The sequence below is a fragment of the Muntiacus reevesi genome, chromosome 20, assembly GCF_963930625.1.
Source record: "Muntiacus reevesi chromosome 20, mMunRee1.1, whole genome shotgun sequence".
NCBI classification, from domain to species: Eukaryota; Metazoa; Chordata; class Mammalia; order Artiodactyla; family Cervidae; genus Muntiacus; species Muntiacus reevesi.
Genome location: NC_089268.1, coordinates 30,751,041 through 30,823,129, shown reverse-complemented (window position 1 = coordinate 30,823,129; position 72,089 = coordinate 30,751,041). Strand labels below are relative to the sequence as shown.

The 72,089-nt window shown below is 35.7% G+C and overlaps 6 protein-coding genes across 6 annotated transcripts; 3 read left to right on the top strand and 3 right to left on the bottom strand.

Annotated features, from left to right (window-relative positions):
• Positions 1-999: 999 nt before the first annotated feature.
• Positions 1,000-1,989, bottom strand: LOC136151736 (olfactory receptor 2W1-like). The gene has a single exon (XM_065913109.1). It carries the CDS (start codon positions 1,960-1,962, stop codon positions 1,000-1,002), a length of 963 nt encoding a protein of 320 aa, XP_065769181.1. The 5' UTR covers positions 1,963-1,989.
• A 16,316-nt stretch (positions 1,990-18,305) lies between these two features.
• Positions 18,306-19,340, top strand: LOC136151112 (olfactory receptor 2J3-like). The gene has a single exon (XM_065912046.1). It carries the CDS (start codon positions 18,306-18,308, stop codon positions 19,236-19,238), a length of 933 nt encoding a protein of 310 aa, XP_065768118.1. The 3' UTR covers positions 19,239-19,340.
• A 16,819-nt stretch (positions 19,341-36,159) lies between these two features.
• LOC136151584 (olfactory receptor 2J3-like) lies at positions 36,160-37,090 on the top strand. Its single transcript, XM_065912827.1, is given in 2 exon segments — positions 36,160-36,174; positions 36,176-37,090. Coding segments are annotated over 2 exon segments (930 nt in total).
• Positions 37,091-41,053: 3,963 nt separating this feature from the next.
• Positions 41,054-41,989, bottom strand: LOC136151777 (olfactory receptor 2B11-like). The gene has a single exon (XM_065913179.1). It carries the CDS (start codon positions 41,987-41,989, stop codon positions 41,054-41,056), a length of 936 nt encoding a protein of 311 aa, XP_065769251.1.
• A 6,067-nt stretch (positions 41,990-48,056) lies between these two features.
• OR5V1 (olfactory receptor family 5 subfamily V member 1) lies at positions 48,057-49,007 on the bottom strand. Its single transcript, XM_065913256.1, has one exon. It carries the CDS (start codon positions 49,005-49,007, stop codon positions 48,057-48,059), a length of 951 nt encoding a protein of 316 aa, XP_065769328.1.
• A 16,399-nt stretch (positions 49,008-65,406) lies between these two features.
• LOC136151581 (olfactory receptor 2J3-like) lies at positions 65,407-66,330 on the top strand. The gene has a single exon (XM_065912826.1). It carries the CDS (start codon positions 65,407-65,409, stop codon positions 66,328-66,330), a length of 924 nt encoding a protein of 307 aa, XP_065768898.1.
• Positions 66,331-72,089: the final 5,759 nt, after the last annotated feature.

The window sequence follows — 72,089 nt, the reverse complement described above, 5'->3', positions numbered from 1 at the left end:
ATTAAGTGTATTTTATGTGAATCACTGGTGGCTTCCCCAGTAGCTCAGCAGTTGAGAATCCACTTGCAATGTGGGAGACCCAGCTTTGATCCCTGGAAGCCTTGGAGGAGGGCATGGCAACCCACTCCACTATTCCTGCCTGGAGAATCCCATGGACTGAGGAACCTGGCAGCTTTAGTCTATAGGGTTGCAAAGAGTTGGATACAAGTGAAGTGACTGAGCATGCATGCTCGCAAGTCATTACTGTCCTCACTGAGAAAGTAAAAATTATCCAGTGACTCTTCCCTTTTCACATTTTAAGAATTATGAAATGATATAGGAGAAAATATTATGTTACTTAGAGTACGGCAATGTATCCTTCCAAATCTAGCTAGATTATAATTATTAAATAAAGATTATAATTACTAAATAATGGTATCCTTTAGAGATAGGTATCAAATAATAGAAAATAGCAAAATTTAACTCAAAAATCATTGCATTTCCCATAAAATATTAAAAACTGTATCATACTAAATTAAAACTAAAATATTATTCATTTTATGAAATTCCACTACATACAAATATTACATTTCTCAAAATTTATGTAAATTCCATGATTCTATAGATGTATGTTAAAAGCCTACCTTATCTCAAAGTTGTCATATTTTCTTTTCATTGAGATTAAGACAATCATGAAATAAATCTTTCATGAATGAATGAAAAATGAATAAAAATTTGTTGTCACCTTTAAAATCCCTTAATTTGTGTCTTCTCGCTCTTTTGTATCATGATAAAGAGGTAATAGACTTAAGTTACAAAGACCTTTTACTCAAGATAATGATAATAATGTCATAATCAGAAGCATAAAAAGTAGGATGATTATAATATTGTTTGCATCCACAAAATGTCTGCCTACAAGAATTAATATGTTGACCTCTGTGGTCTAGGGATTCCTTGCCTCACTAAAAGTGAAAGGCAATTAGAAAGCATTTTATTGCCTTATCCATGCTAATTTTTTCCCTATGACTTCCAGTTTCTCTTCAGTGTTGTAGGTTTGTGGTCAACTCTCATCAGCTTCTTCAGTGCATCTTTCATGTCCTTATTTCTTAAGGTGTAAATGAGAGGGTTGAGACTTGGAGTGATGATGGTGTAAAAAAGAGTGAGGAACTTACCCTGCTCTTTGGAGGCATTGTTACCTGGTTGCAGGTATAGGTAGATAATAGCTCCATAGAAGATGGACACTACAGTGAGATGAGATCCACAGGTATTAACTGCTTTTCTCTGGCCTGCTTTTGACTTCATTCTCAGCACAGCTCTGGCAATGTAGCCATAGGATATGAGAATAAGGATGAGTGGTGTAAGCACAATGACAATGCCTAAAGCAAAAACAGACATTTCAACTGCTGTGGTGTCTATGCAAGCTATCTTGACCATAGCTGGCAACTCACACAAGAAATGATCCAGAAGGTTGTTTCCACATCTAGGCAAATTCAGGGTGAGTGTACATAATACCACAGAATTGGCCAGACTAATACTCCAGACTGTGATAACCATCTTGAGGCATGCATGTGGGTTCATGATGACCAAATAATGCAAGGGCTTACAAATAGCTGTAAAACGATCGTAGGACATAACAGCGAGGAGAAGGCACTCAATGGAGCCAAACCACATGTAAACATAGAGCTGAATGACACAGCCCACATAGCTGATGGTCTTATCATGTCCCCACAAGTTAACCAGCATCTGGGGGACGATGCTGGTTGTGAAACATAGATCTAGGAGAGATAAATTCCGGAGGAAAAAGTACATTGGTGTGTGGAGATGGGAATCCAGGAGAGATGCAAGAATGATGGCAGTGTTACCGACCAAGGTAATTAAGTAGAAGACAGTGACAACTCCTGACAGGACCATCTCCAGTTTGGGATGGTCAGAGAAGCCAAGCAGAATGAAGCCACGTAGAGAAGTATAATTTCTTTGGTCCATAATCCTTCAGTGTCAAATCCTAGAATGAGAAGAGCAAGAGAAAGAGGGGAGTGGAGAAGGAGAGAGAGGAAAGGGTTGAAGGAAGTGGTGGTGGTGGAGAGAAGAGGAAGAAGAAGAAAAGAAGAAGGAAATTGGTCAACATAGACTAAGTAAATTAATGAAATACAGGAGTAAGCAAAGGGAGAGAATTCATATTAATTAATAATTGAAAAAATTAATGGTAAAAGTGTTGCCCAACTAACCTGGTATTTGTGGTAGTTTCTTTTATAAATAAATAAATTTAAAATTAATATTATATCAATAATAAATGGCATTTAACATTATATTTAATAAATATTTATTATATATTAACAATATAATTTAAATATTATGATAAACTTAATGTTAACTAGATAATAAGTTTAATGTTATATTAAATTTAATATTATATTTTAATATACATTAAAAATAAATACATCTATATTTTTATAATTAAATTTATTTATTTTTAATTGAAAGAAAATTGCTTTACAGTATTGTGTTGGTTTCTGCCAAACATCAACATGAATCAGCCATAGGTATACCTACATCCCCTCCCTCTTGAACCTCTCCCCAAATAAATAAATTTAATATTATATTTAATAAATAAATTTAATACTATATTTTTATCTAGATGACCTTGGGGAGTTCACTCTTAAAATCAAGGTCTGAATTTTCTCACATGTTAATTTGGAGTTTGAACTAGAACTATTTCTAAACTATGATGTCACATCTAAAATATCACTAGTGTGATACAGAAAACTTACTCCTAATTGAGTCAGTGGATTTATTTGTAACACATAATTATTTGGCTTATGTTGGAATGAAGGAGTGGTCCTATTTCCATATCTTGTTTACTAATTTGATTTATACCTTTTTTCCCCAGTGTATTATGTAGTAGATCTGGCATTTATCCTTAGTACCTTTATTTTTCTTATTTCAATACCTAATATAGCACCAAAACTGGTACACTGTTCATACAAAAGTATCTGTTAACCATTCTCTCACTTTAAAAAATGTCCTCTATCACTATTCTAATTCAAAAAAGTACCACTCTGATGAATGATATTCACAATGAGAAGGTTGTACATATGAGTAGGGAGGCCATGTATGGGAAATATCTGTACCTTTCTCTCAGTTTTGCTGTAAACTTGAAATTTCTCTTTAAAAAAGTTGAATAAAAAGGTAAAAAACTTAGAGAAATACATTAATGAAAATTAACAGTTAAAGATCAAACTTTTTGTATAGAACAACAAGTTGTGCTGTTCATTTCAAATATATTTCCTGAATATTTTGAAGAAATTGCTTCAAACTGTGGCCATGATTCACAAGTGGACACATGCAGGACACTAACTGGTAGGCTAGTTGAGATAGTTGTTTTGAGAGAGTCATTTGGTGATTTCCTCAGAATTAGCTTCCCAAGAATCATTTGAGTCTAGGTTTTGCCGTTGACCAAGTTGGACAGTAAGAAAAAAATTAACTGAAATGTATTGCAAGTCTTCACATACTATTCGAGTTCTATAATGTCTGATTAGGGGATGAATCAACAATTAATGCTTATTTTCTTGACAGATATTGTTTATGTAATTGTGCCCAAACTCTGAATAAGGCAGAACTTCAGTTAAAATATATGGATAAAAAATGAAAATTCTTTAAAAATTAAAGACAGTGAAGGACTTTCCTAGTGGTCCATTGGCTAAGACTCTAGGCTGCCAATGCAGGGGGGCCTGGATTTGATCCCTGGTTAGGAAACTAGATTACATGACACAACTAGAATATCCCAAATGCCACAATGAAGATTGAAGATTCTGTATGCCACAACTAAGACCGGGCACAGCCGAATAAATAAATATTAAAAAAATTAAAGACAATGCCATGCAGTTAATTTCCCATTATTACTCTAGCCTTCAAAGATTAATTTAGGAGGGGAAAACATCCTTCTACCTATTAAAAATCTGACATAGGAGATCTTCAGATAATTTTTCATGAACATGATGAAATTTAGAAATGGATAAAAAATCTGAGTCCTTTCTAGCTCTACAGTCTTCATGTATAAAATAGTGTATTTCAAGTCTTCATTTTCAATTTTTTTTAAATTTTATTTTTATTTTATTTTATTTTTTTTTTAAGTCTTCATTTTCAATTTAATCTACACTTCCCTCTCTTTTTTTTGATGCTGGAGCAAAATGTCTGATATCACAAATCAAAAACAGTATCAGGATTACAACCTTCCAAAATTGTGAATCATTATGTTCTACACCTGGAACATATCATATTGTATATCAACCATACTTCAAAAAAAGCAATAACATCATGTCCTCAATTTATAATAGAAAATAAATTTAATCTTTTCTTCATAGTAGAGATTAAAAAGGAGAATTTCTCTACAGAGATTTACAATATCTATTAGTTCTAAACATTCTGAAGGAAAGAAGGATCAGAACTCACAGATCTAAATTCTCTTCTACTTCCCACAAGTTGTTTTTCAGGCACACTATTTTCCAAGAGATATTAAAGATGAACATTACTGTGATCCAGAGAGAGTTCCCCAGATATTCTCCTTTTTTCAGCAGTGTGGAGCCCACACTGTGGACAATAGATCCTGTGGACATTTGCTCTCCAGGGCTGCAGCTTACTCATGCTTTCCCTGCAGTGCCACTCTGAATTCTGTTTTCCCTGATATGTGTTAAGGTATAGATTCTCAACGGGACTCCTCCCCCTTGAATATGTGACTTCAGGTGAGGGGATGAAATTTGTCAGAAATTCTTACTACTTTTTTTGACTTTAAAACAACATGCAAATAGGTCTTTGCCCTAGAGAAACTTTATAAAAAGCAGCTATTCATTATTGTGAACGTATTGGACAAAGTTTCCCAATGTTGCCTGAAAACCTAGATCATCAAGATTTTCTAAGCCATCCACACTACATCCAACTGACTTCAGTAAAGTATCGTAGAAAAAGCCTGTAAATAAAACACTTTCAGAATTAGAAAATACTCTGGTATTTTATTAGGAGAAATTTAATAAACACAAAAGTTATTTGCTATGAAAAAAACCTTCAGATGAGGAATGAGGAAAATGTTTATTTAGATATATTTTTTCTCTAGGCAGTGAACATATTACAAATAAACTTTGCTGTTAAATAACGTGCATTTCTAACACTCAAATTATGACATGTATTAATCTTAACCATTACTAGTACATATTGATTTGGAAATAAAATTACTGCAGCAGATATCATTTAAATGACCTTAAATAGTTATCTAATGCCCAAAGTAATCTGTAAAAGAGAAGACATTCAATTTGCAAAGCCCTAAACAGTAAGTTGAGTTTCATAAGATCTATATTTTTATTCAACTCTAATGTGTCTTTGTCTTGATGACCATGATAAGTAATTAAAATATTTCAGTATAATGATTCTGCTTATGTCTTGGAGGTCACTATTCAAACCTTTGATTCTGGATTGAGTAGTATTTACAGCATTTTAAAATGAGTTGGCTCATGGTCTTAAACTGTAAGAACTCCCTTGAATTAAAATTACATATCACCAATGATTACTTTAATAAAGTACATAAGCAAAAATTGACTGCCTCATGATATGTACATGTTTAAATGTTATGATTCTCATCTCTGAGTCATAAAACAATTTAAATTGTCTGCCTCTGTATGATAGTAATCTTTATATTCTATATTTGAAACATAGTATAGTGTAAAGCATATGGAGTCAGGTGTTCTGGACTGAAATCCTGTGTTTCTAGTTATCAACTGTGTGAACTTAGGGAAATTGCTTAACTTTTTGGTGATCAGATTTCTCACCTATAGCAGAGAGATAGTGATACATACTTTGAAGGGTTAGTATGAGGATTAGGTAAATTTAGTGTATGTAAAATATTATAAAACTGGTTAACACATGATAAGCATTCAAACAAGTATTAGCTATTACTACTTCAGTCAATTCAGGGGGAAGTATGCTCCTTGGACTGCAAGGAGATCAAACCAGTCAATCCTAAAGGAAATCAGTCCTGAATATTCATTGGAAGAACTGATGCTGAAGCTGAAACTCCAATACTTTGGCCACCTGATGCGAAGACTGACTCATTGGAAAAGACCCTGAGGCTGGGAAAGATTGAACGTGGGAGGAGAAGGGGATGACAGAGAAAGAGATGGGTTGGATGGCATCACCACCATGATGGACACGAGTTTGAGGCAGCTCCGGGAGTTGGTGATGGACAGGGAAGCCTGGAGTGCTGCAGCCCATGGGGTTGCAAAGAGTTGGACACGACTAAGTGACTGAACTGATGCTGTAAAAATATTCATTTTTATCAGTTTTTATAGATCTCAAACAGGTATTTGACAAAACATTTGGTGAACTCCTTCCCTTTTTCAACCACTTCTTTTAGGACTATATACATATAGTGTATGTGTATATTCTCTATTAATAATGATAGAAAGAAATGTAAAATCAATCAATGGTACATTTTTGCCTATTAAAATTTTAAACATATGAAAACTTGAAATTGCTCACTTTGACTAAAGATCTCAAGTTCACTCATTTTTTCTCCTCTCTTTTAGTAAGATTTCTGTTACTCTCCTTTTTGTTGTGTATAAATTGTCATGTATATGTGTCTATTTTGATTGTATTACTGAACTGACTGTATTACTGAACTGACTATATTACTGAACTGACTATTCCCTAGTCCCTTGCTCCATATTCTGTAAGTATATTCCATGGGTTTGGTACTTTGGCAAAATTAGAGAAATCATCTACTTTCTTTAAATAAAATTTTAAAAAATATTTATTTTTATTTATTGGCTGCATTGGCTTGTGGCACACAGGCTCTCCACTTGCACCTTCAGAGCATGAAGGCTTAGTTACTATGAGGCATGTGGGATCTTAGTTCCCTGACCAGGAATTGAACTCATGTCCCCTGCACTGCAAGGTAGACTCTTAACCCCTAGACCACCAGGGAAGTCCCTAGGTTCTTTAATTTTTGAAATGTTTCCTAGTGGTTTTTCAGGAATTGGTAAATCCAGAGTTTGGCTTAGACATACAATACAATGTCTTTTTGAACCCACTTGACTAAATTAAGATGTGTTTTTCTGTTCGCTTTTTATTTAATTTTTCTCCCTTTCTTGCTTTAGCCCTTTACTTATGGGAGCCATTTAAAATGAAATTATTAGCAGTACTTCCTCATTTGGCTGCATTTCAGAATAACTGGGATATGTGGAAATTTTACAAATACAGAGTCTGAATCTTATGGCCTCAACAGGGGTTCTAGTCTTCTCTGTTTTTACTGCCTCTCTGGATAATATTATATAGTTCCAAGGCTTAAATGTCATTTTCATATTGATGGCTTTCAAATTTGTATTTCTAATCTTCTCCATTGAGCATCAAACTTATATTTCCAACTGCCTAATTTTACCCATTTTTGGGTGTTTAACAAAAATATGAATCTAAACATGGCTAAAATAGAACCCTTGATTCCCACTGCATCAAATCTGATATCACTGCAGTGTTCCCCATCATAGTAAATGGTACAAACATCTACCTGTCACTGGCCGGAAACCTAAGCCATCCTTAATTACTTCCCTGCCCTCCTCTCCCTGAAAATTTGAACTATTTCAGTTTTAACTTCTTTTCTCCATTTCTACTCCTACTGCCAAACACTGAGGCACTGTCTCTCCCCCACCCTGGCCCCGTGCAATATCCAATGGCTTCCAAACATTCCCTGCTCTAGCTTTTTTCCCTTTCAACCCATTCTCCACGTGGCAGCCAGAAGTGTTCCTATTTTTTTTTTTTCATTTACATGTTTGAAATCTTTCAAGACTCCTTATGACCTTGAAATAAAGTTCAGACTCCTTCCTTACCATGACCTATCAATTGCTTCAAGATCTAACCTCTGTTATTCTACCCATTTTCTCGAATTCTCTCCATCCCTGTGTTTCTCCAGGAATGCAAGCATTTAGAAGCCCTTTGCACTATCCCATTTACCTGTAATATTCTGTCCCCAAATTGTGCCCCTTATTTTCACTTTTCCAGCTGTCATCTATCCAATGAGGGCTTTCTTGATTATCTAAACAAAGATCCTCCCCACCCCAGTCTTCTCTATCATGTTTTCATATTTTTCCTCAACAGTCTACACATTTTGCTTTTTTAATATATTGTCTTAGGCTGTATGGGTGGCTTAAAAGACAAACATTTATTTCTTATAATTCTAGAGTCTGGGAATGCCAAGATCAAAATGCTGGCAGATTTAGTATCTGGTGAAGATCTGCATCCCGGTTCATAGAGGTCAGTCTTTTTTTTTTTTTTTTTTTTTTTTAATATCTATTTACTTATTTATTTGGCTTCATCAGGTCTTATTTGTGGCATGTGGGATCAGGTCAGTTTTCATTCCAATCCCAAAGAAGAGCAGTGCCAAAGAATGTTCAAGATATTGTGTAATTGTGCTCATTCTACACACTATTAACAGTATACTCGAAATCCTTCAATTTAGGCTTCAGCAGTATGTGAATTGAGAACTTACAGAGGCACAAAGCTGGGTTTAGAAGAAGCAGAAGAACTAGAGAGCAAATTGCCAACACTTGTTGGATCATAGAGAAAGGAAGGGAATTTCAGGAAAACATCTGCTTTGTTGACTATGCTAAAGCCTTTGACTGTGTGGATCACAAGAAACTGTGGAAAAATTCTTAGAGAGATGGGTATACCAGACCATCTTACCTGTCTCCTGAGAAACCTGTATGCAGGCCAAGAAACAACAGTTAGAATAGGAAACAGCTGACTGGATCAAAATTGAGTAAGGAGTATGACAAGACTGTATAGTATCACCCTGCTTATTTAACTTCTATGCAGAGCACATCATGTGAAATGCTGGACTGGATGACTCACAAGCTGGAATCAAGACTGGTGGGAAAATTATCAACAACCTCAGATTGGCAGATGATACCGTTCTAAGGGCAGAAAGTGAAGAGGAACTAAAGAGCTTCTTGATGTGGGTGAAAGAGGAGAGTGCAAAAGCTGGCTTAAAACTCAACATTAAACAAGCTAAGATCTTGGCATTGATCCCATTACTTCATGGCAAATTAGAAGGGGAAAAAGTGAAAGCAGTGACAGATTCTATTTTCCTGGGTTCCAAAATCACTGCAAATGGTAATTATAGCCATGAAATTAAAAGATCCTAGTTCTTTGGAAGGAAAGTTGTAACAAACCCAGACAGCATATTAAAAAGCAGAGACATAACTTTGCTGACAAAGGTCCATATAGTCAAAGCTATGATTTTTCCTGGCAGGTAGAGAATCTGCCTGCCAATGCAGGAAGTACAAGAGACATGGGTTAGATCCCTGGGTGGGGAGATCCCCTGGAGGAGGAAATGGCAACCCACTCCACTATTCTTGCCTGAAAAATTCCATGGACAAAGGAGCCTGGTGAGCTATAGTCCATGGGGTCACAAAGAGTCAGACACAACTGAGCATGGTTTTTCCAGTAGTCATGTACAGCTGTGAGAGTTGAAGAATTGATTATTTCAAATTGTGCTGCTGGACTTTGAGAGTCCCTGGGACTGCAAGAAGACCAAGCCAGTCAATCCTAAAGGAAATCAACCCTGAATATTCATTGGAAAGACTGATGGTGAAGCTGAAACTTCAATACTTTAGCCACCTGATGCAAAGAGCTGACTCAGTGGAAAAGACCCTGATGCTGGGAAAGATTGAAGGCAAAAGGAGAAGGGGGCAACAGAGGATGAGATGGTTAGATAGCGTCACCAACTCATTGGACACGAATCTGAGTGAATTCTGGAAGATAGTGAAGGAAAGGGGAGCCTGGTGTGCTGCAATTCAGAGTATTTGGGGTTGTAAAGAGTAGGACATGACTTAGGGACTGAGCAACAACAATTCCTAGGTATTTTATTCTTTTTGATGTGATGGTAAATGGGATTGTTTCCTTAATTTCTCTTTCTGAGAGTTTGTTAGTGTATAGAAATTTGGCAAGTTTACCAAATTCACTGATGAGCTTTAGTAGTTTTCTGCTCAACATCTTTTTCTTTTCTTGTAGCATCTTTAGGTTTTTCTGTATAAAGTATCATGTTATCTGCAGTGACTGTTTTATTTCTTCCTTCTTAATTTAGATTCCTTTTATTTCTTTTTCCTTTCTTATGGCTGTTATAGGACTCCCAAAACTGTGTTGAATAAAATTGGTAAGAGTGGGCATCCTTGTCTTGTTCCTGATCATAGAGGGGATGCATTCAGCTTTTCACCATTGAGTATGATGTTAGCTGTGGATTTGTTATATATGCCCTTTATAATGTTGAGGTATGTGTCCTCTACGCCCTCCTTCTAAAGAGTTTTTTAAAATTCATAAACGGATGTTGAATTTTATCAAAAGTTCTTTCTGGATCTATTGAGATGATCATATGGTTTTCATTCTTTTTTGTTCATATGTATAACATTGATTGATTTGTGGGTATTGAAAAATCCTTACATCCCTCTAATAAATCCCACATGATCATAGTGTATGACCCTCTCAATGTATTGTTGAATTTGATTTGCTTATATATATTTTAATTATTTGCTTGTATTTTGTTGAGGATTTTTGCATCCATGTTCATCTGTGATATTGTCCTGTAAGTTACTTTTTTTTGGGGGGAGGGGTCATGTCTTTGTCTAGTTTTGGTATTAGGGTGATGGTAGCCTCATGGAATAAGTCTGGAAGTGTTCCTTCCTCTTCAGGTTTTTTGGAATAGTTTCAGAAGGATAAGAATTAATTCTTCTCTAAATGTATGGTAGAATTCACTCATGAAGCCATTTGGCCCTGATTTTTTGTTTGTTTGGGTTTTAAAATTATTGATTCCATTTTATTACTTGTACTTAATCTATTCATATTTACTATTTCTTCCTGGTTCAGTCTTGGGAGATTGTATGTTCCAAAGATTTGTCCATTTCTTCTAGGTTGTCTAATTGTTGGAAAATACTGTTCATAGTATTCTCTTATGAATTTTTTGTATCTCTGTGATATTGGTTGTTTTGATTATTGGGGTCTTTTCCATTTTCTACTTGATGAGCCCAGTTAAAAGTTTATCAGTTTTGTTTATCTTTTAAAAGAACCAGCTCTTGGTTTTATTGATCGTTTCCATTTTTGTCTCTATTTTATTTCTGCTCTGATCTTTGACATCCTTCCTTGTTAACTTCTTTTCCTGCTATTTTAATTCATTAAGTAATTTAAAATTTTTAATTGGGGGATAATTTCTTTACAATATTGTGTTAGTTTCTTCTGTACAACAATGTGGATCAGCTATAAGTATACATATATCCCCTCCCTCCTAAACCACCTTTCCATGCCCCCATTCCACCCCTCTAGGTCATCATCTTGTTAACTTTTGACTTAGTTTGTTATTTTCTATTTCTTTGATGTGCAATGTTAAGTTGTTTATGTAGATCTTCTATTTTTCTTAATATTTCTGTTTATCCTTCTTAGACTGCTTTTGCTGCCATGTATAATTTTTGATATGCTATATTCCAACTTTTGCTTGTTTCAAGCTATTTTTTGCTTTGTTGATTTATTCTTGACCTATTGTTTGTTCAGGAGTGTGTTGTTAATTTCTATGTAACTAAAAGATTTCCAGCTTTGCTCTTATTATTGATTTCTAGAGTCATGCTGCTGTAGTCAGAAAAGTTACTTGGTGTGTTTTCAATCTTCTAAATTTGCTGACTTGTTTGTGGTCTATAATATGATCTGTCCTGGAGAATGTTCATGTGTGTTTGAGAAGACTGTGTGTTCTGTTGCCCTAGGATGAAATGTCCTGTATTTCTCTGTTTGGTTCCTTTGGTCTAATGTATGGTTTATGCCCTGCGTTTTTGTTGTTGTTGATTCTTTCTAGATGATCTATCTCTTACTGAAACTAGGGTAGGGAAGTCCCCTACTAATATTGTAAGTTTTTCCCTTCAAGTCTGTTAATGTTTACTTGATAGATTGAGGTGCTTCAGTTTTTGTGTAAATATATTTATGATTATTATATTTTGACTGATTAACCTCTTCATCATTATATACTGACTGTTTTTGTCTCTTGTTACCATTTTGGCTGATAAAAGTATAGATACCTTGCCTGTTTTTGACTTTCATTTGCACATACTGTTTTTTTTCACATGTTCACTTTGAGTCTATGTGTGTTCTTAAAGGCAAAATGAGTCTCTTGTAGGCAGCATATATTTAGGTCCTGCTTTTCTCCCCCCATCCAGCCACTCTATGGCCATTGGTTGGAGAATTTAATCTATTTACATTTGAAGTAACTACTGATAGGCAATAACTTACTAATGCCATCTTATTAACCATTTCCTGGCTATTTTGTAGTTCCAGTTTTTTCCCTTTCTTCCTCTCTTGGTGCCTTACTTGAATTGGTGATTTTCTGCAGTGATATGCTCTGATTCCCTTCTCTTTGTCTATTGGAATATACTATAAATTTTTGCTTTGTAATTCCTACACAGCTTATATAAATCATCTATAAAGTTTTCCATTTTACTCTGATAGAAACTTAGCTTTGATTGCTTAGAAAAAATTTGCCCTTTTACTCCCCTCTTTATGTTTTTATGTCACAAATTACCTCTCTTATACTGTGTATTTGTTAAGAAGTTATAGTTGCTGTAGTTATTATTAATGCTCTTGTTTTTTAGCCTTTATACTATAGTCAAATGGTTACCACCCCAATGTATTATAGTATTCTAAATTTTCATATGTATTCGTCTTTACCAGTGTGTTGCATATTTCCATGTTTTCATGTTACTATTTAGTGTTCTTTTACTTCAGCTTTAAGAACTCCTTTTAGCATTTTTTACAAGGCAGACCTAGTGGTGATGAATTTCTATGGATTTTGTTTCTCTGAGAGACTTTATTTCTTCTTAATTTTTGAAGGATAACTTTACCAGATAGAGTGTTTGTGATTGGCAGGATTTTTCTTCCAGCACTTTGAATGTGTCATTTCACCTTCTCTTGGCTTGTGGCCATTTTACTGAGAAATTTGCTGATAGCCTAATGGGGGTTTTGTCATAGGTTATAATCATTTTTTACTCTTGCTGTTTAAAGAGTCTCTCTTTGTCTGATTTTTGACAGTTTTATTGTGATATGTCTTAGAAAAGGTAGCTTTAGATTGAAATTTTAGGGTAACTTGTAGCCTCAAGAACTTGTATGTCCATATTTCTCCCCAGGTTTAGGAATTCTTCAGTCATTATTTCTATTTTTTAGATTAAAAAAATTTTTTTTAATTTTAAAAAATTTACTTATTTTTAGTTGAAGGATATTTGCTTTATGATACTGTGTTGGTTTTTGCCATACAGAAAGCAACCAAAATTCCTTCCTGACAAGGAGATTTTAATGGGCAGTCAAGAAAAGTTGTTAATGGAAGATTTTTGAAGTAATAAATAAGATTGATAGCAATCATCATATTCAGAATAAAAGGCTTGCGTGGTATCTGGATTATTTTCTGAACTTTCAGATGTAAAGTTGAAATTGAACTTAAAAGATAATTGGAAGGGTGTAAATGGTGTGGATAAGTTCTCAAAGAGCACCATATTAGTAAGAAAAATTATAGTTTTAATATATTTCTTTCTTTTTTGTTTTTTGGTCTCTTGGCTCCCAAACCTTGCCTGCTCCTAATCAAGTGTCTTGTAAATGTGGGCCTTAGCCCCATTGGGAATTGTGGGGAAAAATTAGGTTACTCAGTATACCCCATTCCTTTTATTGCCCATACAACTCAAAGCAACCTTTCATGTATGTTGGTGAAAAATTTATTATCACTTTAGTGTGAGTATATCATCATGCTGAAGCCTTTTCTGTGAAGTTTTTTCCTTGAAGATTAACACCAAAGACCTATATATAGAAAACTATAAAACACTGATGAAAGAAATCAAAGATGACACAAGTAGATGGAGAAATATACTATGTTCATGGTTTGGAAGGATCAATATAGTGAAAATGAGTATACTACCCAAAACAATCTATAGATTCAATGCAATCCCTATCAAGCTACCAATGGTATTTTTCAGAGATCTAGAACAAATAATTTCACAATTTGTATGGAAATACAAAAAAACCTCGAATAGCCAAAGCAATCTTGAGAAAGAAGACTGTAACTGGAGGAATCAATCTGCCTGAATTCAGACTATACTACAAAGCTACAGTCATCAAGACATTATGGTACTGGCACAAAGACAGAAATAGAGATCAATGGGACAAAATAGAAAGCCCAGAGATAAATCCACACACCTATGGACACCTTATCTTTGACAAAGGAGGCAAAAATATACAATGGAGAAAAAACAATCTCTTTAACAAGTGGTGCTGGGTGACTGCAACAACTGGGAAAACTGGTCAACCACTTGTAAAAGAATGAAACTAGAACACTTTCTAACACCATACACAAAAATAAACTCAAAATGGATTAAAAATCTAAATGTAAGACCAGAAACTATAAAACTCCTAGAGGAAAGCATAGGCAAAACACTCTCTGACATAAATCACAGCAGGATCCTCTATGATCCACCTCCCAGAGTAATGGAAATAAAAGCAAAAACAAACAAATGGGACCTAATTAAAATGAAAAGCTTTTGCACAATGAAGGAAACTATAAGCAAGGTGAAAAGACAGCCTTCAGAATGGGAGAAAGTAATAGCAAACGAAGCAACTGACAAAGAATTAATCTCAAAAATATACAAGCAGCTCCTGCAGCTCAATTCCAGAAAAATAAACAACCCAATCAAAAAATGGGCCAAAGAACTAAATAGACATTTCTCCAAAGAAGACATACAGATGGCTAACAAACACATGAAAAGATGCTCAACATCACTCATTATCAGAGAAATGCAAATCAAAACCACAGTGATGTACCATCTCATGCCAGTCAGAATGGCTGCTATCCAAAAGTCTGCAAACAATAGATACTGGAGAGGGTGTGGAGAAAATGGAACCCTCGTAGGCTGTTGGTAGGGAATGAAAACTAGTACAGCCCCTATGGAGAACAGTGTGGAGATTCCTTAAAAATCTCAAAATAGAACTCTCATATGATCCAGCAATGCCATTGCTGGGCATACACACCAAGGGAACCAGAATTGAAAGGGACATGTGTACCCCAATGTTCATTGCAGCACTGTTTACAATAGCCAGGACATGGAAGCAACCTAGATGTCCATGGGCAGACAAATGGATAAGAAAGCTGTGGTACATATACACAATGGAATATTACTCAGCCATTAAAAAGAATGCATTTGAATCAGTTCTAATGAAGTGGATGAAACTGAAGCCTATTATACAGAGTGAAGTAAGTCAGAAAGAAAAACACCAATACAGTATACTAATGCATATATATGGAGTTTAGAAAGATAGATGGTAACGATGACCCTATATGCAAGACAGCAAAAGAGACACAGATGTAAAAAACAGTCTTTTCGACTCTGTGGGAGAAGGTGAGGGTGGGATGATTTGCGAGAATAGCATTGACACATGTATATTATCATGTGTGAAACAGATCACCAGCCCAGGTTTGATGCATGAGACAGGGTGCTCAGGGCTGGTGCACTGGGATAACCCTGAGGGATGGAATGGGGAGGGAGGCGGGAGGGGGGTTCAGGGTGGGAACACATGTACACCCACGGCTGATTCATGTCAACATATGGCAGAAACCACTACAGTATTGTAAAGTAGTTAGCCTCCAATTAAAATAAATAAATTAATTAAAAAAAAAAGATTAACACCAGTCTAACCAGGCAATCACCTTGAAGGGCATTACTTGCAATTTTGAGATTTATTTTCCCAATGGCCCCAGTCTAGGAAGGAGAATCATATTATTCTCTTTATTTCTGTAAAGGTCCTGTTTGTTCTAGGGTAGGGGTGCATCCCCTGATACCTTATTATGCCCTTAAGAGTTCCCATGTTGTGCTAAAAGGAAAATTATGGACAAACATGTTGTCTCGTTTGTAACAGTGATAATCACAATTATTTTCAGATTGCTTTCCACAGTTAGATTATATACATTAGTGCAGGTCGGATAGGAGGGCAATTAGGTTAATGTTTTCAGGTCACATGATATCCAGAGAGCCTCTCATCAGTTTATACACGATTAGGGCATAGAAAGAAAGAGAACAGCAGGGAAGGTGAGCAACACAGGAAGGTCACGACTGAAAGAAGTTGATGAAGTGCTAAACCGGGTTTAGTATAAAGGAATGAATATTACAAGAATTAGAAAAATGTTTGCTAGTAACAATGAGGGTGAGAAGAAAGTGCTAAGCCATCCACTTTCCCCATAATATTTGACTTAAGGGAAATATTTTATTCTATGGTTTATAAAAGATATCTTTGATAGGGTCTTTATCTCCCTTTTATCTGTTAAGAAGGAAATCAAACCATAAAGCTTTGAAATTTAATTTTCCTGAAATCTGTAGTTTTCCATCCCTAATCTCTTATCCCCTTTTACTTTTTTTTCCTTTTTATTTTGAAAAGAATGCTGAAAGAAAGGTAATACAACAAATACCACAAAACTCCCAATTTCTTTTAATTAATGTAACATGAAATTCAGGCAGCTTTATAAGGCAGAAAAATTATGTCTGCATCAAAAAAGTTACCCACAGTATTTGAATTCAAATATCTTGTGATGTATTAACTCTAATTCTAAGGAAATTAAGAAAATCCTTTAGCATTTTCCCATCATATCTCAAAAGGATAATAGTTATTTTCATTGTCAATAATATTAAGTGGTGCATTACTATCTTTATGCCTGCCTAAATCAATCTTAGCCAAATTCAATGTTCCTAGCTCTGCAACTTGTAACTCAACTAATTACACATCTCTTATAGCTTTTTAAAGATTCAAGATTACAATATTAGAGCAAATAAACATTCCTCAAAAAAGACTGCAGGTGAATCTGTTTTGGTTGAATTTGTCTTTTGCCATCTTCTGTCAGAGAATGTGAGAGAAGCAGAAGTAGAAAAATGGATAATGCACAAGAGAAAATAAGCAACTGAAAATAAAACTAGTAGTGCACATTCAAATTTCGTAACTCTATTTTTTACAAAAGAACCACGAGAAGACGACCTTGTCATTGGATTCTATGTAATATTCACATATCTTTGCCTATTAAAAATTAGCCAATTTTCTTTCAGAATTTCCCATTCCAAATTGTGGAAAACCTAGACGTATTATGTAATTATAGGTTGTGACTCAGAATTTAATGTCTTATCTATTGTTCTAAAGCATATGCAGTTTTGTGGGCACAGTCTTTAAACCCTGTTGTTCATGTCTCATAGACACTCAAAATACACACTTTGTATTCCAAATGCCACAATCAGAGTTCCTCTCTGCTTTCCTGCTCCAAACACCCTCCCTTTCTTGCTCCCTCTTAAGAGTTTCCTTTGTCTTTTTTTTTTTTCATCTTCCAAAACAAGCTGTATTCTCATTTATGTTTGAAAGTATTTTATCACCAAATTTCCCAATCTACTTCATTTTTCAATTAATCCAGACTATTAGCTGTTTTATTGTTGTTGTTGTTTGTTGTTTCCATAAAGGTCACTTGGATAAGTGGCTTTACACCTCAGCATTTCATTTCTTCTTTACCTTCTGGGTTTCCTTGTGTGGACATTGCTCTGTGGAGCACTTCTGTGGTTTCAGCACTTCTGCGATGATCGTGTGTTGATACCTGTGGAGTGAACTTCAGCTAAACTCATTATTATGAATATTGATAAGTTGGTGTGTGCTCTTGCATGCGTGTGTCTTTGTTTATATTTACATTTACATGTTATTTGTGTCTGGAAATAAGCTGACAGCATAAATAAACAAGTATGAATGTTTTATTTTGTCTATAAACATATCAATTGAAGTTTACTTTTTTTAATCCAATATTAGTACTTTAAAGTTACTGCTGAATTGTTTTTATCTCATGATAAATTCTCACCTTTATGCAAGATTGTTAAGACTGCAGATATTTTTTCTATGTAACCACGAAATCAGAAATAACCTGAAAACGAGGAAAAGGGGAGTAGAGGTTTTTTTTCCCCTAAGAAAAGAGACTTTTTAAAATGAAAATTTTCTTAGCTATGAAAAGTCTTTAATCTTCATTTATCCAAATGCTAACATACATAAAAAATAACTAATTCAGATGAGAAGCTATTGATAGTATCTACAACAGGACAAATGTCTGAATGAAACATAAAAACAAAACTATAAAAATACTTTTGTTATAATGGCAGTATCTGGAAATGTATTTTCTCCCTCAATCAGTTTGCAAGGGTTTGACAATGAGGGGGCAGACCCTCAGTTTATATGATTCTTCAGGTATTGAAAGAAAAAGAAAGATGAAGGGAAAAAATGCAAGTTCTGGTTACTTTGTTCTACTGGGTTTTTCTAACTGGCCTCATCTTGAGTTAGTTCTCTTTGTGGTTATCTTGATGTTCTACGTGATGACACTGATAGGTAACCTGTTCATCATTTTCTTGTCATATCTGGATTCCCATCTCCACACTCCTATGTACTTCTTCCTCTCAAACCTCTCTTTTCTAGATCTCTGCTACACCACGAGTTCCATCCCCCAGTTGCTGATCAACCTCTGGGGGCCAGAGAAAACCATCTCTTATGCTGGTTGCATGATTCAACTTTATTTTGTCCTTGCACTGGGAACTGCTGAATGTGTGCTGTTGGTGGTGATGTCCTATGACCGTTATGTAGCTGTGTGTAGACCCTTGCATTACACTGTCCTCATGCACCCTCGTTTCTGCCATCTGTTGGCTGTGGCTTGTTGGGTAAGTGGCTTTACCACCTCAGCACTTCATTCCTCATTTACCTTCTGGGTACCCCTGTGTGGACATCGCCAAGTGGACCATTTCTTCTGTGAAGTTCCAGCATTGCTTCGACTGTCATGTGTTGATACTCGTACTAATGAGCTGACCCTTATGGTCATGAGCTCCATTTTTGTAATCATACCACTTATTCTCATTCTCAGCTCCTATGGTGCCATTGCTCAGACTGCGCTGAGGATGCAGTCAACAACTGGACTTCAGAAAGTCTTTGGGACATGTGGAGCCCATCTTATGGTTGTATCCCTCTTTTTCATTCCAATCATGTGCATATATCTACAGCCACCATCAGGAAATTCTCAAGATCAAGGCAAGTTCATTGCCCTCTTTTATACTGTTGTCACACCTAGCCTCAACCCTCTAATCTACACTCTCAGAAACAAAGATGTAAAAGGGGCAGTTAAAAGATTAATGGGCTGGGGTAGGGAGATGTGAGAGATCACCTGTCCAGCAACTTTTTTCAGAGAGTCTTATCTCTCTCGGAGGTTTCCTCTCCTCCTTTGAGACATGACGGTATTTTTGGTCTACAACCCACCAAGCATAGAAGAAAAGTTCTGCCCCCAAATTTGTTGTTCTTTTTATTTGTTCATTCTGAAATATTTTCTAAAGATAGCCTTTTTGATTTGTACAACTTTAGTCTTTAATTATTCTATGTTTAGTGTTCCCAGAAATTAGGGGCCTGGTTTTAAAATTAATATACTAATTTACGGAGCAAACTTTAGTATCTACAGAAAGAGAGAGCCAATATAGCAAAGATTAGGCTAATAGAGTTTTTGATCATTGACAGTCATTACATTTACATAAATGGTAAAAATTCTTTGGCTGAAATACACTTTATTCAAGATACTAAATTATTTGGGCGTTTTGTCTTATGGATCTGTATATACACTTGTTGCATTGAAAGATACAAAGAATTACCTGTTCAGATGATTCATTCATTCATCCTTCCCTTTACTCATTGACTCTCTCCAGAGTATTTGTCTTTCCCTCTCTTCACCCTCTTTATCTTTCACTAAACATGATTATAACTATAGGGTACAGAGTCATATCATTAAATCCACCTCTCAACCAAGGCTTATTGGGTAATAGAAGTTTTCCTAAATAATTGGGGCCGCATAATGGATCATTTCACATATCACACAAACTTTGCCAAGTGTGAAAACATTTACTTTTACTATCTCCATGAAAAACTTACCATTTGGCATTCCACATGTAGCATTCCAGTCTTTCAACATATAACTGGTTCTCCTTTTTAAGGTTTATTGAAGTATAATTTACATATAATAAAATTCATCCATTTAAAATGTACAGTTAAATGAGTTTTGACAATGTATAATTGTATAAATATCACCACAATCAAGATATAGTACATTTCCATCACTCTCCAAGGAATGCTGTCCTTTTGCTGTCAGTTCTTTTACCCGTGCCTGAAGCAACCATTGATTTTGTCATAATAGTTTTGCCTCTTTCATTTTTTCTTTAGAATTTCATAAAAATGTAATCATACAGTGTATAATCTTTGAGTTTGGCTTCTTTCACTTAGCATAATCATTTTGAAATTTAGACATGCATCAATGGCTCCCCCCTTTTACTTGCTGATTAGAATTCCATTGTATGAATATGGCACGATGTATCCATTTATCTGATAATGAGTTTTTGAAAGTATTTACTTTTTTGGTTATTATGAATAAAGTTGTTTTAAAGATTGGTATACAAGTGTTTGTGTGGGTGTGTTTTCCCTAAATTTAGGTAAACACCTAACAGTGGGATTGATGAATTATAAAGTAAGTATATGTTTACCTTTATTAGAAATTGTCAAAATGTTTTCAAAGTAGCTATACCATTTTCATTCCAAAAAACAGTGTATGAGAGTTACAATTACCCCACATTTTCTATAACACCTGGTATTGTGAATCTTTATGCTTTTCGCCTTTCCAGTGGGTTTATAGTTATATCTCATTGTGATTCTAATTTGCATTTACTTAAGGGCTATGATGTTGACCATCTTTTCATGTACCTCCTATATCTTATTTTGTGATGTTTATGTTAAAATATTCCACCTATTTTTATTGGGTCATTTATCTTTTTATTACTGAGTTCTAAGTATTACTTATGCATTCTTAACTTAAGTCCTATGTCAGATAAATGTTTGTAAGATATCCTTCCAGTCTTTGGTGTGCTTTTTATTTTCTAATACTGTCTTCCAAAGAGCAAGTTTTTTTTTTTTTTTTTTAAATTAGTTGGAGGCTAATTACTTCACAACATTGCAGTGGGTTTTGTCATACATTGACATGAATCAGCCATGGAGTTACATGTATTCCCCATCCTGATCCCCGCTCCCACCTCCCTCTCCACCCGATTCCTCTGGGTCTTCCCAGTGCACCAGGTCCAAGCACTTGTCTCATGCATCCCACCTGGGCTGGTGATCTGTTTCACTATAGATAATATACATGCTGTTCTTTCTAAACATCCCACCCTCACCTTCTCCCACAGAGTTCAAAAGTCTGTTCTGTACTTCTGTGTCTCTTTTTCTGTTTTGCATATAGGGTTATCATTACCATCTTTCTAAATTCCATATATATGTGTTAATATGCTGTAATGTTCTTTATCTTTCTGGCTTACTTCACTCTGTATAATGGGCTCCAGTTTCATCCATCTCATTAGAACTGATTCAAATGAATTCTTTTTAATGGCTGAGTAATATTCCATGGTGTATATGTACAACACCTTCCTTATCCATTCATCTGCTGATGGGCATATAGGTTGCTTCCATGTCCTGGCTATTGTAAACAGTGCTGCGATGAACATTGGGGTGCATGTGTCTCTTTCAGATCTGGTTTCCTCAGTAAGTATGCCCAGAAGTGGGATTGCTGGGTCATATGGCAGTTCTATTTTCAGTTTTTTAAGAAATCTCCACACTGTTTTCCATAGTGGCTCTACTAGTTTGCATTCCCACCAACAATGTAAGAGGGTTCCCTTTTCTCCACACCCTCTCCAGCATTTATTGCTTGTAGACTTTTGGATAGCAGCCATCCTGACTGGCGTGTAATGGTACCTCATTGTGGTTTTGATTTGCATTTCTCTGATGATGAGTGATGTTGAGCATCTTTTCATGTGTTTGTTAGCCATCTGTATGTCTTCTTTGGAGAAATGTCTGTTTAGTTCTTTGGCCCATTTTTTGATTGGGTCATTTATTTTTCTGGAATTGAGCTTCAGGAGTTGCTTGTATATTTTTGAGATTAATCCTTTATCTGTTTCTTCATTTGCTATTATTTTCTCCCAATCTGAGGGCTGTCTTTTCACCTTACTTATAGTTTCCTTTGTTGTGCAAAAGCCCCAAAGAGCAAATTTTAAACTTTAATGAAATACATGTTTCTACAAAAAAGCATGCCAGCATTTTGATTGTGATTGCATTGAATTTATGGAACAATTTGGGAAGAACTGACATCTTGGCAACATTGAGTCTTCTGATTCAGGAACACAGTGTATATCTCCATTTATTTATGTCTTTTAAATTTCTCTCAGAAGCATTTGAAGTTTTTATTATATTGATATTGTGTATATTTGGTAAAAATTCATCCATAACTATTTAATGTTTTGAATGCAATTGTAAATGGCATAGAAATACAATTGAGTTTTCATATATTGACCTTGTATCCTGTGACTGTGCTAACTGCGTAATTTATTTCTGGAAGACTTTTAATAATTTTTAGAAAATAAATGCAAGCTGTTTATATTTCAAAAGGGATTGTGGACAATCTATTTACCATTCATTTAAGACCAGCACTTTGGTCTAAAGGCTGCCAAAAGTTCACTTAGGACTATCTAGGAGTTTATTTTTTTGGTTACTTTTTATGGCTGTCTTTAAATTATCCCCAGTGGAAGACAGATTTTTAAACCACATTGCCAACTGAAAATAACCTAAAATCTTGCTCAGTGACATATTTCAGTAATCAAGGAATGCAATAAATTGACTTCAGACTGTACTACAAAGCTACAGTCATCAAGACAGTATGGTACTGGCACAAAGACAGAAATATAGATCAATAGAACAAAACAGAAAGTCCAGAGATAAATTGATGCTTTTGAACTGTGGTGTTGGAGAGGATTCTTGAGAGCCCCTGGGACTGCAAGGAGATCCAACCAGTCCATCCTAAAGGAAATCAGTCCTGAATATTTGTTGGAAGGACTGATGCTGTAGGTGAAACTCCAATACTTTGGCCACGTGATACGAAGAACTGACTCCTTGGAAAAGACCCTGATGCTGGGAAAGATTGAAGGCAGGAGGAGAAGGGGATGACAGAGGATGAGGCAGTTGGATGGCATCACTGATGCGGTGGACATATGTTGAGAAAGCTCTGGGAGTTGGTGATAGACAGGGAAACCTGGAGTGCTGCAGTCTATGGGGTTGCAAAGAGGTGAACATGACTGAGCGACTGAACTGAACTGATGGACACCTTATCTTTGACAAAGGAGGCAAAAGTATACAATGGAGAAAAGACAGTCTTTTTAACAAGTGGTGCTGAGAAAACTGGTCAACCACATGTAAAAGAATGAAACTAGAACACTTTCTAACACCATATACTAAATAAACTCAAAATGGATTAAATATCTAAATGTAAGGCTAGAAACTATGAAACTTAGAGGAAAACAGGCAGATACTCTCTGTCATAAATCACAGCAAGATCCTCTATGGCCCACCTCCCAGAGTAATGGAAATAAAAACAAATATAAAGAAGTGGGAGCTAATTAAAGCTAAAAGCTTTTCCACAATGAAGGAAAGTATAAGCAAAGTGAAAAGACTGGCTTCAGAATGGGAGAAAATAATAACAAATGAAACAACTGACAAAGAATTAATCTGAAAAATATACAAGCAACTCTTGCAGCTCAATACCAGAAAATGAACAACTCAATCAAAAAGTGGGAAGAAGAATTAAACAGACATCTTCTTCAAAGAAGACACACAGATGGCTAACAAACACAGAAAAAGATGCTGAACATCACTCATTATTAGAGAAATGCAAATCGAAACCACAAGGAGGTATCATCTCATGCCAGTCAGAATGACTGTCATCAAAATGTCTACAAACAATAAATTCTGGAGAGGATGTGGAGAAAAGAGAACCCTCTTACTCTGTTGGTGGGAATGCAAACTTGTACAACCACCATGGAGAACAGTGTGGAGATTCCTTGAAAAACTGGAAATAGAACTGCCATATGACTCAGCAATCCCACTGCTGGGCATACACACTGAGGAAACCAGAATTGAAAGAGACGCATGTACCCCAATGTTCATTGCACACTGTTTATAATAGCCAGGACATGGAAGCAACCTAAATGTCCGTTGGCAGAAGAACAGATAAGGAGGTTGTGGTACATATACACATGGATTATTACTCAGCTATAAAAAGGAACACATTTCAGTCAGTTCTAATGAGGTGGATGGAACTGGAGCCTATTATACAGAGTGAAATAAGTCAGGGAGAGAAACACAAATACTGTATATTAATGCATACATACCCACTCCAGTATCCCTGCCTGGAAAACTCCATGGACAGAGGAACTTGGTAGGCTACAGTCTACGGGGTCACAAAGAATCAGACATGATTGAGCAACTAACATGGAATTTAGAAAGATGGTAAAATAGATGCAGAGCAGTAAAATAGACACAGATATAAAGAATAGACTTTTGGACCCTGTGGGAGGAGGCGAGGGTGGGATGATTTGAGAGAATAGTATTGAAACATGTATATTATCATATGTAAAATAGATGACCAGTGCAAGTTTGATGCATGAGGCACCACCCAAAGTTGGTGCTCTGGGACAACCCAGAGGGATGGGTTGGGGATGGAGACAGGAAGTGGGGTTCAGGATGGGGGGAAACATGTGTACCCATGGCTGATTCATGTTGGTGTATAGCAAAAACCATCACAATATTGTAAAGTAATTATCCTCCAATTGAAATAAGTAAATTAATTTTAAAAATTGAGTTTCTGTTGTGGCAATTTAAACATGATCCAGCCTCAGTATTGATAGTGTTGGGAAGTTACATCCCTCATTTGAATGCTCTGTCTGAGTCTGAGAGTCAGTACCTTCAGTTTACTTTTCTGTCTACATTATCTTTTTGACTTAGTTTCAATGTTTCAGTGATTTCATTTCTGAAAAGTCTTGTTTTTAGTGCAGGGAGTAAAGCTTTCACCAAGTCTGAAAATGTAAAGAGAATTTCATTTTAACTTACAGCTTGCAGAACATGCTACCAGTTAGTGTTCATTCCTATAAGCACTGGACGCTGACTCTGGCAAATTTTCTTCAAAGATTGTTGGAAGAATGATGGATGCCAGGATACCCCAGGCTCTTAGAGTCCAATTACTAGGGTAGTGCCAGGGAGTCCAGAGCAAGAGTGAATGAACAACCTCAAGTTCACTGGGACAGCTCAGGGCCTGTCGTCTTCCTTCTTTGTCCTTCTGTTCAAGAGTCAAAACACTGGAGAAAGTCAGCATGATCAAGCCTCAGTCCTGTGTCCAGCTCTAGACTAGGGACCACGGCTCTCTGACACACACTCACCAAGATTGCACAGGAGGGAGGCAGTTCATAGATGAGAAGGAAGGTGCAGCTGGAGGGGTACTGAACAGGAGGAAAGACCCTCCCAAGTCATGGTCTCATTGCTGCATGAGGATGGAGCTGTGCTTTACTTATTTTTGCGAGACACACAGTAGGCCTTCAATAAATGTTTGTTCATTTGAATGTTGTTTAATCAATGAAGTCGTGTCTCACTCTTTGTGACCCCATGGACTGTAGCCCACCAGGCTCCTCTATCCATGGGATTTCCCAGGCAAGAATGCTTTAATAAATTTTTAAGAATTTTATAAGTACATGTTCATGTCATTCACAAATAAAGACTGTTATTTCTACCTGTCCAACTGCTGTTCCTTTTATATCGCTATCTTACTTTGTTGCACTGGCTGTGATTTCTAGATTAAGTTTGACTGTAAGAACTGGGAGCCAGAATCCTTGCCTTATTCTCAATTTTGAGGAGAAGTAGTCAGTCTTTTATCAATAGATATGTTTAGCTTTTGTTTTTTTGTATCATCTAGTAGGATTAGAAAGTTTCATTCTCTTCTAGGTTTGATGTGATTGTCATGAAAGGGTGTGAAATTTTGTCCAGCATTTATTCTGCATTTCTTCATTTTATTCTTTATTCAATTAACATGGTGAATTTCACTGGTTAATTTTCATGAGTTAAACTAACTTTGCCTCTTGGCAGTGGATTCTTGATCATACTCTTGATCTTTTTAGAGTCAATCTGGATTTCAGTTGCTAATTTTTTTTGACCAATTACTAGGGTAATTATTAGGTAAGAATTTTTGGGTCTGTAATCATGAGTGATAGTAAACAATATTTTTCTTTTCTTACGATGTTTTTGTCTAGTTTCTGTACCAACTTAGTGCTGTTTCATTACATGACTTGGGATATACTCCCTTCTTCTCTGTTTTCTGAAAGAGTTTGTTTAGCATTGGTATTCCTCTTAAATGTTCAATAGGACACTAGTGTAAACATTTATTATTTCCTTTCTTTTGCTTACTTTTAGTTTAATTTCATCTTCCTTTTTCAACTTTCGAAGGTGAATGTGTCATTGATATTAGATCATTTCCCTTTATTTTAAACATAAAACATTTAAAGCCATAAATTTTCCTCTAAGCACTGATTTAGCTGCATCTAACACATTTTGAATTTTTTAAAAAAAATTTATTTTTAATTGGAGTATAATTACTTTACAATATTGTTATAGTTTCTGCCATACATCAGCATGAATCAGCCATAGGTATACATGTCCCCTCCTTCTTGAATATTCCTTCCATCTCCCTCACCATCCCTCCCCTGTAGGTTGTCACAGAGCTCTAGTGGAGTGGAGGTGATGGAATTCCAGCTGAGTTATTTCAAATCCTCAAAGATGATGCTGTGAAAGTGCTGCACTCAATATGCCAGCAAATTTGAAAAACTCATCAGTGGACACAGGACTGGAAACAGTCAGTTTTCATTCCAGTCTCAAAGAAAGGCAACGCCGAAGAGTGTTCAAACTATCACACAGTTGCACTCATCTCACATGCTAGCAAAGTGATGCTCAAAATTCTCCTAGCTAGGCTTTAAAAGTAGGTGAACTGAGAACTTCCAGATGTTCAAGCTGAATTTAGAAAAGGCAAAAGAACCAGAGATCAAATTGCCAACATCCGTTGGATCATTGAAAAAGCAGGAGAGTTCCAGAAAAACATCTACTTCTGCTTCATTGACTATGCTAAAGCCTTTGACTGTGTGGATCACAGCAAGCTGTGGAAAATTCTTAAAGAGATGGGAATACCAGACCACCTTTCCTGCCTCCTGAGAAATCTGTATGTAGGTCAAGAAGCAACAGTTAGAACTGGACATGGAACAATGGACTGGTTCCAAATCGGGAAAGGAGTACATCAAGGCTGTATATTGTCACCCAGCTTATTTAACTTATATGCAGAGTACATCATGAGAAATGCTGGACTGGATGAAGCAAAAGCTGGAATCAAGATTGCCAGGAGAAATATCAATAACCTCAGATATACAGATGACACCACTCTTATGGCAGAAAGTGAAGAGGAACTAAAGAGCTTCTTGATGAAAGTGAAAGAGGAGAGTGAAAAAGCTGACTTAAAACTCAACATTCAAAAAGCTAAGATCATGGCATCTGGTCCCAGCACTTCATGGCAAATAGATGGGGAAACAAGGGAAACAATGGCAGACTTTATTTTCTTGGGCTCCAAAATCATTGCAGATTGTGACTGCAGCCATGAAAATTAAAAAATGCTTGCTCCTTGGAAGACAAGCTATGACCAACCTAGACAGCATATTAAAAAACCAAGATGTATTACTGTGTTAGAATACAGTATTTATCTTTCTCCTTCTGACTCCCTTCATGAAGAATTGATTTACAGGGCAACAGTGGAAAAACAGACAGAGAGAATAGACTTATGGGGGGAGAGGGTGAGATGTATGGAAAGAATAACATGGAAACTTACATTACTATATGTAAAATAGATAGCCAACGGGAATTTGTTGTATGGCTCAGGAGACTCAAGCAGGGGTTCTGTATCAACCTAGAGGGGTGCAGTGGGGAGGGTAATGGGAGGGAATTTCCAAAGGAAGGGGATATATGTATACCTGTGGCTGATTCATGCTGAAGTTTGACAGAAAACAGCAAAATTCTGTAAAGCAATTATACTTCAATAAAAAAAATAAATAAGTTAAAAGAAAACAACAACAACAACAACAAAAACCCAAGATGTTACTTTGCCAGCAAAGGTCTGTCTAGTCAAAGCTATGGTTTCTCCAATAGTCATGTGTGGATGTGAGAGTTGGACCATAAAGAAAGCCGAGCGCAGAAGAACTGATACTTTTGAACTGTAGTGTTGGAGAAGACTCTTGAGAGTCCCTTGGACTGCAAGGAGATCCAACAGTCAATCCTAAAGGAAATCAGTCCTGAATATTCATTGGAGGGACTGATGCTGAAGTTGAAACTCCAGTACTTTGGACACCTGATGCGAAGAACTGACTCATTGGAAAGGACCCTGATGCTGGGAAGATTGAAGGTGGGAGGAGAAGGGGACGACAGAGGATGAGATTGTTTGATGGCATCACCGACTCAATGGACACGAGTTTTATAAGCTCCTTTCCGACAGAAAGGGAAGCCTGGCGTGCTGCTGTCCGTGGTGTTACAAAGAGTCGGACATGACTGAGTGACCGAACTGATACTGATTAAACGAGGATGAACAACTTCTTCTGGCATTGTAGCAACCCTGTTCAATCCCAACCTCAGTGGTGTCATCATATTATACACCACTGGTGTGTTCTCACACTTGGAGTGTGTAATTTTTCTGACAGCTCATGAAGATTAAAAACATGGGAATAGAAGTAAATCATATCCAGTAATAATTATCAGTGCACGTAACTCAACTCCAAGAGAAGTTCTCTCCATGATACTTTAATAGTTTATAAAGTATTCTAATTCACTTTCTTCTCATGTAACTCAACTTGCCAGAAGCGTACAGAAATGAATTATTGTCATTTGTCCATTTTCATCCCTCATATATGACTTGTACCTTATGGTCTATGATAATTTGATACTTAAAATGTTTTGCATGGATTTCATATAATTGGGAGTGAGTATGGACTCTGAAAATTACCAAAAGGCAGAATCCATATTTCTTCTATCAAGTACTTTGAAAGTCACATCCTTTCAGTGTGTTTCATCTCTTAAGTGTGTTTCATCTGTTAAGTGTGTTGGGGGAAAAGAAAGAAGCTGAGAGCTGCTGTTTTAGAAATACTCTGCTCTAATTATTTTATACCATCTGTATATTTCCAACAAATTTATAATATTGCACATAAGAATTTCATGATTGCTAGCACCCAATAGATTGGCAGAAGCTAAGTATTCTACAAGTCTAACAACCACAGCATGAGGAATATTGGAACTTGGTATGAAAATGCTATAGTCCTGATTGTCAGATATTTCCCAGGTTTAAATAATTCAATTTTACTGCCAGTGTTGAATTGCTCTTTAAATTTTCCTCCTCAAAATAAAATTTAGATCATGAATATATAACAATTTAATGATATTAATATGTAAATATTTATTATTATTTAATATATATTGAGGTGAACTGGAATGATACATGCCAAATTCATGATAATGGTTGTCTCTGGGTTGAGTTTTGGGTCAAAGAGTGGTAATTAAAAGGGATATGGATTTTATTTATGATATTTTGTGTGCTAAAATATGCTTGATTTAAATATATAAAAATCATAATTGATAATTCTGAGTTGTGGGAAGATAGATTTTCTATCTCTAATATTTTAAATATCCAAAATAAAGAATAACCAGAAAATACAGTAGAATCATGTGTTAAAATATCAATTCAAATTAAACTTTTCTCTGATGATAATAATAGCTAATATGTATTGAATAATTATGTACTAAATACTATGGAAAATTTTTTTAATCTTTTTCTTATTGAGTTCTTACAACAGTCAAGATCACTGAAACATAAAGACTATTTTCTGGTACCTCTCTTAAATAGAAAGAAAAATACCTAATTGCTCTCTTAAAATTATACTTTTAAAAATGTAGTATTTTTATATGACTTCCAAACCAAATTTTTTTCTACAGATGGAATAAATTAGCTGGAAGCAATATAACAAATTAAAAATGCTTATTAATCCATAAAATTTTGATAAACTTTTTTTTATAGTAACAACTCAATTATTGGATGTAGGCTAGCAATCACAGCTAATTTCATTTGTTTATATATATTATGACAAAACTCTTGACAAGACACCAAGGGAAATTATTGATAAAAATATTTTGGAAATATTAAATAGTTTTGTTCAGTTTTCAGAGTTTTGGTCATTACTTTCTAAGTTATAATTTTCAAAGATTACTTTCAATACTTTTGAAGGCTGAACTTGGCCTTGAATTTTAGAGATGTCAGGCAGAGACAATTAAATTAATAAGAAAAAGATGTACAGTTTCATCTTTATGTATTCCATTTTTTAAATGTCTCATGCTTCCTTCCTCCCTCAGTTAGAGTAATTATGACAAGTTGTCCTTGAAATGTGGCCCTTAGCATGATGAGGAATTGTGAAAGAAATTTCAGGACAATGCATTCCCTTATCTATAAACACAGCTTAATTCATGTTTATCAGTGATGATGGGTCTAGAGTCATTTTTTTTTTTTAGTGCAACTGTGTATCATGTTGAAGAATTCCTCAGAAACTGTTCTAACTAGGACAACTCCTTGAAGGGCATTAATTGCTGCTTGGGGATTTACCCTCCCAATGGCCCCAGTTAAGGAAAGCATGTCACAATATTCTTTTGTTTCCATAAGGGCACCACTTGCTCTATGAAAAGGAGTCCATCCCCTGACACAATGAATGCTCTAATGAGTCCTTCCTTTCTGCTAAAACCATATCTTTTTGGTAGACTCAAGACTCTCTCTTGTGTAGTAATGATAATCATAGTAATTTTCAGAGTCTGCTTTCATATATTGATGTAGTAGTTTAGAACATATAATGTAGGTAGTCATTTATGTTGGTAATTTCAAAGATGTGAAAACCAGAATTCAGATTGGTCCACATGATGAAGAGGCATAGATTAGGCAGACAAATACAGGGAATGTTGACAGTCACAGGAAGGACAGAAGAGAAAGGAGTTGCTTGAATACTACTTAAGCACTAAGTAAGAGTATTGAAGGACTAATGTTAGGAAAAAATAACCTGACCAGTTATATGGGGATGCGAAAAAGAGACTCGTGTCCCTATTTCTTCCATGTCTTATTTTTTAAAAAAGAGATATTTCATTCCATAGCTTATACCTTTGATGAGGTTTTTATTTCCCTCTCCTCTGGTAAGAAGAAATTAAACCATAAATTTAACCATCCTACAGTTTCCCTATTTACATATGATATTTTTTTTTGTCTCTTATCTCGTTCCTTTCTAACTTCTGTAAGAATGTTGAAGGATGGATCTTGCAACAGATAAATGTATCTGACAGCTGCTATTTTGTTTGAAGTAATGTACTAAGTTATTCATGCAACTGTATGAAGAAGGAGAAAATTGTATCAACTTTAGAAGAAGCAATGACAGCATTTGGGTTCATATTTCTCATGATGCAGTATCTCCCATTCTATGAAAATACAGAAAAATTTTGGAACTTTCCCATTATCCCACAAGTGGTAATGATCTCTAAATGAAATACTCTTTATGATTTTTTTCACCATTGGTATCTTTTGATTCTGTCATGGTAAACTTCAGGATCCACTGGGCAGCAGCCATACTGTCTTTGGTAAGGTCTGAACTTTAGCCTCGAGGAGGAAGGCTCCTTTCCAAGTTTTAGAGCTCTATTTATATCTTTATAGTTACTTTCCTTCCATAACTTAATAGTTCTTTATATTATATATTGGTTTAATTAAAAAGTTCTTTTAAAACATATACTGTCTGATTATCCTATATGATTTCTGAGATGTATAAATTAGTTTAGATTAGTGTAACAGCTAGCTAATGATTAAGTTTTAGGGCCCAAATCAGTCTTACAACATTGGAGCCAACCTGTTGGTGACTTTCCTGCTGACAGTTAACCACTTATCTACGTCTTTTTCAAGATTGCTCTTATAAAATGTGAGCAACTAAGAGACCCCCAAAGAAGTAACCACAGATGGCACTGCTGTGATTTCTCTTTCTCCTTTTCTTTTTTCACTTCTTTCCTCTTCATTCCTTCCTTTCTTTTTCCTATAGCTTGTTAGGAAGTGTGAGAAAATGAATTGGCTGTGGGAGTGAAACAGAGTGATGTGGTATTGTTGAATGAAGCAAAAAATTCACAGAGAGGCGGAGGGGTGTTTAAATGATGAGTTACTATGGCTTGTCATAATGACCGATAACAAAAGGTAGTATTAATCTTTTTTATGGAAGGTGAAAATTCACTTTAAGAGTTATAACTATTTATGAAGTGTACTTTTTTTAAACAAAAAAGAAATATAACATTCTTTAGGAACAATATAATAAATGATAAACAGCCATGTAATGATTTCAGTAAATATTCAGAGTTCTTCTCTACATTGGAGAATAAAAATATATGTAGACATTATAAATTGTGAGCAGAATTTATATATTGTCTCAGATATTATCCCAGAGGAAAGAAGTAATGTCGAAACTTCCTTGAGGCCCTGTGTTCAGGTTTCTCAACTCTGTGATACACATGTGTACACTTTCAACTTTCGGCACCAGTAGTCATTTTTCTCTCTATCTTCCTCCAACCTCACACCCTTGCTTCTTTGCTCTCTTGGTGAATTTATATATTCCTTTTCCCCCAAATTTCTCTTTTCAAGTCAGTTATATCCACATGTCTTTTAAGACGCACTCTGACACTGTTCTCCCTATCTGTTTCACAGATCTATTCATGTCAACTAAGATTTTTAGCTTTCTTCATATTGTGAGTATCCATCCATAGTTGATGTGCCTGTGTGTTTCCTTTTTTTAATTGTATTTCTATTGTGTTTTAGTTTTTGATTTAGAAATAAGCTGTGAGTATAAGAAAGCAAATCAGATGATAAAGTTCTTTCTATAATAATATTTCACTCAAGCTCAGTGTTCTTCATTCTGTGTAAGTATTTTGAAATTATAACTAAATGTGATATTGTTCATCATATCCTCATAGCTATTATATATTTAAGATTATTTGGATTGTAATTTTTGTGCTTTCTATAATTACATAAGTGGAAATGGCATGAAAATGCTGAAAAGAAAACTAAAGCTATTTGTTGAAAAAGATTATTGTTCCACAAGAATTTTCTTTTGTAGCTAAGTAAAGAATTTTTCAAGTTACTATTTACCGAGATGTCATCCTGGGGTGAGGGAGAATTCACCTGTTAAGAAGTTATTTTTCTGTAACAGGGAAAATATCTGGATGAAATATAAAAGTAAAAATACTTTGTATTTACTTTATAAATTTTTAATTTGATAAAATATCAAACAAAGAAATTCTGCAAAAGTGGTACAAATAACTACCATTAACCTTTTAACCAGATTGAGCAATAGTTTAGATTCTGCCTGGAATATTTATCCCATCTATTATCTATCAATCATCTATGTGTCTTTGTATTTATCTAGCTATTTATCATTTGTATATATGTATCAATCTGTCATCCATCTATCATCATCTATCATCTGTGTATATGATCTCTTTTTCTGGACCATTTGAGACTAATTTGAAAACATTCTGTCTTTTTAATGTTAAACACTTAAGTGCTTTCCCCTAAGAATAGAGACATTATTTTACATACCCACCGTATAGTTAACAAAAAAAGAAAATTTAAAATGGATACAATATTATTATCAAACCAGTAGTCCATATTCATATTTCTCCAATTGTCTCAATAATGTGGTTAATAGTTTCTTTCCCAGTTCAGAATCACACATTTAGGTGTCATGTCTCTTTGACCTCCTTTTATCTGGACTATTTCATTAGCCTTTTCTTGTCTTCGTTTAATTAGATATTTGAAGAATACAGGCCAACTGTTTTGTCCAACTTGTCCTAGTGTGAGTTTGTCTCATATTTCTTCATTATTAAAGTCAAGCTGTGCATTTCTGGCAGGAATATGACTCAAGTGATACTATGTCCTGTTCAGAGCATCATAACAGTAGTCACATGATATTGGTTTGTTTCAACATTGGTGATGTTAACATTGATTGCTTGACTGTGGTGATGTCTACCAGGCTTTCCTGTTGTGAAGTCTACTTTTCACTTTGTAATTAAGAAGTAATTTGTGGGGAGATATTTTTAATTATGTAAATATCCTATTTCTCACTATATTTTCATTCACTAGTTTTTAGTACCCATTTAAGTTTTCCTAACTTCACTATTCCTTCTGTATTTGTTAGTTAGGATACTGATGTCAGGAGTAGCTTTTATTTATTTATTTATTCTTTTAAATTTATCAGTATGAGTGTGGATTCTTATTTCCTCTGGTTCACTAGTATTATAGTTTTTCTTAATACCCAATTGTCTTAGAATTGGCCCTATAAGAGTCATTGGCCCTTAAAATTTGCTTCCATTTCTTTCTCATGTGTTCCTTTATTTCTCAGAGACTTTCCATTTTCTTTATTTAAGTATAGTTGATTTACAATGTTATGTTAGTTTCAGGCATACAGTATAGTGATTTATTATTATTGCAGATTATACTTCATTATGCTATGGAGTATATCTTTGTTGCTTATCTATTTTATAATAGGAGTTTTTTACTCTCATGCCCTTAATTTGTTCCTCTTCCCTCCCTTTTCCCTTTGGTAGCCACAGTTTGTTTCCTATACTTGTGAGTCTTTCTCTTTTTTGCAGTACATTAATTTGCATTAATTTTTAAATTTGACATCAGTGATATCATACAGTACTTGTCTTCTATTGACTTACCTCACTAAGCATAACATAATTTAGGGCCATCCATATTGCTGCAAACGGCAGTATTTTGTCCTTTTTAAGGGCTGAGTAATATTTCATTGTATTGTATTGTTGTTGTTCAGTTGCTCAGTCATACCTGAATCTGCAATCCCATTGACTGCAGCGTGTCAGACTCCTCTGTCCTCCATTATCTCCTGGAGCTTTCTCAAATTCATGTCTACTGAGTCAGTGATGCTATATATATATGTATATACACCATATCTTCTTAATCCAATAATCTGTTGATGGGCATGGGGATTGCTTCCATGTTTTGGCTATTGTAAATAGTGTTTCTATGAACACTGAGATGCATTTTTTTGAATGATTGTTTTCGCTTTTCTAGGTATATAACCAGGAGTGGAGTTGCTGGGTTGTATGGTAGGTTTAGTTTTAGTTTTTGAGAAACCTCCCTACTGTTCTCCAACTTACATTCTACACTAACTTACATTCCCACCAACAGTTAGGAGTATTCCCCTTCCCCCACATCCTCAACATTTGTTTTTTGTAGACTTTTTGGTAATAAACATTCTGACAGATGTAATATGCTATCTCATTTTTTTTAATTTGTATTTCTCTAATAACTAGTGATATTGAGCATATTTTTAAGTGCTTTTTAGCTATTTTGTATGTCTTGGGGAAAATGTCTCTTTAAGTCTTGAACTCATTTTTTTTTTTTTTTTTGATTGAATTGTTTGTTTGATGTGAAGTTGTATAAGCTGTTTGTATATTTTGGACATTAACCCCTTGTGAGTTGCATTATTTTCAAAAATTTTCTCCCATTCCATAGCTTGTATTTTCATTTTGTCAATGCTTTACTTTGCTATACAAAATGTTTTAAGTTTAGTTAGTTCTCATTTATTTTTGCTTTTATTTCTTTTACCTTAGGGAATTGATCCAGGAAAATATTGCTGTAATTTATGTCAAAGAGCATTTGGCCTGGGTTCTCTTCTAGGATTTTTATGGTTTCCATTGTTTGTTTAGGTCTTTTATCAATTTTGAGTTCATTTTTGTGTATGGTGTGATTAAGGGTTCTAATTTTATTGTTTTACATGTAGCTGTCTAATTTTCTCAGCACCACTTGCTGAAGAGACTATATTTTTCCATTGTATATCTTGTCTCCTTAATTTACCATAGGTGTGGGTTTATTTCTGGGCTCTGTGTTCTGTTCCATTGACCTATATGTCTTTGTGCCAATACCATGGTATTTTGATTATTGTAGTTTTATATTATAGTCTGGGGCCTGGGATGGTTATACCTACAGTTCTGTTCTTTTCCCTCAAGATTGCTTTGGCAATTTACTTTCCTTTTATTTTGAATCTATATGGCTCTTTCATCAGGTAACAAGAAATGAATGATAATGGAAAAAATAAATGCAAGCTCTGAAGACTACTTTTTTCTACTGGGTTTTTCTAATTGGCCCCATCTGGAAGTAGTTCTCTTTGTGATTGTCTTGATATTCTACCTCATGACTTTGACAGGCAACCTGTTCATCATTATTTTGTCATACTTGGATTCCCATCTCCACACACCCATGTACTTCTTCCTCTCAAATCTCTCTTTTCTGGATCTCTGCTACTCTACCAGCTTCATTCCTCAGTTGCTGTTCAACCTCTGGGGTCCAGAAAAAACCATCTCTTACACTGGTTGCATGATTCAACTTTATTTTTCCCTTGCACTGGGAACCACTGAATGTGTGCTGTTGGTAGTCATGTCCTATGACCGTTATGCAGCTGTGTGTAGACCCTTGCATTACACTGTCCTCATGCACCCTCGTTTCTGCCATCTGTTGGCTGTGGCTTGTTGGGTAAGTGGCTTCACCAACTCAGCACTTCATTCCCTTTTTACCTTTTGGGTACCTCTGTGTGGACATCGCCAAGTGGACCATTTCCTTTGTGAAGTTCCAGCACTACTTCGACTGTCATGTGTTGATACCCGTGCTAATGAGCTGACCCTTATGGTCATGAGCTCCATTTTTGTTCTCATACCTCTTATCCTCATTCTCAGCTCCTATGGTGCCATTGCCCGGGCAGTGCTGAAGATGCAGTCAACAACTGGACTTCAGAAAGTCTTTGGGACATGTGGAGCCCATCTTATGGTCGTATCCCTTTTTTTCATTCCAGCCATGTGCATATACCTCCAGCCGCCATCAGGAAATTCTCAAGATCAGGGCAAGTTCATTGCCCTGTTTTATACTGTTGTCACACCTAGTCTCAACCCTCTAATCTACACTCTCAGAAACAAAGATGTAAGAGGGGCAGTAAAGAGACTAGTGGGGTGAGAGTGAGCCTGTATCCTTGTGACATTAATGGTACAATGGAGCATCTCTTCATCAATGATTCATCCATCCATCCATCCATCCATTCATTGGCCACTCTTTCATTTACTCACTCTCTCAGCACTTATTGAGCATGTACTATCATAAGGTCACAGAGTTCATTGTAGCAGATATGAATTAAACACAGACTGCCTAAATACCAATCACTCTCTGGTGGGGAAAACAATTATATAAAATCAAGATTGAACTCAATATTAGATTTTTCCAATGGTACAAACCTAATAAAACAAAAGCGTCTTTTTCTTAATTGAAAATGAGATATGGAATTGTTTTAAAAATTGATTAAAGAGCAGATGTAGTTCCTGTGGAAAGATGATATTTGTAATCTTAAAGTACCTAGAATATAACTTTTAAAAAGCATTTTATTTATTTACTTATTTTGGCTGAGCCAGGTCTTAGTTGCATCACATGGGATCTTTAGTTGAGGCATGTGAACTCTTAGTTGTGGTATGTGGACTCTTAGTTGCAGCGTGTGGGATTTAATTCTGACTAGGAATTGAACCTGGATCCCCTGCATTGAGAGCATGGAGTCTTAACCATGGGAACCCCAGGGAAGTTCCTAGAACATACCTTTTAATTTCTTGTTTTTTAGGCATCATTCATCAAAAATTTGTTTTCTTTGGTTTAATTAAGCACATAATGAGATACTTTAAATCATTTCTCCAAAACTGTTATTCTTTTTTGAAAGTGGTTAATATTGAGAGGAATTTTGGTCTATTTTCTTCATTATACCATTATCGATAGTAAGAAAATAAGTTTTATGAATCAATTAAGACGGTCTCTGAAATAATGCAGCCATAGTAAGCATCTTATATTTCTCATTTTTCAAAACAGTGAGAAGTATAAAGGAGATGAAAATAGTTGTAAAAATGCCATATAGCTCATAAGATAATGGTCATCATAGGCAAGGTATTGGTAGGTAAGAACATGGAACACCTGCTTAACCTAAGAAGCAATGAAGAATATCTGAAGCAACCAAGCAGGCTTTGCAGTTACTATGCTATGCAGATTTGAGGACACCTCTAGTGTGAAGCAAATCATAGTTAAGCCTTTTTGATTTCTCCCTTAAAGCCTTTCTCAAATACATGTCTGCATTTTTATAACTAGGGGTTACAATACTTTGCCGTCTTCCTTTTGTTCTTCAGGAAAGACTTGCTTGGCTGAGAAAAGAAGAAAAGTTTTTTGATTAGCTTCCTTGAAAAGGCAATCTTGAGATTGCTCATGCTTTTACATCAAGTACAGAGTACACTAACCTTCATATATAATGTGTTTCCTTCAACAGAACTTCTCTGTGGCTAATGAGAATATTCTTCATGCTGGAATATACTGGACATGTACGACTACTGTGAAGTAGTCTAGAGCATATATCTGTGGCTTTCCCACCACCACTATGCTCAATGTTCCTTATCTTTAAAATCTTTATGCATTTTCTTTAGGAAGTTCTGATATTTCAGAGCTTTGAAAACACTCACAATTCTGAAATGAATCATGTTTACAGGCTTAGGAGGTAGTAGATAATTTAAGGAAGCAATCTGAACAGCTCTAAAACAGTCTCTAGAGCTAAGCTTATGACACGAAGCTGGGTTGCTGGGTTTTGCCCTCCAAACTAAATATTCACACATTCCTATATGTTTAAGACTAAGTTAGACAAAGGATATATTTAATAAAAATTATCAGAAATGTCATTTAACATCACAAAATTTTAAATTTCATTGCTCTGTGTGTGTATATGTGTAAAATTTAAAAACTTTTTTTTTTGGCATTTAGCCATCAGTCAAATTTTAAAGTTATTTAGAATTTTTCCAAACTAGACATACCAAAAAATCTATTTAGTTTAAGACCTTGATCAAACACCAGAAGATCTGTTCTTTGTAAAAAAAAATTAGATATGAGTTCCAATTGATTCTTGTTCAGGATAACATGCAATTTTCTATCCAATAGTTTGCTTAGGTTTTGATCATACCAGAAAACATGCCAGAAAAGTTCATATCACTGTTATTTTTCATGCTTGTTAATTTCTTCATTACAAAGCTGTATTTCTCATCATATTAATTCTATACTGAATAATTACAAAAGCATTTAATTTGTTTTAAAATATGTAACTAATTTTGTGACAAAGTGTTAAGTTGGGTGTGAGTCCTGAAACTAAGTTTAGCACTTTTAACTTTTAATGATACAGATTCTGAGCATCAAAGAGATACTTATATTGTTTGAAGTAATCAAGCTGCTTTCCACTCTAGAAATACAAATTGTTTCTTTCTCATAATGATTCTTGCACAGTTTCAAAAAGCATTTCAGGCTACCCCTGTATGTTTCCACCTTGTGGTTCATTACTATCAGTACCTTTTCCTCTCATTGATTCAGAAAGCTCATGCTTATGGTATTTATTTTATTTTATTTTTTTTTCTTTTTCACCTTAATGTTTATTTATTTATTTATTTCATTTATTTTTTATTAGTTGGAGGCTAATTACTTCACAACATTGCAGTGGGTTTTGTCATACATTGACATGAATCAGCCATGGAGTTACATGTATTCCCCATCCCGATCCCCCCTCCCACCTCCCTCTCCACCTGATTCCTCTGGGTCTTCCCAGTGCACCAGGCCTGAGCACTTGTCTCATGCATCCAACCTGGGCTGGTGATCTATTTCACTATAGATAATATACATGCTGTTCTCTCGAAACATCCCACCCTTCCACAGAGTCCAAAATTCTGTTCTGTATATCTGTGTCTCTTTTTCTCCCATAGAGTCCAAAATTCTGTTCTGTACATCTGTGTCTCTTTTTCTGTTTTGCATATAGGATTATCATTACCATCTTTCTAAATTCCATATATATGTGTTAGTATGCTGTAATGTTCTTTATCTTTCTGGCTTACTTCACTTTGTATTATGGGCTCCAGTTTCATCCATCTCATTAGAACTGATTCAAATGAATTCTTTTTAATGGCTGAGTAATATTCCATGGTGTATATGTACCACAGCTTCCTTATCCATTCGTCTGCTGATGGGCATCTAGGTTGCTTCCATGTCCTGGCTATTGTAAACAGTGCTGTGATGAACAATGGGGTGCACATATCTCTTTCAGATCTGGTTTCCTCAGTGTGTATGCCCAGAAGTGGTATTGCTGGGTCATATGGCAGTTCTATTTCCAGTTTTTAAAGAAATCTCCATACTGTTCTCCATAGTGGCTGTAGTAGTTTGCTTTCCCACCAACAGTGTAAGAGGGTTCCCTTTTCTCCACATCCTTATGGTATTTAAAAGGAATGTTAAGAAACTTACCAATGCCTTTCCCATATATTTTATTTATTTTAATATTTAATGATACATTTTTAAGGCAAAATAAAAACACTGTTCACTTGTTTGTTAAAGAAGAGTCACAATGTGTTTTTAAAGAAGCAGTAGCATCTACCTAAGTTGAAGTTGATAAACTTATGAGACTCATGGTTGATTTAAGGTGTAGAGTGCCTCACAGTGGTGCCATGCTCCCATTTAGACATGGCCAATCTTGTAGAGAGTGTCGGGATGTTTCTTAGGTGACTCAATCAAGGAAGTTCACTGGCGAATGCTTGCTGTGATGATTAGCTTAAACAAATGAGTTTATAATTTATAGTATTGCCTTCTTTTCTTTTACTACTTAGCACAGTTACGATTTCAGTACCTACCCACCAGAATAGAACTATTTTTAATAGATTGCACAAATAAAAGGGTGCTGTTACTGGTGCATATTAGCCAAGTATCACCCTTGCCTAACACCATTTTAGAAGAATATGAGGAATGTGACATATTTTGCAAAAAGGACATCTAACATGAACTGAGGAAGTAGGAGACAAGAATGAGTTATTAAAGAAACGTCTTTATACCTAACCTAATGGTTAAATAATTTCATTTGATGTCTGCCAACTCTCACTTGGAAGTGAAAATGCTCCTCATGAGGTTGTCCAGTGCCCCTTTTACATCTTTATTCCTCAGACTGTAGATGAAAGGGTTGAGTGTAGGAGTCACTACTCCATAGAAGAGAGCCATGAACTTGGGCTGGTCCCTTGAGAAGGAGGAGGGGGGCTGAAGGTACATGCTAATGGCTGGACCATAAAACAAGACAACTACAATGAGATGGGAAGAACACGTCCCAAAGGCTTTTTTCCTTCCCCCCAAAGATTTAATCTTAAATACAGCATGTCCAATACAAGCATAGGAAACAAGAATTAAGCATAGTGGTACAGCTAACAAAAAAAAGCATACCACAGAGAGTGTGAGCTCATTAGCACCCTTTTCACCACAGGCAGTCTTTATCAGAACAGGAATCTCACACAGCAAGTGGTCCAGGGTATTGCGACCACACAGTGGTAACTGTAATGTAAGAGTGGCCTCTGAGACAGAAAAGATCATTCCACTCAACCACACAGTGGCCGCTAATAAGATACAGATGCGCTGATTCATGATGAGGGTGTAATGTAGAGGCTTGCAGATGGCCACGTAGCGATCAAAAGACATAACAGTCAAAAGCAGACATTCTGCGCCCCCCATTATGTGGAAGAAATAAAGCTGAACTGCACACCCCATGTAGCTGATTGTCTTAGACGTTCCCAGGTTAAAGAGCATCTGAGGGACAGTGCTTGTCATGTAGCACATGTCCAAAAAGGAGAGGTTGGTGAGGAAGAAATACATGGGGCTGTGCAGATGGGGGTCTAACTTGGACACCAGAATGATGGCTATGTTTCCCATCATGGCCATGGGGTATGTTATAAGCAGAATAATGAATAGAGGAAGCTCTAGCCAAGGTCGGTCAGCAAAGCCTAGTAGAAAAAATTCTTCGGGATGGCTTTTGTTTTTCAGATCCATTATTTTCCGTTTGTTTCACCTATGGCAGGGAAGTGGCAGGGAAGGTAGAAAGGTTTTGAGAAATGACAAAACACAGTTATGCAGTGTGCACAGTTAAGCATCTGGTCACAGAAGACTGGCTACTGTAAATTGGGTAGAGGTGATGACTTAAAATATGTGACACCAGGTGATTTAATTGCTTTTCATGACATTACAAAACAAAGCAAGTAAACCAGCCTTTCTGAAACTGAATTTCCTGCTCTGTATAATAAAGATGACAGTAACTGTATCCTTAGGATGTAGTTGTTGTTGTTTAGTCACTCAGTCATGTCTGACTCCTTGCGACCCTATGGACTGTAGCCCACCAGAAGTGGGTTGCCATGCCCTCCTCCAGGGGATCTTCCCAACCCAGAGATCAAACCCAGGTCTCCTGCATTGTAGGTAGATTCTTTATTGCTGAGCCACTGGTAGGATTAAATGCCAAGAAGTGACTGTTTCAGATATTCCAAAGTAATGATTTTCATACATTTTTTTGCATAAATATTAGCTGAAGAGGCAATTAAAGTTTATTGGTTTCTATATCCAGGTGTCTGATAGAGTAGATGTGGCTTGGGGCCTAGGAATCAGATGGTTGTTTTATGAAAACACTATGCTATTAATACAAGCCAGTACTGAAATATTAAGAAAAATAAAAATATTGAGGTAACAATAGCAAAAGGAGTCAGACAAAACCTAGTACTGTAAGACTTATCAAGATAGGCTTTCCAGATTCAAGTATATTATTACAGCTGAATAATTGTATCATCCCCATGGGGACTATGAAGGCTGGTTTTATTAAAATCCATCTACGTAATTTAGAATTGAGCAAGAAATGTAAACACTTTCATGCCAGTTTCCTGAAGTATAAACTGAGAGAATTTAGCTATGACATATGTTTTCTCATACTCAAAAATTTGTTTTGGGATGTAAATTTTCTTGCATAATTACTTCATTCAAACTTGGCATTTGACTTTTTATTTTAAATTTTAATTATCTGTCTTGTAAGAATTTTTCTTTATCAAGTGAGCTTATCATGTTTTTATGAGACTTTGGACAGTTATCAATGATTTACTTAATTGTATTTAGCTACAAATGCAACCTTTATGTCCAGGAAACTGGATCAGGAGAAAATTCTCTATTACAATTTAGCATCAGGGACTTATTCATAACTGTAAATTATTTTACATCCTGAGGCTATATTCCTTTAAAATTATTTTTTAAGATAAGAGGCATAGTGTAACAACAAAAATTAGCTAGCTGAGTAAAGCAATACTTTGAGAAAGTTAATAATGTAATGAGATTTTTAAATACTTTTCCTTTAGTTTCATGAAGTGTGTTTCATGAAGTCTGTAATCTGTCAAGTGAGAGATATTCAGATGGGAAGTTAGAGTCATGTATCCTGGTGACAAAATTCTGAGTTACGTTGACAGTTAATTATTGGTTTAGGGACAACAGATTAATTTATATGGTTGCAAAGCAGTTTTCACATTTTCTATTTCATTAAATCCTCAAAACCTTCCTGTGAGGTGTCACATGAAGCTACTCAGGGTTAAAATGTCATTATGACTCTTCGATTCCACACTATCCCTAGGTCAGATGTGTGTAACACAAAAATAAAATAATAGTTTCAAGTAATACTTAATGAGCCCTGTGTGCCAAACTCTACAGGAAGCATTTTATACCTATTAAATCATCTAGTAACTATTCCCAAGTCCTCTGACAAAGGAAACTTTAGTACCCATATTTCAAGGTATTATTAATCATTCATCACTAATGTCTACTAGTGACTAGGGAGGTTCTAAAGATCAGAAAGTGAGAATTCCTTCAATGAGATAGACAGATTATAAGACTATAGATTCAGGATTTCAAGTTTCCAAGATGTACAATTAAGCTCTGGGATTGTATACTAGATCTCTAATCTTTTCCATGCCATTCTCATATTTCGTTACTGTTAACTCTTGGATTCCATGACTTTTTAATCCTACTTTTTGATCTACTTCCAGTGAGTTTTCATCACTATTTAACTATATAGACATCTATTTATCCATGAATGTTTAAAATCACTTTAATAAAGCATCGGACTATTTCTTTTGATTTTTCCTTTGTATCTCCACTAACATTTTCATCCTAGTGCATCTTTTTGTACATAATTTTCATCACAGAATATTTTATTATATTTACAGTGATTATTATGTGTAGGAAAATACTAGAGAAGAAAGAAAAGTTCTTAATATGATTTTAAAACATCTGGATGAAACTTGCGGATAAGTCAACTCATCAAATTTTGACTGTGTATTAAAAATACTCGCCTGACTGAATGAAAACTTCACATTTCACTCAGGTATTTAGTATTTGTCAGCTTTACTGTATATTAAAATTTACATGCATTTAAGTTTGGTTTAAGTGAGAGAATGAGAAAGACTGATTATAAAGAGAAATCTAGCTGCTCTCTTATAGGCACCAAACTAGTTATTTCCAAAGTTTCAAGACGTCTTTCAGAAATGAAATGCTGTCTGTTTTCCCTACATATGTTAGGTACTGTGATGTACACAGATTGCAGTCCTTAAGAATGCATAGTTTAAAAGATAAGTGTCTTTTTACTTACCTTATTTAGATAAATGCTACTTAATAAAAAAGGATTTAGGAAGGCACACACTTGAATTTTTCAAATTTTCAAAGAGAGAAAGTGTAGTATGCAGTTGGTTATTTAGGAATTAGCTTCAGAAGTTGTGAGTTTACAGTTTGATACAATGCTGCCAGAAAGAAAAAAGCCAAGATTAGGAAGACAGTGTGGCTAATATCAAGAATGCTTTGTGAGTGTGTTATTTTATTATATTTCTAAGACTCTGGAGTGTTGTTTTTAAACAGTCCATTTATGCTTATCCCAGATGAGTTAGCAGAGAAATTTCCTTGGGACAGGGTTCTCTATGGAAATGCTTCTTGTGTATAATTAGTTACCTACTGAATTGGGGTTGGTAGCAAATCTCTTCTATTGTTCAGTTCAGTTCAGTTCAGTCGATCAGTCGTGTCCGACTCTTTGCGACTCCATGAATCACGCTAGGCTTCCCTGTCCATCACCAACTCCCAGAGTCTACCCAAACTCATGTCCATCGAGTCGGTGATGCCATCCAGCCATCTCATCCTCTGTCGTCCCCTTCTCCTCCTGCCCCCAATCCCTCCCAGCATCAGGGTCTTTTCTAATGAGTCAACTCTTCGCATGAGGTGGCCAAAGTACTGGAGTTTCAGCTTCAGCATCAGTCCTTCCAATGAACACCCAGGACTGATCTCCTTAAGGATGGACTGGTTGGATCTCCTTGCAGTCCAAGGGACTCTCAAGGGTCTTCTCCAACACCACAGTTCAAAAACATCAATTTTTCGGCTCTCAGCTTTCTTCACAGTCCGACTGGCACATCCTATTTTTAGGTTTATTCTATTTTACTTTTTGTCGTAGATTTTTTTAAATGAATTTTTATTGGAGTATAGTTGATTTACAATATTGTGTTAGTTTCTTCTGCTGTACAGCAAAGTGAATCAGTTATAATATACATATATCTGTTCTTTTTAAGATTCTTTTCCAATATTGCAGAGTAGCATTCCATATGTTATCCAGTAGGTCCTTATTGGAGAAGGCAATGGCAACCCACTCCAGTACTCTTGCCTGGAAAATCCCGTGGACAGAGGAGCCTGGTAGGCTGCAGTCCCTGGGGTTGCTGCGAGTCGGACACAACTGAGCGGCTTTGTTTTCACTTTTCACTTTCATGCGTTGGAGAAGGACATGGCAACCCACTCCAGTATTCTTGCCTGGAGAATCCCAGGGACAGGGGAGCCTGGTGGGCTGCTGTCTATGGGGTCACACAGAGTCGGACACGACTGAAGTGACTTATCAGCAGGAGGATATTTCAATTGGATTGTTTGTTTTTTTGTTATTGAGTTGCTTTATATTGAGTTTTCTTTGTATATTTTAGATATTATTTGGATAAACCATTGGGTATATGATTTACAAATATCTTTTCCCATTCTGTAGTTGCCTTTTTATTTTGTTGTGGTTTCCTTCACTGTGCAGAAACTTTTAAATTTGATGTAATCTCATTGGTTTATTTTAGCTTTAGTTGCCATTGCCTTTGGAGTTGATCCAAAAATTATTGTGAAGAGTGATGTCAGGGACCTTACTGCCTATGTTCTCTTCTAGGAGTTTTATGGTTTCTGGTCTTACATTTAGGACTTTAATCCACTGTAAGTTTATTTCTACATATGGTGTGATTAGATGTAATGGTCTGATTCTTTTACATGTAAGTTGTCAAGTTTTTGATCTTTTCAAACTTATAAAACTTAACAAAATGTTAATGCCATGTAGATTGCTATTAACTTGCTTTAATGCTTAATAAATCATTAATTTTTCTAGATTAATAAGCATATATTAAAATTTATACAGATTGCTATTAACTTGCTTTAATGCTTAATAAATCATTAATTTTTTCTAGATTAATAAGTACACTTTAAAGTAATAATCTCTATTGCCTACATATAATTCCTGCCTATTTCTATAGCATAATTGTTAAGTGGTTATTTTTGCACATCCAGATTATTTCCATTCTTAATTATTGTACACACACATAAATAATAACCACAATGTATTATGTTTTGGTCAACAATGAATTGGATAGTTTTTGGTAAAATGCATATATCTGGTAAAACACATCTTTGTCATTAGTGAACATCACTACTATACCCTGACTGTAGAATTTTCACAGTCTTTCTCCCCCTCAGCTTTTAGAGATAAAACTGACAAATAAAATTGTATATAAAGTATATAACATGATTTGATATGTGTCCTTTGTGAAATGATTACCACAATCAAGTTAAGAAACATATCCCATCACCTCAAATAGTTATCATTTATGTATGTGTGTGGTAAGAACACTTAAGATCTACAGTACTCTTTTAGCAAATATCAAGTATACAATACAGTATTATTAATTATAGTCACCATACCATACATCATTCTCCCAGGACTTATTCTTCTGATACTGTAAGTTAAGTCATAGTAGCAGCACAGTCCTCCACTTTTTGTCATATTATAGCTACTGTACGAGTAGTTATTTATCCCTCATAGATCATAGCACCTCCCTGAGGACAAGATGTTCAAATCCAAGGAAACACATCTAACAGATGCCTTGAGCTACTAGATTGTGTTGTAGCCATGTTCTTTTCTCTTAAGAGCAAGTTTTTGGGTGATTTCCAAGTACATTCAGTTAGGATTCATTTGCACATATGTAAATTTTATAAACTATGTAAAAATCTATTTAATTATTTATGTTAAATATTGTATTAAATGCAATTATTTATATTAATTATTTTTAGTACAGCTTTCATCTTCCATCCTTGGATTTAAATGTGATTTCTCTTTATTTCTAAAAACACTTTGACCATGAGGGCTCTCCATAAAAATTTCTCATATTTTTCTTTTAATATTCTGCAACAAATACCTCTGACTTTAAGAGTTTACTTTTTCTGATGTCTACATATTTTTATAGCACACACAACTTAAAAATTTTTTTAACTCTATAGAATGTACCAACAATTAAGTAATACATGTCACAGAGTTACTAGGGAATTAGGAGTCTAATGGGACAGACCCTAGTGACCAGAGCAGAAGTCAGATGGGCCCTCAGGGGCTAGAAAATGCCTAAGAATATAGGGTGAGAATTTGCCAAGCTTCTGAGATATAATCTGGCAATCTAGACTCTAGACCTATACTTTTAAACTGAAATATTTTGGAAAAACTGTCTAGTATTAGACTCTCCTATTAAATTCTTTAATAGCCAACTTCTTTCTAGAATTTGGCAGTCAGAACTTTAGCTATGGGAAGAGAACTGTTTCCAAAATTACAATCATTGTTACAATCACTGTTATTAAAGAATGTTCTTACAAAATAGTTTGAAAAGTACAATATTTTTTCCTCCCTCCTTCCTTTCTTCTTTCCTTTTAGGTCGAGTGTGCATTTTTTGCAAAGAGGAATTTGTATGTTCCTCTGGTATCTACTCATGAGTCAAAACTTTTTCTTGCCCAGAGTTCTCTGAAGAGCTGTCTTGACTTCCTTGTTCCGTAAGCTGTAGATGATAGGGTTGAGCATGGATGTCACCACAGTATAGAAAAGGGCCAGTAGTTTATCCACCCCTGGTGAATGGCTAGCCTTGGGCCTCAAGTAAGTGACAGATCCTGAGCCATAGAAGAGCGTTACTACCAGTAGGTGGGAAGAACAGGTGGAAAGAGCTTTTCGGCGGCCTTCAGGGGAAGGCATGATCAGCACGGCAGCTAGAATTCTGCCGTAAGAAGCAATGATTAATAAAAATGGACTGGAAATGCAAAGAATGGCCACAACAAAGACTGCCGCCTCATTATGGGATGTATCCCCACAGGCTAGTGCCAGAATAGGGGGGAGGTCACAGAAGAAGTGGTCTATTTCACAGGGGCCACAGAAGTCCAAAGAGAAAATATAGTTTGTTTGGCCCAAGCCTACTATGCAACCTACTCCCCAAGAAATCATTGCTAAATGGACACACACTCCACGACTCATTCGTGTTGCATAGTGAAGTGGGGAGCATATGGCCATATAGCGATCAAAAGCCATGGCTGCCAAAAGACAGCACTCACTTATAGCAAATAATGTAAAGAAAAACATTTGTGTAGCACATCCCTCCCGAGAGATTCCTCGGGCCTCACTCACAAGGCTCCGTAGCATCTTGGGTATGACAGAGCAAGTGTATCCAATCTCCAAGAGAGACAAGTTGGCCAGGAAGAAGTACATGGGGGTATGGAGGACTGGATTGGTCCAGATGGCAAGAGCTATGAGAGCATTGCCTGTCAGTGATGCTAAGAACATGAGTAGGATGAGGGTAAATAAAAGGAAACACTGTTCAGTGACCTCAGAGAATTTGGCAAATGCAAAGTGTTTCACCGACATGCTGTTGTCTTGCCACAAGGAACAATTGAGGTTCATGTCCTGAGGAAAAGAAAAGCAAAGTTATCAGGAGGATTCTTTAAGATAGAAATATAAATCTTTATATTACTCTTAAGAAGCTCCAGTGAGCCAAAGAGATAAATTTCTTACCTATAATTTAAAATTTGAAAAGTTTGGAAGTTATACTCATCCTGAAACCAGTACTATTCTATGTAACTGTCCCAATTGATTTGTCCACAGTGTATCCAGTCAGCAGGCATAAAATGGAAAAAAAAAAAAAAAGTCAGCACAAATCTCTTTCATTCCTTCTTTTTATCAAATGAAGTTCCTCAAATACCTATTACTTTCCTCTTCTTTTGCCACTGACTTACTTTCTTCCCTCATTCACTCAAAAAGTATTTATTGAGCAGAATACTTTCAAAGTATTTTGCAGTTACTGTAGGTCCTAGTTTAAAACAATGAAAAAATATCACTTCTTTCCAAAGGGAACTTATTTAGTTAAGGAGAACAATAATTAAATGACTATTCAGCAAACAATTGTTACAATGCAGAGAATTAAAACACGGGTATGTTCTGGTGACTGACCAAGTTAGACTGGCTGTTCAAGAAGGGTTCTTGAGAAGAGAAGCCTGAGCTGAGATGTGAATGAAGAAGAGGCAACCATGTGAAGACTGTCACAGCCATTCACATCATGTGTATATTGTACTGCTGAGATAATCCCATCATTGCAACAATTAAAAAAAATAGATCTCATCTGCCAAGCTTTCTCCATCAGATTGTTCTTTGCTAAATGAAAATTACCCTTGTTCCAAGTTAAAAATCAAATTTCTTAATATAATTGATGAAAATCTATAGATCAAGGTACTGACTATTGATAGAGACTTCTATCTCACCCTTTATCCAATGGACCCTGTGTTATAGTCACAGCAAACTACTTGCATCTTTTAGTATGTGCCTTGTATGCATATATTTCCTTTTCTTTGTATTTATTTTCCCCCGGTGGAAGGGGCTGGATATTTGCTTCCCTATTGTCCATCTACGGAACAACCTATTATCGAGTTTCAGCATAGCTTCATCTCCTCTCTGGAACCTTCTTCCCCAACTCCCTCTCTCCTTCGCCCTCGTACTAGTAAATTATATGGCCCTTCCACTCTGTCTTCCCACCACTCTCTAACTGATATTTGAGCATTTATGCTACTCCAAGGATGATTGATTGTTCATTTCTTCCTGAAAATAGCCTCAGGAAGTTCAGGAGTGAAGAACTTTATACCATTATTTCCACCAATCATAACAGTGAATAAGTTCTCATGTAATGAAAAAATTAGAATATTAAGCTTCACTCTGGCTGCATATATATTGTCTAGTGGCACTTACTCTATTTTCTGAAGGTAATTATGGTAAATTTCATCTCCTTTAAGTATCTCAAATGTGACAGCTATTTGTCTCTCAACCCGATAGTTACTACCAATTCTTGACAAAAATATTCCTTGCTCTAAATATGGATGTACTGCAGTTTAAATTTTTTTGGAAATGTCTTCAAGTAAAATCCTAAATAATGTTTGCTATGCAAAAGAATGAGGAGGTTTTTTTCCGCTATTCATCTGAACTCTTATGTTTTCATTAGTATAAACTAAGATCATGTTTATTCTACGTTTGTTTAAAACACATCACTGTTTATTCCACATTAATGTTTGATGCCAGTATATATAGAACAGAAGTATGCATTTTGAGGTTCCAAATTATTATGAACAGACAAAATTTAACAAGTGTGTTCACAAAAGCGTATGTACAAAGATGTACATTTTTGCATATATACATATATCTTATACTGACAGAAACACACATCAAATCCATGCTAAACAGCATAGTAAGCAAGAGTGCTGACAGTCTATGTGGGTTAAATTCCTAGTGCAGCCATCTAACACTGAATCATGGCTAACATTTCCTTAAATACCTGCTCCTCAATTTTCCCATTTTTAAAGGAGGTGATAGAAGTACTTCCCTAATGCAGTTGTTATGAGGATTAGGTGAGTTAATTCTCATAGAAGCAAGCATGCAGAAAAGTACTTAAATATAGGCCATAGCAGTGCCTGTATACTTGCATACTCTTACAATAAATTTACTTTCATATATACTTCTTTTGCTGAATTTTATATCACAGTCCCTAAAGTCCCTAATCATTCCTCCTGTCCATTCTCTTCATTTCCATTTCATATTTTTTTAATCATCTGCTGTGATAGAGAAAAAGTAAAAGATACATATACAAACAGCTTCTATATATAATTATCTGTATATAATCTATATATATATAGATTCAAATATAAAAATGCCACATGGATGTTACGTCCTGGGAAAAATAGTTGTATATTAGGAATCATTTTAATCTACTAATTTGTATATCCACTGAGGTATGCAACATTTCCACAAAGTTAAGGACAGAAACAAGTAGACTGATTCAAAATTCTGTTAAATGTGAAATAAAAACTGCACAGTTCAGGGACCCTCAGTGTATATGACTGTTGAAAAATTTGTTTACTTGTTGTAGTCTATTACAATGCATTTACACTTATGTTAAAGCATTTGTAAATATTTACCTTGCATTGTGGGCTTCTCTGGTGGCTCAGATGGTAAAGAATCTGCTTGTAATGCGGGAGACCTGGGTTCAATCCCTGGGTTGAGAAGATTCCCTGGAGAAGGGAACAGCTACCAACTTCAGTATTCTGGCCTGGAGAATTCCCTGGACAGAGGAGGCTGGCAGGCTATAGTCCTTAGGATCGCAAGAATCGGACATGACTGAGCTACTTTCACGTCACTCACCTTGCATTGTATCTAATTAAATTAACTAATATAATTTAATATCTATATTTCTCATATAGCAACACAATTCAGTTAAGGTTGTGGCAAAGGAAACAAAGACAATAGTTGAGTTTCATTTTTTTAAGCCTAAAAAATTTCTGAAATATCCTAACTTCTCAATAATAGACTATGCAGTTATATAGAATACTCTGGATGTAGACAAGTTGTCATTCATTTTGTCAGTTAAATAGGCAAATATGTTTCTTACTCATTCTACCTTCCTGTGTCTGGGAGAAACTGAAGTTTCCTCAGTGACACCGATGGAGGAGCCAAGGAAGAAATCCCAAACAGAAAAGAATGCCTCACTCTTTCTTAAGGAGTGACATCATAAAGGTTTCATTTCATAAATATTCTTGTCCATTTAGACTGTAGACAGCAAATACAAATACTGGTATTGGGGATGAGAGTTGGGGGATGTGGGGAATGGGAGAAACCTACTGGTAGATGGCACACAGGAGGGCTGATTGCACAAAGGCTAATACATACTGATAGTCATTCAATATTCTTAGACCCACAGGATGAATAAAAAGTCATCCTGTGATAAGTACTTTTTAAAACCTCATAAAGTTCAGAGACAGCTGAAAAAAATTAAGATATCCAAGATAGTGAAGGTCTGTGAGTGCTTCTAAATATTTAAACTAATAAAGAATGGTAGTTTGTCTAGAAATAAATATTAAATATATATAAATAAATGTATGAGTCCACTGGAGGTGAGAATATAAGCAAGCATAGTCAAACTCCCTTCTCCCTCCCTGTTATTGAGACTAACACGACGCCAAGTAAAATCTAATTTTTTTCATTACTCTTTCTATTGTTTTCAGAATTTGCTCTCTGTTGATCTTTGTGCAGGGACCCTGAGATCCATGTAGTAGAAGTCAGCTTTATGCACATACCAAGAATGTTTAATTTTAATCACTGCCTACAGAAAGTGAGATGCTGAAGGCAGGTGTCTGGAGTCTGCAGATAAGGAGCATCATAGGAAGTACAACAATTTGGCACATTCTTCAGTCTCTCACCTGACACATTTTCTTGATTTAAAGTTTCTGATCCATCATTTCTGTGTAAAGGAAGGATGATGAAACCCTTCCCACCTTTCTTGCTGAGTTGTTTTGAGTTAAAATGGAAACATTATAGAGATAAACCATGAATGAAAAATAAGGAATTAAAATGCACTTTATCAGTGTGAAAACCTCTTGCCCTTTAAAAACCTCACGTTAAGAAACTCATAGGATGTTGCCTGAGATATTCCCTAGTATTACCAGACTATTAAAATAACCTATATTAAGAGTCAGTCATTAAGCAAATATGCACTGTGATATTAGTCTAAAAATATAGGAATTTCAGGCTCAATGATAAGTTGTGTTTGTCTATTCCAACTCAGTATAATAGAAGATTAAGTGGCCATTGAACATTGACAAGATCCTGAGTTTGAGTCTTGAGGTAGAGTTTCAGTGATAGTTGGATGTATGAAAGCATAGAGGAAGGAGACAAGATAATTAAAAAAATTAATTAATTTATTATAAGTGGAGGCTAATTACTTTCCAATATTGTGGTGGTTTTTTGCCATACATTGACATGAATCAGCCATGGGTGTACATATGTCCCCCCTGTCCTGAACCCCCCTCCCACCACCTTCCCCATTCCATCCCTCTGGGTTGTCCCAGTGCTTTGGGTTTGAGTGCCCTGTTTCATGTATTAAACTTGGACTGTTCATCTGTTTCACATATGGCAATGTACATGTTTCACTGCTATTCTCTCAAATCATCCCACCCTCGCCTTCTCCCACAGAGTTAAAAAATCTGTTCTTTATATCTGTGTCTCTTTTGCTGTCTCTCATATAGGGTCATTGTTATCATCTTTCTAAATTCCATATATATGTGTTAATATACTGTATTGGTGTTTTTGTTTCTAACTTACTTCACTCTATATAATAGGCTCCAATTTCATCCACCTCACTAAAACTGACTCAGTTGTGTTCTTTTTAATAGCTGATTCCATTGTGTATATGTACCACAACTTTCTTATCCATTCATCTGCCGATGGACATCTAGGTTGCTTCTGTGTCCTAGCTTTTGTAAACAGTGCTGTGATGAACACTGGGGTACATAGAGACAAGATAATTTTAATAGCTTAATGGCTTGGCTTCATGTGCCAACTCACCCAGCCCCAAGATCCAATGCAAGTACTTTCTATATGGTTCTACCTTGGAAATCATCCAGCATAAGTAATTCAGTTTGGGTCAATGCCATATAAATGATCCTTAACGGACTCAGTTCCTTATTAATCTCTGTTCTCATAATGAAATGTTTCTTTGTTTCCTCTCAGCCAAAGGAAGACATAAGAGATATTGTTAGATATTTTTACCTGAAATAAAACAGTGCCTCTCAAACAAGAAAAACTCAATAAATATTAACTTTCATTATTCTGAAATTGTCCTTTCTAAAATGCTTGGAGAGTAATATACAACTTATGTAAATTAGTTATTAAAGATTGTTGAAATAATTTCCCATTGCTTTCCACAATTCACACATAATCATTTCATTGAAGACCTAATATTTAGCTGGGTGATGCCTCAACATAACCCAGCATGAACTACGTTATCCTTTGGTTGGAGTAACATGAACAGGATGATCTAGGCATCTCTGTTACCAAACAATAAGAGATTTATCTATTTCCTGTGAAATGATTAGTTTAGCACAATTAATGGCAATTTTTTTTAACAGAGATACTGGCAAACTGAGTAAATTTTATACTCTTCAGAGAAAGGGAAAATAACTGATTAAAATAATGTCTAGAATTGAATAATACTTTATATGTTTTCTATCCATTTTCACATTTTAATTCACTGTCTTCCACAATCCTCTTTTAAAAAGACATCAGTTATATCACGTACCTTTAATCCTAATATTTGAGGGACAAAAGTAGATGGTTATCAATTCTGATGAGCCACTCCTTAATTTTTCCTGCACACTCTCCTTATAACTTCCCCAAATTCAGAGAATGTAAATCTCAATCCTCTCTCCCAAGACCACGCACTGAGAAGCTTTTGTTGTAATCAAGGCCATGTCTGTTCCCAGAAAGACTGTGTGTCTCTTCAGAGAGCATCCTGTCCCTCCTAGCAGTGTCCTCAACTGCGCGCATGCACATGCATGTGCGCGTGTGTGCGAACGCGCGCACACACACACACACGCACACACACACACACACAAGAATGCAAAGCTGTGCTAGTTACATGATGATGTATTTGAGCTTTCTTTTGTCCTGAAAAAAAGGAATATGAATACATATGCTTCATTTCTTCTCCTGGTTCTGAATACTTATCCTGCCTCCCCTTTCCCAGGAGACATTTTCTTCTCACTAGAGTGTTAGAAAGTAGTTTGATTCTGTCTCTCAGGGATTGCCATGGACAAACCTCTCTCTATTTGTTGGTATAGTAAATGCCAATATTTAGGAAGAAGACAAGTAAGATGTAAAATAGCCTTTAAAAACAAAAATAAATCAATGGTAAAATACAATGAATAATCTGTTTTATATGTAACTGCTATCACAGACTATGTACATAATATGGTATGAATTCAAGTGATGTACTACTGGAACTAAATATTTGACCACTCTGAACTATTAATGTGAAATACTAAGATTTTAATTTTTTGTCTGAATTAAGATAGTCTTCAAAAATAGTTATGAAAATGACATAAATAACTTTCATATCATTATATTGATGAGTTAGCATTTTTCTGATTGTTATAAATAAATCATAAAATAATAATAAATAAATCTTAAAAATCTCCTAGTTACACATGAATTTGGCCAAGTGCCAACTGATTTCTATCAAAAGTAGTGAAGAAAATCAAGACTCTATTCTGGCTGGTTCCTATAAAGGGAACAAGTTCGGTCAGGAACCAGATAAAGTGATGGAGGGCAGGAGAGTTAGGTGCTATTCTGAATCTCTTTTTCTGTCCCATTGACTTCCTTCTTTTTTTAACATTAGAATCCCTTTGTGCTTTTCAAAACAATATCATCATAATCACTATACTCAGTACACAGTGAAAGAGACAAGAGCTACTACAAATTTATTAATGTTTATAAACAAGTTTATATCTTATTCCTTACAATAAAATCCATGAACATTAAAAAAAGAAAAAAAAATAGAGTCAGAAGTACTTATTAAGATGATTAAAAAATGTAAGCTACCGAATTATGTCAATGATATAAAATTATGTAAATGTAATAAGAAGTGGGTAAGGTACTGAATATTCATTATTGACATGATATAATGGCAAAGGAGAAAGACTAGGGAAGAGGAAGTTGTCATTTGGATAGAAAATTCCCCTTATTGTTTCCATGTTAAATAAATTATGCCCAGGAGGAGGTCAAGGTGGAGGAGTATGAGGTCGAGGAGCTCACTTCCCGCAGTGATCTCATCAGCAGTACATCTACAGTAAGTCCCTGACATCTGAAATGAGTTCCATTCTGAGAGTATGTTCATAAGTCAAATTTGTTCGTAAGTCCAACAAAGTTAGCCTAGATACCCAATTAACACAATCAGCTATATAGTACTGTACTGTAATAGGTTTATAATACTTTTCACATAAATAATACATAAAAAACAAACAAAAAGTAAACTTTTTTTTCCTTTATTTTTTTATTAGTTGGAGGCTAATTACTTTACAATATTGTAGTGATTTTTGCCATACATTGACATGAATCAGCCATGGATTTACATATGTTCCCCATCCTGAACCCCCCTCCCTCCTCCCTCCCCATCCCATCCCTCTGGGTCATCCCAGTGCACCAGCCCTGAGCACTTGTCTCTATGCATCCAACCTGGACTGGCGATATGTTTCACTCTTGATAATATACATGTTTCAATGCTATTCTTTCAGATCATCCCACCCTCGCCTTCTCCCATAGAGTCCAAAAGTCTGTTCTATACATCTGTGTCTCTTTTTCTGTCTTGCATATAGGGTTATCATTACCATCTTTCTAAATTCCATATATATGCATTAGTATACTGTATTGGTGTTTATCTTTCTGGCTTACTTCACTCTGTATATTGGGCTCTAGTTTCATCCATTTCATTAGAACTGATTCAAATGTATTCTTTTTAATGGCTGAGTAATATTCCATTGTGTATATGTACCATAACTTTCTTATCCATTAGTCTGCTGATGGGCATCTAGGTTGCTTCCATGTCCTGGCTATTATAAACAATGCTGCGATGAACATTGGGGTACACGTGTCTCTTTCAATTCTGGTTTCCTTGGTGTGTATGCCCAGCAGTGGGATTGCTGGGTGTATGACAGTTCTATTTCCAGTTTTTTTAAGGAATCTCCACACTGTTTTCCATAGTGGCTGTACTAGTTTGCATTCCCACCAACAGTGTAGGAGGGTTCCCTTTTCTCCACACCCTCTCCAGCACTTATTGCTTGTAGACTTTTGGATAGCAGCCATTCTGACTGGCATGTAATGGTACCTCGTTGTGGTTTTGATTTGCATTTAAAGAAAATATTTTAAATCTTATAGCACAGTACCTTGAAAAATACAGTAGTACAGTACAATCGCTGGCATACGGAGGCTGGCATTGAGTGAAGAGGCAAGAAGAGCTACTGACTAGAGGAGGGAGAAAAGGTAGAAAATGGTAGAGCTGAAGGATCGTCAGTGATAGGAGATGGAGGGCAAGCTTCAATTTCACTCACACTTGACGCTGATAGAATGCACGTTCACATCGTTGAAAGTTCACAACTTGAATTTTGTATGTAGAGCACTTACTGTACCCGTGGAACAGTTCTCACTGCAAACTAATTGGAGACTTAGAGAGAGACTCCTGCAACCAAGGCTGTAAGTAATATCCATATGGAATTGGGTAGGAAGAGAAGCCATCCGGTTGGGACCTGTGTCCTGGGTGGAGACTCAGAGGAAAAGAGAGACTACGTGGGCAGAGATCCTCCCCAGAGAATGAGTGGTTCCAGACAGATGTTGGCTCCCTCCCACCCTGGGATCCTGCACAGGGAAGGTGAGCCCCCTTGACTGGTTGGAGAGCCAGTGGGACTACCAGAAAGGCTGTGGAAAGCTTGGACTCCACTCTTCAGGAACACATGCATACTTGCTTGCTCCTGAATCAGTGAGAAGAAGGAGGATTGAAAGCTGCATAAGCGGCTGGCCAGTTTCCCAAGACTGACCCCAGGCTCGTGTTCCAGCCTGAGCCTAGGGAACACTCTAGCTCTGCTTGCTTCAAGATGCAGCTGCACATTTACGTTTTCCACACTTTTCTCTCTCTTTTCTCCTTTTGGTATCACTATAATGTGAATACTAGTGCCTTGATATTGACCTACAGAGCCTTTAAATTGTTCTCAGTTTTAAAAATTTAGTTTTCTTTTTGCTATTCTCATTTAGTGGTTTCCATTAATCTATCTTTCAGCTGATTTATACATTCTTCTGTATTACTTAGTCTGGCTATTCTTTTCTTGTGTTTTCATTTTAGTTATTGTATTCTTCAGTTGTGACTGATCTTTCTTATAATTTTGGTTCCTTGTTAAAATTCTTACTGTGTTCAGCTATTCTTTTCCCCAATTCAGTTACTATTATTATTACTAATGCTTTCAATTCTTTGTCTAGTAAAATTGATTTCCATCTCAGTAGCTGTTTCTTTTTCAGAAATTTTCTCTTGCCATTTCAATTGAGACAAATTACTCTGTCTTCTTATTTTGCTTAACTTCCTCTGTCTCTATGAAATTAAGTGAAAAAGTTATCCATGGTGGCCTTGAAGAGGTGTTCTTATATGGGAGTGTCCCTGTACAATCTCCGTGGGAGCAGTGGCTTTGATGGCAGAACTGGGTTTGACCTGAACACAAATCATGTCTTTCCTCAGGGTACACTGAGAGCTGTCACCTTGTTAGGGGATGGGGTTAGAACTGAAGGGGTTGGGGCCAGAGCCAGGTGTGAGCCAGTGCTTCTTCCTCTTTGCTCAGTGGCCATCACAGTCCTTTTGGGGGTCTGGTGGGTCTCAAGTTCCTGAAGCCCCAGAGGAGAGCAGTGCTGGAGCAAGAGGGTCTGGTATGTTTATTTGGCAAAAGTCAGTGTGTTGTATGTGGTAGTCTGGCCACTCTCAGACACATGGTCTCCTTGTGATGTGCTGTCTGTGCAAATTCCAGTAATGGTTGCCCTCTTCCTGCTCAGGCATGGAGCTACCTTTAGCATCTCACAGTGAGCTTTCCCCGTTTTCATGGCAGCTGTTGCTTCAGAGTGGAGCTGCAATGAGAAACTAGCTGTGCTGGAGTGTTAGCTCAGCTCAGGGTAGGACATTCACTGGGGCATTTGTGTGTGAAGCCAGTCAACCTCATGGTTTTGTTCTGCCCTTTCCACCCTGCTTCAGGAAGATAGAAGCATTTTTGCACTATTCCCAAACTGAGTTGAGATTTCCCATAGCCCATTTCTTAGTCCCTCTGAGCCTCCAAGCAGCCAACCGAGCTCCTCTTCCCTTAGTCAGACCCCAGGACTGGGGTGTCCAAGATGTAACTTGAGCTGCTCACCCCTCATGGAGGGTCTTCTTTGTAATCTTCCTTTTCCTCTGAGTCCTCTCCTCGGGGCATAGGACCTGACCTAATTGCCTGTCTTCGTTCCTGAGTTGATTCTGCTTTTACCTTTCTTGTAGACTTGCTTGTACAGGAGTCTCTCTGGTCATCTCCAGTTAGTTTTCAGTGAGAATTTTTCCACATAAATATGTGAGGGGAGATGAATTCCACATCCTTGTACTCTGCTATCTTGATTTGAATCCAGTCTATTTCTCAAAGTTGTATGTTCCTCTTGATCTTACAATGCACTAGACTGGTTGTAGATAGCCTCTAAAAAATGATTGTCATAAATACAACAAAAATAATAGTTGATGACTCTAGCTGTAGGAATATAGGTGTTCTATTGTAATATTTTAAACATCTAAAATAAAGAATAACAAAGAAATATAGGTGTTTGTTAAAATATCTATTCAAATATGTATTGAATAATTACATACTAAGCACTGGGGAAAACATTTATATATTTTTCTTATTAATTTTCACAACAATTAAGACCACTGAAACATAAAGACTATTTTCTGATATTTCTGTTAAATAGAAAGAGAAACACCCAATTGCTCTCCTAAAGATTACAGTTTTTAAAATGTAATTTTATTACAATATATGATTTCTACACCAAAATTTTCTTTCTACAGATGAACTATGTTAGCTAGAAACAATATAACAATTTTAAAATGTTCATTAATTTATCAACTCGTGGTGTACTTTAATAGTAGCAAGTAAATTACTGGATGTAGATTAGTAATCTAAGGTAATTTCAGTTGTTTATATATTATTGCAAAACTCTTGACAAGACATAAAGAAATTACTGAGAAAAAAGTTTTGGAAATATTAAATAATTTTGTTATGTTTCTGAGTTTTGGTAGTTACCATCTTAGTTACAGTTTAAATGGTCTTCAAATATGTTTTTCCAATACTAAACTTGGCCTTGAAGCTTAAAAATGTTGGCAGGCAGAATTAAATTAAAAAGGCAAAGTTTAGTCTTTATGTATTCCATTAAAAATTTTTGTTTTTTTTTTACTGTGCTGAGTCTTCATTGCTGCCTGGGCTTTTCTTTAGTTGCAGTGAGCTGGGGCTATTCTCCAGTTGCAGTGGGCAGTCTTCTCACTGCAGTGGCCTCTCTTGTTGTGGAGCACTGGCTCTGGGATGCACAGGCTTCAGTAGCTACAGCACGTGAGCTCAGTAGTTGTGACTCTTGGGCTCTAGAGAACAGGCTCAACAGTTGTGACTCTCAGTTTCTTCAAGGCATGTGGGATCTTCCTGAATCAGGGATTGAACCAGTGTCTCCAGCAATGGCAGAAGGGTTCTTTACCATTGAGCCACCAGGAAAACCTATGGATTCTGTTTTTAGAAATGTTTCATGCTTCCCTTTCCACCTCCCCATTAGAATACCTTTGACAAGTATTCTGTTAACTTTGGCCCTTAGGATGATGAAGAAATCAGGAAGAAGCTTCAGGACAACTCACTCCCTTCCCTAAACACCAGGTTTAAAACATGTTTATTAGTGATATTGTTATCTTAGTACAACTGTATGGTATCATGTTGAAGGTATTCCTTAGAAACTGTTCTAACTAGGACAACTCCTTAAAGGGTGTTAATTGCTGTTTTGGGACTTAACCTCCCACTGACCCCAGTTAAGGGAAGGAAGTGTTTATTCTTTTGTTTCCATAAAAGCACCATTTGCTCTAGGAAAGGGGGGTCCATCCCCTGACACAGTGAATGCTCTAATGAGTTCCTCCTTCCAGGTAAAACCAGATCTTTTTGGTAGACTCAGGACTCTGTCTTATGTAGCAATAATAATCACAGTAATTTTCAGACTCTGCTTTTCTATATTGATGTAGTAGATTAGAATATATGGTACACACAGCCATTTATGCTGGTGATTTCCAAGGGATGAAAACTAGAGATCAGATCAGTCCACAATAGGACTGATAGAGGGCATAGATTGTGTAGACAAATATAGGGAATGAGGACAGACACGAGAAGGACAGAAGTGGACAGAGTTCTTTGAGTATTACTTAAGCACCAGTTGAGAGTATTAATGGACTAATACAAGAAAAAACAACCTCGCCAGGGATATGGGAATGGGAAAAAGAGACTTGTGTTCACCACTGTTTCTTCCGTCTATCTTAGTTAAAAAAAGAGAAGAGATATTTCATTCCACAAACCATGAAAGCAACCTTTGATAAGGTCTTTATTTCTGTCTTCTCTGGTAAGAAGTAAAGTAAACCATAAAGTTCTTACCTTTTCTCTACTTACATCTGTTTTTTTTTTTGTCTCTTATCTCATACCCCTCTCTAACATTTATTAGTATGTTGAAAGATGGATCATGCAACAGATTAAGATATGACTGTTACTTTGTTTTAATCAATATACTAAGATTTTTAGGCAATTGAACAAGGAAGAAGAAAGTTATATCCACAATAGAAGAAGCAATGACTGAATTTGGGTTTGTATTTCTCATGATGTACTATTTCCCTTCTAGGGCAATTGAAAAATAATCTCTTGATTTTTCTATCATCTCTCGAGGCAGTGATCGCTACGTGATGTAATCTTTGTAATTCACTATTTGACCATTGCTACTTTTTGATTCGGCCATGGTGGGCTTCATCATCCAGTGGGCTCAACAACACCTTATGGTGAGGTCTGACCTGTAGCCTTAAGCAGGAAACGCCTCTTTCCAAGCTTGTCCTTTCTTAGATACTGTCTCTTGGTCCAAGATTCATTTAGAGTTCTAGTTGCATCTTTATAGTTATTCTCCTTCCATAACTTAAAGTTCTTTATGTTAATCTTCTGTTTGATTACAAAATTTTTCTTTTTAAGTAATGTAATATCTGACTCTCCTGCATGGTTTCTGAGCTACAGGAAGTAGTCTAGGTTAGTGTAACTAGTGAATGATTGAGTTTAAAGGCCTGAATCAGTCTTACTGTTGTGGGGTTAAACTATTTTTAACTTTCATGCTGAAACTCAACAAGTTAGATACTGCTCACAGCTTTTTGAGGAATTGCACTTATAAAACATGAGTAATTAAAAGACCCCAGTAAGAGATAACTGGGGGTTTCCCAAGTGGTGTGATAGTAAAGAATCTGCCTGCCAATGTAGGAGGTGCAAGAGATGTGGGCTTGATCCCTGAGTCAAGAGGATCCCCTGGAGTAGGAAATGGCAACCCACTCCAGTATTCTTGCCTGGAGAATCCCATGAACAGATGAACATGGTGGATATAGTCCATGGGATCACAAAAAGTCAGATATAGCTGAGCACACACACAGGCAATAGAGGCAACCATGGATGGCTCTGCTGTGATTTTTTACTTATTTTGGCCAATAGCTTATTAGAAAGTGGGGGAGAAAAAATTGGCTGTGGAAGAAGGGAAGAAGATATGATGTGTCAATGATGAGTAAGGCAAAGCATTCACAGAGAGAAGGAGGGATATTTAAATAGTGGTTATTAGGCCTTGTCATAGAAACTATATAACAAAAGATGGTATTGATCTTTCCTATGAAAGACTGAAAACTCACAGGAGAAAAAAAATCAGTTAGGAGTCATAACTATTTATGAAATGTACTTTATTATTATTTTTAACAAAAAGAAACTTAAGGTTTTCTAGGTTCAGTATGTAAAATGACAGAGTCATTTAATGGTTTCAATAAACATTCAGAATTCTCCTCTAAGTTGGAGAATAAAAATTTATGTAGACATTATAAACTATGAGCAGAATTTGAATATGGTCTCAGTTACTGTCCTAGAGGAAAGGAATAGTGTGAAAACTTCCTTGAGGCCCTGTGTTCAAGTGTCTCAACCCTATGATACACAGGAGCACACTTTTAACTTTCAGCACCAGTAGTCAGATTCCTCTCCATCTTCCCCCAACCTCACATTCTTCCTTGCTTCTTTGTTCTCTGGATGACTTTATATCTTCCTTTTTCTAAAAATACCTCTTTTCAAATCAGTTGTGTTTTATGTCCTTTAAAAGACATTTTATTACTGTTTCCCCTATCTATTTAACAGATCTAGTCATGTGAACCAAGATTTTCAGCTTTGTTTGTATCATGAGTAACCATAAGTTGATGTCCATGTGTTTCTGTCTCTTTTTTGTACCTCTATTTAGCTTTTAAGTTTAGAAATAAATTGTGAGTGCAAGTAAAAAATAGGGAGATAAAGTTTTTCTTAAGAATATTTACTTGAAGCTCAATATTTTCACCCTATATAAGCATTTTGAAATCACAAATAAATTTGATGTTATTCATATCTTTTCATCTATATGTAAGATTATTGGGATTGCAATTATTCTGTTTTCTATAATCACATAAATAGAAATTGCCTGAAAATGCTGAAAAGAAAACTAAACCTATTTGTTTTAAAAAAACATTGTTTCCTGGAAATTTTCTTCTGTTGGTATATTGGGATTTTTTTCAAGTTACTTTTAACATAGATGTTGTCCTTAGATGAGTAAGAATAACTCAACAGTTAAGAAGTTACTTTTCTATAACAACACAAATGTCTGGATGAAGCATAAAAGTAATAAATACTTTGTAGCTCTTTTGTTACTTTTTATTCTAGATTGAATTTATAGAAAATGTGCTAAAGTGGTATAAAGAACTACCATTAACCTTTTAAGTAGATTCAGCAATAGTTTACATTCTGCCTGAAAGATTTATTCTATAATCTCTTTCTTTCTCTCTCATCTATCTGTATCTATCTATCACATATGAATCTATGTATCTATCATCTATGTATATATCTATTATCTATGTATAAATATATTAATTTCTATCTATTTACCTATCACTATTTATCTATGGTATCTTTTTTTTTTCTGGACTGTAATAGTCTAATTTGGAGATACCATGTTCTTTTCTGCTAAATTCTATTGCTTATTTCCTAAGAATAGGAATGCTATTTTGCATAATCATTGTATAGTTAACAAAATAAGAAAATTTAACATGGATACTATATTATTATCTAACCTATAGTTCATACTCATATTTCTCCAATTGTCTCAAAATGTAGTTAATGTCTATTTTTTTCCTAGTACAGACTTACACATTTAGATATCATGGCTTTTTGTCCTCCTTTAAGCCGAACAAGTTCCTTAGCCTTTGTCTCCCTTAAATTTGATACTTTTGAAGAGTGCAGGCCAGTTATTTTGTCCATCTTGTCTCAACATGAGTTTGTCTCATGTTTCTTCATTTTAAGCATCAAGCTGTACATTTTTGGTAGGAATATGACTGAAGCAACGTTATGTCACAGTCAGAGCATCACATTAATAGTCACATGATGTTGGTTTGTCTCAACACTGGTGATATTAGCATGATTACCTGACTATGGTGATGTCCACCAGGTTTTCCTATTGTAAAGTCTACTACTTTTCACTTTGTATTTAATGTGTAATTTGTGAAGGGATATTTTAGACTATCCTATTTCTCATCATATTTTGATTTACTAGTTATTAGCATCCATTTATGTTTTTCTAGCTCTGCTATTCCTTCTATAGCTATTAATTAGGATCCTGCTGAGAGGAATAGCTTTCTCTTCTCCACTGTTTCTTTATCCTTTTAAAAATTTATCAGTATTAGTTTGTGGAGTCTTATTTCTTTCAATTTATTAGTATCATAATTTCTCTTAATGCCCAAATTGCCTTAGAATTGAATAGTGGTATTCAATTCTTTGATCTGGCTTCTGTTTCTTTTCTAAGTGTTTCTATGGTTCTTGGAGAATTTCCGTACTTTTTTTTGAGTCTATGTAGTTCTTTCCTTGGACTTCCCAGGTGGTGCTAGAGGTAAAGAACCCACCTGACAACAGATGAAAGTGACACAGGTTTTGATCCCTGAATTGGTAAGATCCCCTGGAGCAGGAAATGGCAACCCACTCCAGTATTCTTTTCTGGAGAATCCCATGGACAGAGGAGCCTGGTGGGCTGCTGTCCATAGGGTCACAGAGTCAGACACAGCTGAAGTGACTTAGCACAGCACAATACAATTCTTTCCTTAGGTAACAAGAAATGCATGATGATGGAAAGAATCAACGCAAGTTCTGAAGACTACTTTGTTCTACTGGGTTTTTCTAATTGGCCTCAGCTTGAGTTAGTTCTCTTCGTGGTTATCTTGATGTTCTACTTGATGACATTAATAGGCAATCTGTTCATCATTATCTTGTCATACCTGGATTCCCATCTCCACACTCCCATGTACTTCTTCCTCTCAAATCTCTCTTTTCTGGATCTCTGCTACACCACAAGCTCCATCCCTCAGTTGCTGATTAACCTCTGGGGCCCAGAAAAAACCATCTCTTACAATGGCTGTATGATTCAACTTTATTTTTTCCTTGCATTGGGAACCACAGAATGTGTGCTACTGATGGTGATGTCCTATGACCGTTATGTAGCTGTGTGTAGACCCTTGCATTACACTGTCCTCATGCACCCTCGTTTCTGCCATCTGTTGGCTGTGGCTTGTTGGTTAAGTGGCTTTACCAACTCAGCACTTCACTTCTTGTTTACCTTTTGGGTACCTCTGTGTGGACATCGCCAAGTGGACCATTTCTTCTGTGAAGTTCCAGCACTGCTTCAACTGTCATGCATTGATACCCGTACTAATGAGCTGACCCTCATGGTCACGAGCTCCATTTTTGTTCTCATACCTCTCATCCTCATTCTCAGCTCCTATGGTGCCATTGCCTGGGCAGTGCTGAGGATGCAGTCAACAACTGGACTTCAGAAAGTCTTTGGGACATGTGGAGCCCATCTTATGGTCGTATCCCTTTTTTTCATTCCAGCCATGTGCATGTACCTCCAGCCACCATCAGGAAATTCTCAAGATCGGGGCAAGTTCATTGCCCTGTTTTATACTGTTGTCACACCTAGTCTCAACCCTCTAATCTACACCCTCAGAAACAGAGATGTAAGAGGGGCAGTAAAGAGACTAGTGGGGTGAGAATGATCTAGTATACTTGTGACAGTAATGGTATAATGGAGCATCTTTTTCACCAATAGTTCATCTACCCATCCACATATCAACCCTTCTTTCATTCACTCACTCTATTAGCACTTATTGTGTACTCTCACAAGGTCACAGAGTTCATGGTAGCAGATAAGAATTAAACACAGTCTACCTAAATAGTAATCACTCTGCAGTGGTTATAACAGCCATGTAAAATATGAATCAAACATCAATATTAATTTTTTCAGTCCAGAAATCTAATAAAAATATCCTTTACTTAACTGAAGATGGAGCATAGAATTTGTTGAAAACTTGATAAAATTCAGATGTAAAATTCCTATGGAGAGATGATATTCTTAATTTCAAATGACCTAGAATATGTCTTTCAGTTTCTCACTTTATAGGCAAATTTGTCATAAAATTTTTCTTCTGTCTTTGGTTTAATGAAAGATAAATCTTTTCTCCAACACTGTTATTCTTTTTTGAATACTAGTTAATATTGGAAAAAATTTTGGTCTGTATTCTTTAATAGTTCATTATGATTAGTAAGAAAATAATTTTGATGAATTGTATCAAAAAGTGTTTTCCAATAATGCCCCTCATATTTTCCTTTTTCTCAAGTCGGTGAGACGTGTAAAGGAGGCGAAAATCAGTTGCAAAGCTGTGCTGTCTAGCACATAAAGTAATGGTCATCCGAGGCTGGGTTTTGTTAGGTGAGGTTAGAGCGTGCTGCAGCTGCTTAACTTAAGCAATTAAGAATGTCTGAGTTGACTGAGTACTAGGCTCTAGAAAAATGAGTTGATGAATCCGATGGGTATTTGAAAGAACTATGTGAAAATATATTAGAAAATATTTGTGATAAAAGCTGTGTGAAAATGCTGGTTGTTTTTTCCTTTTTAAACTCAATCTGATTTGAATATTTGTGGTTAGAAAGTTCTTTATAAAAAATCAACCAACACATTTTCCAAATAAAGAAATGTATTTTTATCAAAGTATCATTTTATTACCTATATTATTGCCACCATCTCCATCTGAAATGTATGCTATGTATATAACACTTTAAACTGAACCCACATTGTGCTGAAGAATAATTAAATTTAAAGTAAAATCTTGGCAAAACCTGAATTTTGAATGGTAACTCAAATGCCAGCTATAGTTTTTGAGGCCTTTAAAGCTTAGATATGATTGGTTCAAACCCTATTTCCTAAAGTATTAAAATGAAAAAACGCATCCAAAATCTTCCCCTCAATTTCCTGTGTGGCTTGCAGTTATATTGATTCTGATGTCTTTGTCTTCTCCTTTGTTTATCTGTGACTCATTCTTTATCTCCAAATAGGTGTATATGGGGTATATTCAATTATGCTTAAGCTACTTTCCAGAAAATGAAGAGCCAAGAATCATGTCTATAAAAGAACTTTTAGTAAATAATTGGGGCCACATGAGTGAGGCATCACAGAGGAAAACAAAAACTTTAAAAAACTTAAAAGACATAACTGAATTCTTTGAACCATCTTGCATTTTTGGAAATATCACTATTTGGAGTACCGCATGCAGTACCCTAGTGTCTCACTGCCTAAATTTCCAGATACACATGAAGAAGACCTTTTCTAAGTAATCACATAAAGAAAGTGCACAAAATTGTTTCCAACTTTGAGAGAATAAAACAACATGAACTAAGTGAAAAAAAAATTTTTTTTCAGATACAAATCCACCATATTCCAATTACAATTCACAAACAAAAATACTTAAAAGAAAAATTTCATAGCCTTATCAGATCTATCTTGCAAGAATGTTCTATCTACACTTGAAGAGATGTGTATCCTTGTGCTGATAGATGGGATGTATATGAAAATCTGTTAGGTCCAGTTGGTATAAAGTATAAACTATGGTTCAAGTCCAGTTTTTTTAATTGATTTTCTTTCTGGGTAATGTACCCATTGCTGAAAATGTGATATTGAAGTCCCCTACTATTACTGTATTGTAGTGTTGTCTACTTCTCCCTTCAGATCTGTTAGTATTTGCTTAATTTATTTAGCTGCATCAGGGTTGGGTATATAAATATTTGCAATTGTTGTAGTTTCTTGATGAATGGATCCCTTTATCATTATTCAATGTCTCTCATTGCAGTTTTGGATAAAGTTTATTTTGTGATGTAAATATAGCTACCCCCACTTTCCTTTGGTTTCTGCTTGCATGGAATATCTTTTTGTATTCCTTCACCTTAAGCCTATGTGTATCTCTAGTCTAAGTCCTGATAGTCATCCTTTCTTTATCTTTTGTGAATCTACATTAAGTTTTTGCTTTGTGGTTACCATGAGGATTACATAAAACATTGTTTAGATTAAAAAGTCCCTATCAATCAGAAAGCAACTTAACTTTGATCAGTTAAGTTAGCTCTACCATTTTATTCTCTTTTATATTTTTGGTGTCATAATTTCTTTCTATATTGTGTATTAACTGACAAATTATAGTAGCTATAGCTATTTTGAATATCTTTTCTTTTGATTTTTTTTCTATATTTAAGTGTATTTAACACACCATCTCCTTACAGTTTTAGAATTTTCCACATCTGTGTGTGTTTAATTTTTACCAATGTGTCCTATGATTTAATGTCAGTTTTTATCATAAGTTTATTTCAGCTTGAAGAACTCTTTGCATCATTTCTTGAAAGTCAGGTCTAGTGGCGAAGAACTCCTTCCATTTTTTTTAAAATCTAGAAAAAGGTTTATCTCTTTTTCTTATTTACTTTGTCAGATAGAGTATTCATTGTAGACATTTTTTTTTTCTTTCACCACGTCGAATATATCTTTCTACTCTCTCCTGGCCTGTAGGGTTTCTGCTAGGAAACTGGATAATGGCCTAATGGGAATTCATTTGTAGACTACATTATTTTTTCTCTGGCCAGTTTTAAGATTCTCTGTCTTTCATTTTGGACAGTTTCATTAAAGCGTGTCTTAAAGAAGGCCTTTTGCATTGAGATAAGGAGGCGATCTATTAATTTCTGAACTTAGACTAGTCTCTCCACAGGTTTGAGAAGGTCTCAGATGTTCCTTTAAACAAACTTTCTGCTTCCTATTTCCCCCTTGTGAAATTCTGATTAATATTTTCTCTCTAGAAGAAATCCCATAAATCATGCAGCCTTTCTTTTCTCTTTTTCTTTCTTTTTATTTTGTTCTTCTCTGATTCAGTTATTTCAAAGCCTTGTCTGCTAGTTTTCTTATTCTGTGTCTCCCTTGTTCTGTCTGTAGATGCTCTCTTTAGCATTTTTCGTTTTGTTCATTGAATTTTTCAGCTCCAGAATTTCTGTTTAGTTTTCCTTATGTGATCTTTCTCTTTGCTAAATTTCTCATTTTGTTCATGTATTTTTCTGATTTAGTTGAACTATCTTTTTGTTTTCCTGAGGCTCATTGAGTTACCTCAAAATAGTTTTGAATTCTTTATCAGTTAGATAGCTATATTACTTACCTTGGAGCTAGGTTGTTGAGGATTATTTCTATTTTTTGGTGATGATACGTTTTCTTCATTCTTCATGTTTCCTGTAGTTTTGCATTGATGCTTTTAGCAGACACTTTCTCAAATCTTTCCTAGTTGGCTTCATATGGGGTATACTTTTTCTGAGTTCTGTTATATCTGGGGTTTTCTCTGCCTTTATATTGGATATACCCTTAACACACCCTGTTCCATCTTGTGGCAGCATTTGTAAATATGTATGCCTTTGGTTTTTTCAGTTCACCAGGCTGGCTGCTGGAAACATTTGTTTTCCAGAGGGGTCATTATAGCTCAATTTTGAGGTTTCTCCTTTGCTCACAGGTCCCTGTCTGTTTTTCTTTGAGAAAAGAAAGATATGCTTTAAAAGATATGCTCTCACTTTGAGATTTGGCAGTGTACAAAGGGGCAGCTGAAGCGTTGGAAGAGGAATGGGTTTAGCACTTGGGGCAGTGGGGGTCCTTACAGACCTGCTGGAGATTTTGGAATGAATTCCTCTCAGGGGTTCATGGGCAGACTTCCTACTGAAGTCCTGAGCCCAGTCAACTGAAACCATGCCTCTTTTCATTCTTATCTGCTTCTTTCCAAATATCTCACTTTCCCATGGACATGGAGGTCCTACTTAGCACTCTTGGTGCTGCTGGAAAGAAATAGGTTTCTCTAACAGCATCCTGCACAATTGGAGTAGCTGAGCACTGACAACTGCCCTTCTATTCCACCATGGGATAGATCACTGTGGGATATAGTTCAACTGTGATACCTTGGGGGATGAGTAGTCCGTCAAACCTCTTTGTCTTCACTCCACTGTGTTCAAACTCTCTTTCTCTCTCTTTTGCTTCATGGTATGCTGGATTCTCCCCCTGAGAATGTTGAGCTGCAGCAAACTTTCTCTCACCTGTTTGTATCTGTCCTGGTCAGCAGTCTAATACTGTTGAAGGGATTGAGGTAGTTTCACTGGCTCTGCTGGTCCCACAAACCATACAGAGGTCTGTCTGCCTATTACTGGATGCACTCATGGGTGAAACTTCTCCCAGGTCCCTTGGTGTTTAGTGCTGGCTCCCACAGAGGAACTTTTGCTCATGGTTGGAAGTTCAATTAGTTTTTTCAAAGGGGGGTGAAAAACAACATCTTACATGGTCATGATGCTGAAATCACTCCTAATCACTTATTTTTAATTATTATACATACTATAATATGTAATATTTGGACCAATAATTGTTCTTATGCAAATGGAATGTGTTAAATAGAAAGTAATCAACATTAACATATTTATTAATTTATAAACAAACAACACAAGAACTATATACTAAGAGATATATTGATGTATTTAGACCAGCAGTGAAAACAATTTATTAATCGTCCTATTAAAGTCCTTTCTCCAAAGTGTCATTTATAAATTCAGATTCAGTCAGTAGTTTGTACTGTCTCTTTCAAGGTAGTTTCCTGTGAAATTCATAGAAATATGCCTAGATTATTTGTTTCACTCAAGAATTTCCAATCTGAGATAATGAATCCTCTGAGATTAGAAAGAGTTGAGGTCTCCATGGTGCACTTAACTCTACTGTTTACTAAATGGGAGGATATTGGGATAAGGGCAAGATAAATCAGAAGCTAATTTTAGAGTAGTTTCCTTGCCAAAGCTTTTTATACTCCCTCTTCCCATTGCCAACTTGGCCTCTAACCTCTCCTCACTATGCCAAAATAGGTGACACATTGCATCTGCATAAAGAACCTTAAATCTAAGACTTAAAGTTGTTTTCCATTAGTACTATTATTTTACTGTAGAGTGCTTTCCTTGAAGAGAATCAGAAACTCTGAGTTAGAAGCATGTGCAAAATCTACTATTGTCCAACTGTTGCTTCCCAGTATTAATTCTTATTAAAATATTTATCATATAATATACCAATATATTAATGCTTAAAATTTTTAACCTAAAATGTTATAATAATATGTTAAGTTGGGATGGATTGAATTTTTAAAATTGCTCCAGAAAAGGAAATCTTACAAAATTAAAAACTCTTCATCCCTTTAGTCAAGGTCTCTTTCATAAGCACGTTTATACTGTTGTGTAGCAATTGAAGTCCATTTCTTCTTGTAGATAATAAAATATTTACTTATATCTTAGAATTTGACTTTAGTTTTTCTAGAATTTTTTAAAACTTCTATTCCAAAAGTTACTTTTCTTGATATTAAATTTGATAAAATCAATACCTCCTACTTAGTCCTCTAGGCTTAAAACATCATCATTTTCTTTGGCTTATCTCTTC

What these genes read in the sequence shown, in the direction of transcription:
- LOC136151736 (XM_065913109.1), bottom strand. Translation starts at nt 1,962, where the DNA reads ATGGACCAAAGAAATTATACTTCTCTACGTGGCTTCATTCTGCTTGGC.
- LOC136151581 (XM_065912826.1), top strand. Translation starts at nt 65,407, where the DNA reads ATGATGGAAAGAATCAACGCAAGTTCTGAAGACTACTTTGTTCTACTG.
- OR5V1 (XM_065913256.1), bottom strand. Translation starts at nt 49,007, where the DNA reads ATGAACCTCAATTGTTCCTTGTGGCAAGACAACAGCATGTCGGTGAAA.
- LOC136151112 (XM_065912046.1), top strand. Translation starts at nt 18,306, where the DNA reads ATGAAGGGAAAAAATGCAAGTTCTGGTTACTTTGTTCTACTGGGTTTT.
- LOC136151777 (XM_065913179.1), bottom strand. Translation starts at nt 41,989, where the DNA reads ATGGATCTGAAAAACAAAAGCCATCCCGAAGAATTTTTTCTACTAGGC.